Source organism: Chelonoidis abingdonii, chromosome 2, assembly GCF_003597395.2.
Source record: "Chelonoidis abingdonii isolate Lonesome George chromosome 2, CheloAbing_2.0, whole genome shotgun sequence".
In the NCBI taxonomy this organism is placed as follows: Eukaryota; Metazoa; Chordata; order Testudines; family Testudinidae; genus Chelonoidis; species Chelonoidis abingdonii.
In genome coordinates, this window is record NC_133770.1 from 301874782 (window position 1) to 301942772 (window position 67991).

Sequence of the window (67991 nt, forward strand, 5' to 3'; positions counted from 1 at the left end):
GTCACTTTATAAAAGAGGCTAATACTTCTCACATTACGTTTAGAAAATGGGGTTTCGCCTCCTTTCCTTCTGGCCAGGGGTCCAGCATGATGGATGGCCCTGTCCGGCACGTCTCATAAGCCTTTGGACAACAGCCAGTTCGCAGCAAAGCAGGAGGAGAATACGGATGTGTTCTTCTGTGTCATGGCTTCACTGTACGGATCCTGCTGCCAAGTGCTGTGCGTGTGGCTGTCACTGATTGCTCTGTCTGGCTTCTCATTGGCTCAGGCACGATACAGCTTCCAGTTACACATCCAAGTACAGTGGCAAATACCTGGGTCACTCCTTGTTTTAATCCCCCTCCCCTGCATCCATGGTGGCTGAGGCTACAGCATTGGGCTAGCAAGAGCCAGAAAGTGAAATGGCCTGGTTCTAATTTCACGGGCCCAGCTGAGAAGAGAACAGGAAACCCCGCTTTGTGGATTGCTGGGGGGAGGAATACATTCCAATGTTCAACTCTAGTCACCTTTTTTTTTGGGGGGGGGGGGGGGGGGGGGTGTTTAGTACAGGAAGTGAAACTTAAAACAAGAAAAGCCAGACAATGTCCCTTGAACCTCTTGCGCCGCCTCCATTTTTACATGCAGCATTAAACCCTAAAGTGCCTCACTGCCCGCCTGCTGTCTGGTTCCCGGCTGTGCTGAGAGAGGCAATGCATGGCCTGCTGGTAGATCTGGAAAGCAGTGTGGCCCTGCGGAGCTCCTCTCCCCGTTCTGAGAGAGGTAGCAGAGACAGCCAGCTCTCCAGAGCTGCTTTACTTTTACCAGGGATAGCTTTAACCTGAAGTAAGGCTAGATGGGAGGGGGCACTAGTGACAAATTATTTATATTGGGCCGTGGCTCTGCATAGGCCATCACAGGCCACAGAAGTGAGGTCCCTGCCCCCTGGAGTTCAGGCTCATGTTAGAAGAGAGGATGACTGGACGTGGACAGTCACATAAACAGGAGATGGTGTCATAGGTGTGGCTAGAACCAAAGAATGGCCGTACTGGGTCAGACCAATGGTCCAGCTAGCCCAGTATCCTGTCTTCCAATATCCAGAGGGGTAGCCGTGTTAGTCTGGATCTGTAAAAGCAGCAGAGAATCCTGTGGCACCTTATAGACTAACAGACGTTTTGGAGCGTGAGCTTTCGTGGGTGAATACCCACTTCGTCAGACGCAGGACCCGTGTCTGACGAAGTGGGTATTCACCCGTGAAAGCTCACGCTCCAAAACGTCTGTTAGTCTATAAGGTGCCACAGGATTCTCTGCTGTCTTCCAACAGCGACCAGAACAATTTGAGTGATCCATCCTATCGTGCAGTTCCAGCTTCTGGCAGTCAGAGATTTAGACACACCTAGAACATGGGGCTAATAGCCATTGATGGACATATCTTCCAGGAACTTATCCAGGTCTCTTTTGAATACAGTTGTAGTTTTGGCCTTCACACCATCCCCAGCCAAGCAATTCCACGTGATGACTGAGTTGTGTGAAGAAGTATTTGCTTTGTTTATTTTAAGCCTGCTGCCTGTTAATTTCACTGGGGGCCCCTGGCTCTTTTGTTAGGTGAAGAGGTAAATAAGAGTTTTTCTCCGCACCAGTCATAATTTTATAGACCTCTGCCACCTTCCTCCTTAGTCATCTGTTTTCCAGCTGAACCATCCCAGTCTTTTTAATCTCTCCTCATACGGAAACCGTTCCACAACCCTAATAATTTTTGTTGCCCTTCTCTTCCCTTTTTCAAATTCTAATCTTTTTTGAGATGGGGCAACCAGACCTGCATGCTGTGTCCAAGGTGTGGGCATACCATGGATTTATATAGCAACGTTATGGTATTTTCTGTCATCTTCTCTATCCCTTTCCTAATGGTTCCTATCTTTCTGTTTGCTTATTTTGGCTGCCGCTGCACTTTGAGTGGATGTTTTCAGAGAACTATCCACAGTGACTCCAAGATCTTTTTCCTGACTCTTTGTAGCTAAATTAGATCCCATCATTTTGTACATAGAGTTGGGATTGTGTTATCTAATGTGCATTACTTTGCATTTATCAACATACAATTTCATCTGCTCTGTTGTCACCCAGTGTAATAAGATCCTTGTGGCACTCTGCAGTCTGTTTTGGCCTTAATTGTAGCACCCCCTGCTGGTAGAGCATGGCACTGCACCGCCCCCCTCAATTTCTCCTCACCAGGGTCCTCTGTCTGTCTTGGAGAGTCACGTGGCTCAGTCACTTGGAGTTCCAGCTCCCTTCCAAGGGAACACAAGTCCAGACAAGCAAAGGTTCTTCTGTCCTGCCTGGGTTTTTTTCCACCCACCTCCAGACTCCGCTCCTAGCGCCTTCTGTACTACCTTGAAGTCTCTCTGCTCTGGGGTAGAGTGCTGACTCCCAGGCTGCTTCCTGGAGTCCCCTCCTTCTTCCCACCCTTCCCTCAGGGCCTTCCACAGCCACTCAACTTGCCCCCAGGCTTCCTCCTCCAAACTGAGTTCTCTGAGCCCTGTTATGAGGCCCAGGTGTTTCAGACTGTGTTTCACCTGACCCCGGTTAATCCTGGGAGGCATCTAATTATGGCACAGGTGGGGCTAACCGAACAGGGCTGGCTAGCACCAGGCCTTGTGGCCCTTAAAGGGGCAGGCCACCCTGTTACAGAGGGGCCTTGGGGTTTGGAGAGTGGTCCCCTCCGAGAGCCACTGCACAGGGCATTTCTAGGTCTCACTGTTTTTAGATGTCTGTTGTGGTTTTGTGCTCCCAGAGGGTGACAAATAGAAGTGGCAGTGGCCGTGTCCTGTCTCTGTGGTGATGGAGCCAGCTGCGTCTTGCTGAAACACACTCCTGTGAGAGACCTTGGGCTGAAATGGTGCAGAACAGGTGGAGGATTGCAGGGTACTTCTGTTTTAGTAACATGTGAGCTGTGCACTGCCCAGGATTTTGGTGTCACATCCTCACGTCTGCTCACCAGATACGCACAGGTCATCACGCGGTACATTCAAGGGCTGGCCCTGCTCCCATCGTGCCCTCTTGTAGACTCAGCATGGAAGCTCCTCGGGATGGGGCTGCTGTTGGCTCTGATCCTGCAGACTTAGGCACTTGCTTAACTTCACTTGCAGCAGTTTTCTTAAGCACCTCGCCCAGCATTGGCCCTTAACATCTGGTAAGAGGGTCTCTGGAATGTCTCAGGTTACTGGAGCACTGGCCAAAGACAGGGGCCAGAGAGCAATGTGTTTGTGGGGGGAGGGAGAAGGCATGTTGCCTTGCTCACGCCTTGGAGTGGCCTCATGACCCTCTCCTTGGTCTGTCCCCAGAGCATTGCAGAGTATAACCTCAAAGACATCTCGTACACAGTGAAGAACGCCTCATGCCACGAGCTGACGGTCCTTAGCAGCTCAGACGACCCCATGGTGTTTCACTTTGAAGATGAGCGGGAGGCACAGAAGTGGTGGACGGTTGTCAGCAGCTCCCTGCGGGAGGTGCAGAAAGGTCAGCAATGGCAGGCCGGGTTCTCAGGGGTGGGCTGTGTCCCGGTAGCATTCATGGGTTACAGAGCGAGACACGGGGTATAATGCAGGGGCAATGCCAGGCTTCTTCTGGCCCAGGGCAGCACTGGCACCTTGTCCAGAGCCCCAAGGCCGTAGCCGCTGTATGTAACAAGGAGCAGATTGCAGCTCCCTCTCATATGGCGATAGGGACAGCGGGTAGGCTTGATGCTGCTGTTAAAGTGGCTCAGCTGGGTAGCACCACAGCCTCCACCTCTCACATCCACTGGGTCTGGACAGCGGGTCACGTGTCGTCTGAGGTGCCTGGCGTGTCTCTGGTGGTAAGCAGCAGCCTGGATTTGCTCTGTCAGTGGTGGCAATCCGGCGAATAGCACTGGCTGGGGTCTCCAGGAAAGCAGGGGCCAGTCTCTGGCTGGGCTGTGCACTGGTTGTGAGTGGGACGCAGGCAGGCAGGCAAGCAGTGTCTGTGTCAGAGCTGGGCTGTGGGCGGCTGCTGTGCACTGGTCAGTTATCAAGCTGGGGACAGGAGTCGGGGTTGAGCCGGATCAGGATACCAAGGAGTCAGGGTCAGGCACCAGGTTACAGACAGGAGGCAAGTAGCAGAATTGGGGACGAATGAGGGTCAGGAGCTGGAGTTCAGGGTCCACAGCAAGGCATGGGCTGGAGTGGAAGCAAGCACACAATCTGTGTGTGCTCAGACAGCCCCCTGACTGGCTTCCTGGTTTGTGTAACAGCATTGGCAATCAGGAGGCTACAGTACTTCCTGCAGTGCCTAGCTTCACAGGGTCCCCCCGCTGAAACCTGGCCTGAGGTCCCATGGCGAGGCCCAGAACCTCCATGGTCCCAGGTTCTAGTCTGGCAGGTCCTTACAGGCTGGGCGTCAGCAGGGCTCAGACGTGGAGAGGCAGGCAGCAGAACTGATGCTTTCCCAAGCAACGCCCACTCTGACACTAGGAGTCACCATCGCAGATTATATAGTTCTTTGTGTGGCTGTTCCTCCTCTCTGTGCTGTGATCAGCAAGAGAGACTTAACATTTACAGTGCTGTTATTAGGGTTAAGAATTAACACTCAGCTATGATGAATGGTGCAGTCCATAATCCTTGGGCGGTGGTTTCAGGTTGGCTGTAGGCTCAGCATGTGTTACTGAGGTGGGTGCGCCTGATTCACCTTTCAGAGGTTTTCCTCACAACCGTAAGGGCTAGAGACTTCGATATCTGTGTTTTTGTAATGCTAGTTGAGATTCTGGAGCCCCTGGTGGCAGCCCTCAGGAGTGCTGGCTAACTGAGCCGCCACGAGCCAGCTCCACTTGACCCCTGAGTGGCAGAGTGCCGGCAGGGTGAGGGTGCCTGGTCTCTTCTCTCGGGGCACAGTTAGCCATGGAGAGAACTCACTGCCTTGTCTGTATAGTTTAGTACAGATTTAATGCTGATTCAAGCCAGAGACTGCTGGGGCTGGTATAGCATTGGCTGGTTCCCTGCAGCACTCTGCCAGTGCACAGCCATCCTGGCCTGCAGCGCTCTGCGAGGGCCTTGGCATGAGATTGTGAGACTATTTGTACCAGCAGCTGCCCCAGGTGTCTTCCTCCCGCCCTGGCCTTGCCCTTGCTAGGAGGAAAGATAAGCCTCACCATGAGGAAGCGAACTGGTGGGAGGAGGTCTGGAGAGATAGGAAGGACCTGGGAGTAACTGCACAGATTCCCCCAGGCTAGGGGGAAGGTGCTCGCCCGCAGGACATTAGGAGCAGAAACGCTGTCACTGCCCAAAGGGGTGCCCTGAGGACCCAGGGAAACAGCGTGTGCCTGCGCCCTCGGGTGCTGCGATTGTCAGGGTAACTGTGACCGTGGCGGGCGAAGCATTTCAGACTGTGTGCGCGTGAGCTGACGTTAGCCCTTCAGTCGTTGGACACCTGGGTAGGGTAGATTGCGATTGCACCCCTGCCATTCGCAGCCTCTCCGGGAAGGCTCCATACTGACCCGCCTATTCCTTGCAGAACTAACACCAGAGCTTCCCAGGGGTGGCGCGGGCTTGGCTGCCCTGTCTCCTATGGCTACAGTGTCTCCTGGTTCTCTTTCAGCTGCCAAGAGTCCCAGTGTGCTGGTGTCACAGCCCGCTCCCCTGCCCTCTGCCAGCGGGAATGCACTGCCCGTGCTGCCATCAGACGCGTCTCACTCCTTGGAGCTCTCAAATAAAGGTAGTGAAGAGTGGAGGGTTCCTTGGCCCTTCGCATAGGGCAGGAATTGTCACTGCACAGCAGCTGCGGGTGTGAAAGCCCAGGGCCAGGAGTCCAGCTCCGCCTGCTCGCCATGCTCATGCTGCCAGACTCCTCTCTGAAAGCCGCCGGCTCTGTAGGCCTGGGACACAATGGCCAGAGATCAGTGCCTGGGTGCTCAGCCTGTGCGGGGGCTCAGTTTGGACGTTCAGGTCAGCTGAGTTCAGCTTGACAGAAATGACTAAACTCTTGGTTGTTTCAGCCAGTGCCCTTCTTTGCTCCCACAAAATCCCCTTTTCTCTCCCTCCGCCCTGCACGTGCCCTCTAGCAAGGGCAAGTGCCACAGGCCACGCCGGCTGAGGCATGCAGAGGGGTAGTGCAGTGCAGGCGGGGGCTGCTGCTCCTCCTGGGGGCTGCACGCCCGGCCCTGGGTGGCCAGAGTCAGGGGCTGACCCCGTGGGAGGAGCACTTGCCCAGTCTTCCTGTGGAGCCTGAATGCTGCTCCTGGACTAGCCGCTAGCCTGCACACAAGGCCAGAAGCAGCACTCCAGTGCTCACCACGAGGCAGGGCCACTGACGGTGCCCCATGGGGACACGTTGACACAAACTCCCCCTAGCTCGGTGTCTCTTGCCTTTCCTAGAGGAGTTAGCGCTCCGCCTCGCTAGAGCCATTGAGTTTGGGGATGAAGAGGCGGCCTCGCAGTGGGCCGTGGCGCTGGCTCGGCAGCAGGCCTCCTTGCACATCCTACTGAAGGAATCCAGCTACCCTGCCAACGAGATCAGGTGAGCCCTTCGCACTCGCCGTGGGCAGCCTGCGCCTTCCCTGCATGGAGCCAAATGCCAGTGGCCAATCTCTCTCGCTCTGCAATTGCTCCTTACTCCTGCCCTGAACATCCAGCAGTTCCAAACGTGCCCTGGAGCCCTCTGGGGCAGGGGTGGTCTGGCACAATGGGGACCCAATCCTGACTGGGGCCTTCAAGTGCCACCAGACTAGAAACAGTCAGCAAGCGTCTCTCCTCTCCTAATGCTCTGCAGAGCAAAGAGTTTTACTTTGAACTAGCTTCTCCTGTGCTGGGGCATGTGGGGAGCTCACCGTCAGCACACCTTGGCCCCTCCCCCTTGCTACTCTGTCACTTGCGTCTTTCCTGGAAAGCCCTTGTGCTGGAGCACGGGCGTGAGCACTGTGCGTTGGGGCAGAGGTGGTGTCTGGGTGTAACGTGCTGGGCAAGGCAGCGCTGGGATTTCTCTACCCCCTGGAGCCTGCTTGTCCCTGGCCTTCAGGGTGTGTCTAGAAGCTAGTGCAGCACTAACATAGACCCTGCTGACGGGTACCGGGCCTCTTCTCTCAGGATGAAGGTTGGAGTGGAAGATGCGATGTGCTCCGCCAACATCACCATCAGAGTCCATGCTCGCATGACCATTGGGACGCTGAGGCAGCAGGTATGACACAGTGCTACGACACCTCCTCTCCTGTGACTGCCTGGAGGAACTGGGCCACAGGATGCCAAGTCCCACTGGCCCACGGAGCCCATCGCCTGCCTTTTAGCAAGGCCACCCAGAAATGCTTCCGCTGTAAATTCTTAGCCGTGCTGCATGGCTGCTGGCTCCATGTCTGGAGAGAGAGCTGGGGGTCCAGTCTGCTCCTTTCCTCTAGCAGGGCTGGTGATGGTTCACTGGGGTATGAGGAACGCTGGTGAACACTAGTTTGAACCTAGCTTGGCACAAAGCCACAAGGTGGAGCTGAAAGCTTCTGGGAGGCGTGCCGTGTGGGGATGCCATGGTGGTGGAATGTCCGTTGCCTTCTCCCACCCTGCAGGTTTTCCAGGATTACGGGTTCCACCCCAGCGTGCAGCGGTGGATCATCGGCCAGTGCCTGTGTGTGGATGATCGGACGATAGGCTCATATGGCATTCGGAAGGACGGAGACACGGCCTTCCTGTATCTGCTGTCAGCCAAGAAGGCCAACCTATCCGAGCAGCGCTGCGAGGAGGACCAAGCACTGGTCATGCTGCCCCTGGCCCCCTCGCTCCCAGACAGCTCTGGCACTGATGAGAAACGCAAATACAGCACCTTGCCAAACATGGCTCTAAAGAAAGGTCTGACATGCTTCTTACTGCTCACAGATGGGAACCCTAGGCGGGGTTGGGGCCAGATTCTCCGCTGGAGTGACCAGGCTCAGCGTCCCCCAAGACAAGGGAGCCAGCCACCTGGATGGACCCTAGCTGAGGATTGGGCCAGGGGTTTGTTACTGCTGAAATGCTTCCAGTCCCAGGCGTGGGGCCAGAGAGACAGGCACAGCTGCAGGGTCTTAATGTGTGGATGAGACAGTGGTGTAGGGAGGAGGATTTAGGATTATTAGGAACTGGGGAACCTTTTGGGAAAGGAGCCCATGTAGGAAGGATAGGCTACCCCTAACTCACAACAGAACCAGATTCTGGTGTGTACAGTGCAGAAGGTAGATGGGCTGGGGGAAAGCCGATGGGTGCAGTGCAGCATGTGGTTCAGACAGAGACTGCCCTTAGGGGAGGATCTCTTAATGGAGATTTTCTATATCCTTGTAAGGAGGAGAGGATGGAAGTTGATAAAGCACAGGTAGAAGGTAGTGAGGAACAGTCAGATGTAAGAGTCCCATTTAAATCTAACACATGAAGGCAAGGAACTGAATATTGGCAGAATGTACAAATGCTTGTAGACAGATGCTGGAAGTGTAACTATTAAGATGGGTGAACTAGAGTGCCTGGCATTAAATGGTGATGTCGATATATAATAGGTATTGCGGACACTTGGTGGAATGAGAATAATCAATGGGACATGATAATACCAGGGTACAAATATACAGGAATGACACAGTCGGTCACGCTGGTGGGGATGTGGCATTATATGTGAACGAAAGCATAGAGTCAAATAAAGTACAAATCTTAAATGACTCAAACTGCACCATAGAATCTCTATGGATAGAAAGTCCAGGCTTGACCAATGAGCATGTACCAGTTGGAATATACTATTGAGCACCTGACCAGGATGGTGACACTGATTGTGAAATGCTCAGGGAAAGGCAGAAAACGCAATAATAATGGGGGATTTCCACTAGCCCCATGTTGACTGGGAACATGTCGCTTTAAGAAGAGATACGGAGATAAAATTTGTAGACACATTAAATGACTGCTTTTTGGAGCAGCTATTCCTGGAACCCACAACGGGAGAGGCAATTCTTGATTTATTCCTAAGTGAAACACAGGATCTGGTCCAAGAGGTGAATATATCTGAACTACTTGGTAATAGCAACCATAATGTAATTAAATTTAATATCCTTGTAGGGGGAAAAATGCCAAAAAAGAGAAAAAGAAAACACCCCTGTAGCATTTAATTTCAAAAAGGGGAACTACACAAAAATGAGGAAGCTAGTTAAATATAAATGAAAAGGAGAAGTTGCAGGGGTGAAAGGTCTGCAAACTGCATGAAGACTATTTAAAAACACTGTAATAGAGACTCTCACTAAATTTATACCTCACATAAAAAAAAATTGTAAGTGGATCAAAAAAATGCTACCCTGGCTTAACAGCAGAATGAAAGAGTCAGTTAGAGACAAAAAGGCATCCTTTGTAAATGGGAAGTCAAATCCTAGTGAGGAAAATAGAAAGGAGCCGAACCTCTGGCAAGTCAAGTGTAAAAGCCTGGGGCAGAGCCTACCATGGAGTGGTACAACTAGTCCCGAAGCCCTCTTCCCCGTCTCACTGATAGCTTTCCCTCTGCCAGGTGAGTGATGGGGGCTGGGGAGAGGCTGGCCCCTTTGTGCTGGGAGGAAGGGGTGTTGTTCAGCTCCCCTGTAGAGTGAGCTGCTCCTGCGTGGGGTGAGTGTTCTGCCCCCCAGTGGGGGTGGGGGGCAATCGGAGCGCAGGGCATTGCATACTGTGCTGGTCCCAGCATCTCACTGTGCAGTCGTGGTGCAAATGAGAGACCTCTTGCCCCGTGCAGTGATCTGTGGTGGCACAGCTCCCTGCACAGCCAGGCCTTGGTGACCGTCCGTGTTATAGATTATTAGGGTTGGAAGGGACCTCAAGAGATCATCTAGTCCAACTCCCTGCTCAAAGCAGGACCAATCCCCAGCTTTTTTACCCCAGTTCCCCAAATGGCTCCCTCAAGGATTGAGCTCACAATCCTGGGTTTAGCAGGCCAATGCTCAAACCACTGAGCTATCCCTCCTCCCCTCCTGCACTAACTCAGCTAGGCGAATTTCAGATCTGGTGTTTTTGTAACGTGTCTGTTTGCTGGTGTCTGCCCCTCTAGCGTGGGTCGCTGACAACAGCGAGAAGATGAATATTGGAGAAATCAGCCGCCAGCTGAACATGCTGCAGCTCACCAACCCCTTGCCCAGCCAGTCCAAAGCACCCCCAGCCGCCACTGCTCCACCATCCCCCGTGCAGGTATGCACCCGTCTGATCCCTACCCCCACCTCATCCTCCCCCATGCAGGTACGCGCCCGTCTGATCCCTATCTCAGCCTGCCGTCCCCTGTGCAGGTATGCGCCTGTCTGATCCCTACCCCCACCTCATCCTCCCCCGTGCAGATATGCACCTGTCTGATTCCTATCCCAACCTGCCCTCACCTGTGCAGGTATGCGCCCGTCTGATCCCTATCCCAACCTGCCCTCACCTATGCAGGTATGCGCCCATCTGATCCCTACCCCCACCTCATCCTCCCCCATGCAGGTATGCGCCCGTCTGATCCCTACTCCCACCTCATCCTCCCCCGTGCAGATATGCACCCGTCTGATCCCTATCCCAACCTGCCCTCACCTGTGCAGGTATGTGCCCATCTGACACCTTCCCCCACTCATCCTCCCCCGTGCAGGTACGCACCCGTCTGACCCCCACCCCGCCCTCACCTGTGCGATATGCACCCATCTGACCCCCATGTCCACCCCACCCCCTCTTCCCCATCTCTGCTCTCACGTGGGCAAGTTTCTAGCCTGTCTGGCTGCGCCACCCTCCCCTTCAAGAGCCCAGGGACTCAGGCCTGAACAGAGCAGGTGTGAAGAGCAGTGGATGAGGACAGTGCTCGTGCAGTGGAGTAACAGATCCACCTTTTGCAGACACTGTCTGTGCCTGGAGCTGCCTTGGGGCCATCTCGGTCAGAGGCCTGGTCCCCTGAGAGAAAGTGCGCACACAACTCTGGGTGGGGGTGCTGACCCCCTTCTTTCAGAGGTGGATTTTCTCTGCTTCTTTGTCTGTTGCATGTCCTTCAGCTTGGCAGTCCACCTTCCCTGGGAGCCTGCAGGGGAGACCGTTAACCCGTGTGCTCCCACAGGCACTGGGAATGTGGTTCCCAGGCAGTTGATGGAGAAGGTGGAAGCCTCTCCTGCTCACTCAGTGCTGTGTGGGTGAAGGGCTTGTCTTGTTCTCTGCAGACAGGCTGGTCATGTGCAAAATGTACCTTCATCAACAAGCCCACGCGGCCAGGCTGCGAGATGTGCAGCACGGACCGGCCAGCGGAATACATGGTGCCGGGCAGCTACCAACCGGATGAGACAGAGCTCTGGAGGATGCAGCAGGAGGAAAAAGGGATCTTGCAGTACCAGCAGGTAACTCTGCAGGCAGCTCTGCCCTGGGGGGCAGCCATGGTCCCCTGACTGCTCTGTCGGGGACGGCGCCAGAGAGGATGAATCTATAGTAGCTGCCTACCAGCCGCCACTTGGTGGTGTTTCATGGGTGCATGGATGCCCTGGCAAGGACAACTACTCAGCAGGGGCCCTGCCAAGTGGTGTCACGGAGAGCTGCCCTCCTCTCTAATAGCGAAAGGCAGATCCTGTGGCCCTCGGCCCCTCCAGCCAGGCTGTTACAGGTGAGGGCAGCCACTGACCATGCTACAGTGGGACCCTGTCGGCGTTTCCCTCACCTGCGCCTCTACAGCAGAGCAGCAGTGACTTCGTTAGGGCCCTGTTCACAGGGGCGGTGGGTGTGGGGCACTGCAGCCTGAGCTTGGCATGACACGAACTCCTGGACTGGCAGCTCCTTCCCTTCTCTTTCAGCTCCATGCACCGGCGCCCTGTGGGCGTGCACTTGTTTGTCACATGCAACGAGTGGTGAGGAATGCAAAGAGCTGCGATCGGGCTGGCTTGGCTAGCAAGGCCTTGGCTGGGCTAGTTTGTTGGAGCTGTATTTCCCATAGGGGTGACAGCGCCTGCAGATGCCCCAGTGTAGACAAGGCTCCAACAGGCTGGGCCTTGGCTCAGCTGTGGCTTCAGCCAGGGGCGCTGCCCCTGTTGGGAACTGTGTCTCCACCTGCTACCCCAGTCAAGGCCCAGAGTGCCGCAGGGCTCCGGCGAGTCAGGCTCGGCGACTGACAAAACTCTTCTCTGCTTTCTTTTTTCTCTCGTGCTGGAATCTCACTAGGAAAAGGGAAGGAGAGAAGATGGCTCGGCCACACACTACACCCAGAGCCCAGACTCCCTGGATGACTTCATCCACCTCTCCTCGGAATTCTGCTAGCCACGTCTCATGCCTGCCCACCCTGGACTGCCCCGCCCCAGCCCCTCTCATGCGGGCCTGAGCTCTCCCCTGCGCTGCCTGGGGCATCTGTTTGTGCCAGGTCACCATACTTGGTCAGACTGTAGAGTCAGTATGGTAACTGCGTTCCCACACGGAGAGCAGCGGGCAGGCCGCGGCGTTACACTGTGCTACCGGTGACTGTGGGGCTGCCAAGCCATGGACAGAGCCACTGCCAACTGGTCTTGGGCCTGCCCCAAGAGGGGTGGATCCCAAGCGAGAACATGGCTCTCATTGCACAGCGGGGGCTCTTTCCTGGCGGCTTGGAGGGCTGAGGATCTGGCTGAACTAGGTCTGGCCTGGTGGGAGTGAGGCAGCTTTCTCAGGCAGTTTCACGTCTGTCTGTGTCTTCCCTGCATGGGTTCGGCGATGGTGCTTATCCGCATTGTGGGTCCTATAGCTGAGAAGAGCTGAGAGACGGAGCGAGTGGAGTATGTGCTAGCACAGGGCCAGGCCATGGCAGCGCTGCAGCTTGGAGTGGCTAGTGCTGCCTCCCGTGGCTTGGGGGGTGAGGGCCCTTTGTGGTGCAGTCAGAGCTCTTCCCCAGCCTCCGTGGCTGGTCCCACCTAGGCGGGCTGCACAGACCTCCCTACCCGGCTGGACTGGCGGCTTTCACCCGCAGCACTGCCTCTGCGGCAGGCCTGGCCCTGCCTGTTTGCGCGTGCCCAAGCACAGCTCCTGCACCAACGGTCTGTCTCTCTGGTGCACATACAGGCCACGCGCCTTGGGCAGCTGCCCCACATGGTTTCCTTAGGAGGCCGCTTTCCCTGTCGGCATGATGGCATGTGGCTCCGTGGTCTCTGCCTCGTTCTTTTAGGCGAGAGCAGCGTAGGCAGACCTGACGCCCCTGCAGAGAGGCGCTGGCTGCTGCCGTCAGTCACTGCTGTGCTGTTGCTGTGACCTCCATCAGCGTGGGGAGCCGGGAGGGGAGAGGAAGAGAGGGTGGGTCCCCCCTCGGGTATCTCTCTCTGGGAAGTCCCTGCCTCCCTCCCTGTTAAATATACTGCAGTTGTCAGTGGTGCTGCCAGGCAAATTGGGAGAGCCAGAGAAGAAAGGGGAGCGTCTCCCAGAGAGTCACTCGCATTCCAGGCTTCAGGGTGCTTGTTCCGTTAGGCTTACAGACAGCAAGGGGGATGGGTGCTGCTGGGGATCACCCCCCAGCCAGGCAGCCAGCCCAGGAGAGCCGCAGAGGTTGTTGGCTAGGGGCTAGAAAAGGGCCCATTTCCCCAGGGCATAGGGCCTGACCCTGCCAGGCCAGCTCCAAGCTTCTTGTGCCCTGGGAATTGCACTAAACCACAGGAGCCAAACTGTCCAGCCGAGAGCTGTGCTGAAGCAGCATAGAATAGAGCCAGCTGCAGCCTTCACCTTCCAGCTGAAGATGCAGCCCCTGGCCAGTCCAGGTCCTGCCCGCTGCAGGTGGAGGCTGCTCAGGCTACGATGCAGCGCTGCATGCTGGGACCCATGTATTAAAGTGGGGAGCTGCCAGCCATGGGTGGGTCACCTGCACAAACACTCTCTGTATAGCCATTTGGTGTGCGGCTCCGGGACCGCCCAGGGAAAACATGCAGGATAGAGCCAGCCCCCCAGCTCGGGAGCTCCTGCACCTGCCTTTGGAGTTCTGGAGTCCCACGTGCAGTGGAAGGCCAGGGCCTCGTCTGTGCTTAAGCTAGTAAGGCTCCTGGGGCTGGGGTTTGGTGCAGGGCCGCATGCATACTTAGCTTGGGGAGGGAGGTGAGTGCTTGAGTGACTTCCTGCCTAAGGAAGGAGGGTTTGACAAATGCTAGAGCAGGAGGCGTCCCGCAGAAAGAGCTCTGAGTTAGAGCTGTCTCTTAGAGGAGACTTGGCAACTCTGCATGTGGTTTGGCTCTGGTTATGGGCTAGGAGTGGCAGAGTGTCATGTGAACGGAGACTGGACAGAACTTCTCTCCCAGGAGTGGCAGGACTTGCAGTCAGATGCTGGCCTGGCTTGCAGCATGGGCAGGGTAAGGGAGCCACCTGCTGAATAGGCCAGAGATAAGCCAGGTCTGGAGGGGCACAGCCCGCCCTCCAGGCATTTGTCCGCTTTCGTGGTTTTACTGTGGAGGAAGGTGAAGGGTGTGGTCACTCTGCTGCAGGTACGGAAGCAGCAGTGCAAAGCTGTCAGTGTAGATGACTCCCAGGCCAAAGTCACGAGTCTCTTGTGATGGGCCCAGTGCTGATGTCCAGCCAGACCTTGTCTGCGTGTCTCTGTGAAACAAAGAGCCCCCGGCCCAACAGCACTTTACTCTGGTAAGAGATGATGCGAGCCCCTCTCGTTACCTGCATGTACTGATACTGTGAGGGCGGGTGGGCCAGAGTCACTTGTTCTGTGTTGCACTTTGTGTTTGAAATGTCAGCGCAAAGCCAGTCACCGGCTGTAGGACGGAAGTGGCCAAAGCATCTGCGAAACACATCCTGGTCCCCTGCCTGGAGAGCGTGGCTCTGACACCAGTGAGCTCAGGGGCGCCATGTGGTACCTGGCTGAGTCTCGCTGGCATCAAATCCTTGGTGGGGAGGGCTGGCCTGCAAAAACTACAGCTCCCAGCATGCAGTGCTTCAGTGCCCTGGCAGCTGGGAATATGATGGAGGTGCATGACCCAGCTGAGAATATGATGGAGGAGCATGATGGAAACCAGTAGTCTCTGTGGCTGCCCATGTGATGCTGGGCCACGCTTTGGGCTAGCAGAGCATGAGCTCCTCCTCTCTTGTAACCTCCTGTGGTGCAGTCTGTGCCCCAGTTCCTTGTATGGAGTGTGATGGACAGTGATTGCTCAGCTGCAGGTACTGGAAGAGTTCACATCTTGGTCTATTAAAGATTTTTCTCAAAAGCATGTCTGTCCCAGTGTGTTATCGGGCAGCTGGCAGGGACTTGGGCCTGGTCTGTACAGAGACATGCAGCATTGGACTAAAGGGGTGTTTCCAAAGGGGTGCTGGCCCTGGCGAGATGCTCTTGTGCCTTGAGGGGCTGGTTTGGGTTAGTTTAATCTGTTTTTTACTGGATTTACGCTAACTCAAAAGGGGCCAATCATAGCAGCACAGAACAGCCAGATAGGATCAGAGCCCGGGGTCCGGTCTTTCACAGCATTACCTGGGTTTTCTCAGAACTCAAAGCAGGGGTAACGTAACTGTTTCTCTCCAGGCGGTGTCAGGGATAAATCAGTGGGAACCCAGCGCTTCCGTCTGATAAACGATTGATAAAACCCAGCGAGCTCTTACTAGAACTACAAGTTATTAGATATTAAGCGCACACACACACTAGGTTTAAGACACCCCAGATATAGTTACCCATCATCTGAGATGGTTTCAAGTGATCACCAGCCAGGTTTCTAGGGGCCCTCTTTCCGTCCAGCTGATGGAGAGTTTAGATGTCAGCTCTTTGAAGAAAAGCTCCTTGGACTGCTCCAAGATATTTATTTGTACCTAATCTTTTATAGCTATCTCTAACAAAACACTTAACCTATAGTGAGTCCTAGTGGGTCAGTATATGACAACTGCTACTGGGTCACCAATTCTAATTTCAACAAACTGCTCATCTCCAAACATTTCTAATATTTCTATCCATAACAACAATATGTTAGAGGCACCTTAAACCATGGGCTCTTCACTCCGTCTCTTCCATAACTCTCTCTCCCACCCTCCCATTTTGATTAACAAACTGCAAGTACGCAGCTGTCTGAACTTATCTCACAAAGGACTAAGATTATTCCCAGCTCTGTGATGTTTGGTTTTCAGCTGGCAGTGCTGCACATACAAAACAGTTGACTGCAGTACTGTCAAATTCTGGGGTACACGCAGGAATGTCAGATTCCAAGTGGCAACACTAGGTTCTGCAGAGGAAGTTGCAAGAACCTGGCAAGAGGAGATGTGGGATAATCTGCCCCCAGCCCCATCTCCTACTCTCTGTTAATTAGAGATTGGCTTCAGCCTGGAAAGCAGCAGGTTTTATCTCTCTCCTAAAGCTCCTCTCTTAGCACTTGCTGCTCTAACTCTGGATGTTCGTGTTAACCCTAGAAATGTCCAGTCCATTTTGGAAGCTTGTTAATAAATCGACAGCCAGCGCAAAAGATGAGTCGCATGTGTGCTGGGAAGAAAATAGCAAAACCTAGAACTCGTTGATGGATACTTAACTTGGGTGTATAAAAGGGAATCTCGAGTAGGGGGGGAGAGGTTATTTTACCGCTGCGGTATCTGGTAGTGGGATGGAAGAGGGATCTGGAGAGGCCAGAACAGGCCTGGGAGCAGGTCGGAACCCCCAGGACCCTTTCTCCCAGCCTAGAGCAGGCTGCCCACCCCACCCCCCACCAAGTCTCCATAGTTCTCTTGTTCCCCTTTCTTATCTGTCTGGCTCCCTATTCGCAGGGAGCTTCCACCCCTGCAGGAACAAACACTTGGTGATGGGCTCCTTGATCTAGCAAGGAAAGGTCGAACACGAGTCAATGGCAGGAGGTTGAATCTAGACCAATTCAGACTGGAAATAAATCCTAAATCTTTAGCAGTGAGGGTCACTAACTGGGCCTATGGAGAACATGTGCTTGACCAGTTTAATTCACTTGTAGTTCAGTTGCCTTTTCTCAAACGCACGGCTGGAATTACCCAGGCAAACCCACAGTTCCCCTCAGTGCATGAACCAACATGTCGCCATGGTGTCGTGAGTGATTATGGACAGTGATGCTGGTGGCATCCATCTCTAACATCCACTGAGGTGGTCATTGAAGGACAGTGGTCTACCTTGAGGAGTGTGCCATCCCTGATTTGCAATTGGAGTACCTCCTGCTCGAGGGGGCTGCCCCCCAAGATAGAAGAGCATCACCCACCCTAAGCAGTCTGGTTTCTTTTCAAGGTGCCAGCCACTGACCTTTCACACCCCTGCTTTAGTAGAAACCCCTCTGCTGCACGAAGGCAAGTGGTGATGACTTTGTCCGTCGGAGGTTTCGCTGGCCATTTGGGGCATTTTATAGGAGTTGGGAGCTCATCCCCAACCCCATCCTGGCCCCAACAGCCCTTTTAGGAGGCCAGCAGGTGGTCAAGCTCGTGTTCTCCACTGGCCCATAGCATGTTTGTGCCATGAGAGCAGGCTGCCTCCTGCTACTACAGCATGAGCTCTCATGGTGAGGGATGTGATGGACAGGGTGGAAGGAAATGTGCTGATTTGGGGTGGCGATGACCGAAGATGAGCACATGGTGTTGTGCTGCTGGTGGGAAGCAGATCAGTCCCTGTAAGTTGGTCAGCAGCAGGTTAATGACCCTCAGCTTGGCAGCCTGTCTTCATAGTGTAACTTGTCGGGTGTTCTGCCCTGCTACTGACTGATGATGAAGAGTCTGAGAAATTCTGTGGCAACACTGAGAAGGCGTTAACAGCTGATCACCATAGAGATGTGTTAATTGGACAAGATGACCGGAATCCATGCATTGGTCCTGAGCATTCCCCAGAATGCTGCTGCTGTGTCGGGAAGCTTGCACATGGCCAGACAAACAGCAGAGGAGTCGGCTCAGTGCAATTAGCAAATACCTTGTTCAAGCACAAACTGTCCAGGCAATGGATGTGGACAGTGCTGGATTTGGGGACTCCGAACCAGTCTGACTTCATTGTAATTTTGAACAGGGGGTGTGATGGGGAGTTGATCCTTCTAGAAAGCGGACATAGGATCTGATCGTAACATAGTAATAGCCAACATAAAGATCAAACAGCAAAGAAAGAATGACCTGCAGGTATCTTCAGGCTCTGTTATAATGTCAGCAAACTGAAAGTCCATGGAACAAGTGGAATTCAAGAAGACAACTGAACAAAAGTTGCAAAGCTTCTGCACAGGTAGTGTAAATCAGATAGAGTACAAGCTCTGCTGCACTACAGAGACAGTGGATGAATTCCTGGGGAAAAAGATCCTAAAGAAGAAACCTTGGATCACAGAGTTGTGTGAGCATAATGGAAGATGGATGAAAGGCAAGAGAGCGATATTCCCATATGACACCAGAAATAAATGCGGGGATTAAAGTGGCAAAAGAAGATTGGCTCAAACAACAGTGCAGCGATATACAGAAATGCTTTGTGGCAAATGCCAGTAGGAAGGCCTGCCAAACCATCAAGACCCTTTTGAAAGGTCTCTCTGTCAGGAAACACACCTTTTCACCCCCACGTGCCAGGAACTGTCTATTATAACCCAAACAAATGTTAAGTTGGAAGTGAAAGAAGCAGAGGGGATATCTGTGAGAAGTTTGACTTATCCCAGTGAACCTCCTCCTACAATTGAAGAAGTTGCAGATGCCATGTGAACACTGAAAAGCAATAAAGCCCCTGAAGTGGACAACATACAAGCAGAACAAATCCAAAGGGGTGGAGCAGCCCCCATCCCAGCTTGTCAATGCCATTTGGGAGCCTGGAGGATGGCCTGAGACTTGGGAACTCTGCTGCTTCTGGAAATTACTCCAAATTATTGCACAATCTCATTATTGACACCCCCTAGTAAAAGTCTGCTGTGCATCATTCTGAAGAGAATGTGCTCAGAAGAGGGGAGTTTCTGTCTGAAGAACAAGCGGGGCTTAGACCCCAAAGAAATACAGTGGAGCAAATTTTCAGTCCATATGTGATATGTGAAAAAGTGCTGGAGAATGATGGGAAGCTGCTCCGAGCTTTGGTGGATTTTCCTAAGGCATTTGTCACCAGATGGCACAAAGCTCTTGAGGCAGCTGCTCGGAGCCAGTGAAAATGTAATAAGACCGACACACAATCGGCTCTGGGGCATGCCGGGCATGAGCGAAGCAGTTGGTTGAGCTTGAGGACAGCTGTCAGACAGGGCTGCTTGTTCTCCCTGACCCTCTTCAGCAGTTGTTATCGTGAAGAAATCTTGGAAAGATCCAGGAGGGTGTGCGCATAGGTGAACAGCAAACTAGTCAGCTGTGCTTCGCCCATCAGATTGACGTGATTGGATTGTCCCAAGAGGAGGTTGTCGCAAGACGAGGTTTCTCTCTGTCTGTCTCTTCCCCCCACACATCCCCCTCCCACTGCTCTTTACAGGGGAAACAGCTTCTCCACCCCCAGCTGGCTCTACTGATTCAAGCCCACGCCCCACCCCAGGTGTGGCAGGCAGGGATCACTGGGTCAGGCTGGCCAGCTCCCAGCCTCCACCCCTTGAAAGGCCAGGCTGTCTCAGTTCCTTTTGGAAGACAGTGCTCTGTGGGGCTTGGAAAGGGATCTGGGAGCTGCCAGGCCAGTCTCAGCCCCTGGCTCCTTGGCCTCTCGTTCTGCTGGGAGGCCACCGTGTTGAGCACTGATAGTGTGGCAGGTGCCCTTTGGGACCCAACAGACATGGTGCTGCCAACCCCAAAGGCTCAAAGATTGCGAGTCTGACCCCAAAACTCACAAGGGGCCCAGAAGTCATGAGACTTCATGGAAAGAGATGAGACTGAGGGGTGGATGTAATTTTTTGGGGGGGGGGTGACAATTAGTGCTGCCAGTCGTCCAAAATGTACTAAGGGGACTTTGACCCCTGCTGCAGGAGCACTCACCCCCATATCTGTCTGTCCCCTGCTCCCCCAGCAGCTCTGCTCCTTCTGGGGCTCTCCCACAGACCTGGGTGGTAGGCTGCAGCAGGGTCCCCTTCCAAGCAGGGGGCAGCTCCAGGGTTCTTCCCCCTGTGACCTGGCGGATTCTCACCGGCCCCGGGAAGTTTAGATGGTCACTACAGTGACTGACCCTCAGTTAATCCCACAGCTCCAAGTGTCACTGTTGCCGGCCGGCCCCAGAAAGGTGGGGGAAAAGGACACCAGAGTGCAGGAGGCCTTGCAACAGGCGGCTGATAAACTAAACACGGACACACCCCACGTCTTCAGTCCCATTTCCCCATAAAGCCTCTTCCTGCTCAGGCCGCAGGGTCCTGGGTGGGCAGGAGCCAGAGCAGCTGGGACAGCCACTGGCTGGCTTCCTGATTAGCTTCCTGCTAGGCCACCGATGAGCCCACCTGCCCTGCTTTGGAACTGAGAGTGGTCACAGCCCCTAAAGCAGCAGCTTCACCTCTGGCTTATGACTCTGGCATTTGAATCATAGAATCATAGAATAACAGGGTTGGAAGGGACCTCAGGAGGTCACCTAGTCTCACCCCCTGCTGAAACAGGACCAACCCCAACTAAATCATCACACCCAGGGCTTTGTCAAGCCGGGCCTTAAAAACCTCTAAGGAAGGAGATTCCACCCCCGCCCTAGGGAACCCATTCCAGTGCTTCACCACTCTCTGTTTCCTAATATCCAACCTAAACCTTCCATACTGCAACTTGAGACTTACTCCTTGTTCTGTCATCTGCCATCACTGAGAACAACCTCGCTCCATCCTCTTTGGAACCCACCTTTAGGTAGTTGAGGGCTGCTATCAAATCCCCCCTCGCTCTTCTCTTCTGCAGATTAAACAAGCCAGTTCCCTCAGCCTCTCCTCATAAGTCATGTGCTCCAGCCCCCTAATCATTTTTGCTGCCCTCCGCTGGACTCTCTCCAACTTGTTCATATGCTTTCTGTAATGGGGGCCCAAAACTGGATGCAATACTCCAGATGTTGCCTCACTAGTGCCGAACAGAGGGGAATAATCATGTCCCTCAATCTGCTGGCAATGCTCCTACTAATGCAGCCCAAAATGCCATTAGCTGTCTTGGCAACGCGGGCACACTGTCGACTCATATCCAGCTTCTCGTCCACTCTAACCCCTAGGTCCTTTTCTGCAGAACTGCTGCCTAGCCACTCGGTCCCTAGTCTGTAGCAGTGCATGCGATTCTTCCGTCCTAAGTGCGGGACTCTGCAGTTGTCCTTGTTGAACCTCATCAGATTTCTTTTGGCCCAATCTTCTAATTTGTGTAGGTCACTCTGGACCCTATTCCTACCCTCCAGTGTATCTACCTCTCCTCCAAGCTTCATGTCATCAACAAACTTACTGCGGGTGCAATCCATCCCATCATCCAGATCATTAATGAAGATGTTGAACAAAACCAGCCCCAGGACCGACCCTTGGGGCACTTTGCTTGATACTGGCTGCCAGCTAGACATGGAGCTGTTGATCACTACCCATTGAGCCCGCTGAGTCCTTGACTCCCACCCATCACTACTGAGGGGCTGCTCCAGCTCCCCTGCTAGTCCAAAGCTTCCTTCCCTGCTCTGCTCTGGGAGAAGGCCTGTATCATCTTCTCCTAGCCTCTGCCTGAGCACAGTCATGTTCCCCCCTGTGTACTAGGCAGGGAGAGTCTTCTCAGCAACTCCAGCTCTTTCCACCTCTCTTCTGAGCTAGAAATTTTCTGCTGCTGGCTACCTACTTCTGTGCTTTCCGGAGCCGTTGCAGCCTTGAGCTTTCGTTATTCTGGAGCTGCCGGCTGCGAAAGAGCAGAAATCAGGTGTGACGATACGGTTCTGGCGGGACCCAACTGAGAGTGACAGGGCAGTTACAGCCCTAGGCTGGGGTTTTTCCACCTCTAAGGCAAACCAAACCAGCCAGACAAAAATGACTTCGGTTTCACCCCACTGGCTAACCACAAGTCACACAAGCAATTTCCTTAGACACTCCAGTCTCCCAGTATCACCACCAGTGCCATTCGTCCTGGGGATGAACGGTTATGAAAACCAACACCCCAGTAAAAGAAGAAGGTTCTCTCGATCCCAAAGGACCAAGCCCCAGACCCAGGTCAAAATGTTTATTAGAAAATATTAAAGAAAGGTGATACAAAGAGTTTGATGTGTCAGTCGTTGGTCATCGGGGGAAACATACAGAGCATGGGGGGACGCTGGCAACTGGTTACGGTTCAGCATATAGTACACACAGCCTGTAATGTCCCCAATGCGGGGTGTACGGTGGTTGGGGTCAAGATATAGTAGGGGGGCAGTGAGGGTACATCGCTTCATTAGAAGTTGGGACTACACATCTAGTCGATTGGAGATTATGTATGTAAGCGGTCCCCGGGTAACATGAGGGACAGAGGTGACTCTACACGAGTTGGTGTGATCCAGATTGGTAAGTTCAGGACTCAGGGGATATGGTTTGGTAGGGGGGTTGTAAGGGTTTCCCCCTCCCCCCCCGTGGGTGCGTGGAGCCACAAATCAGATCTTACCCACAAATCACGCTGTTGCCAATCCTTTAGAATCTAAAGGTTTATTCATAAAAGGAAAAAGATAGAGATGAGAGCTAGAATTGGTTACATGGAATCAATTACATACAGTCAGGGTTGGCTCCAGGCACCAGCATTCCAAGCTGGTGCTTGGGGCGTCAATCTGCAAGGGCCGGCAGTCCCTGTTGTTTTGCCCCCAAGCAGCGCACTGAATTGCCACCCCAGACGGCGGGGGCAGTCTGTGTGCCGTTAGGGCGGCAGGCACGTTTCCGCGATGGCAGCAATTTGGCAGCAGCTTCCATGTTTAGCTGTCTGCAGCAGCTTCAGCTAAACATAGAAACTGCCGCTGAATTGCCGCCACCGCAGAAACGCGCCTGCCGCCCTAAGGGCACATGGACTGTCCCTGCCATCAGTGGTGGCAATTCGGTGTGCTGCTTGGGGCGGCGAAAACTGTACAGCCAGCCCCGCATACAGTAATGGCAAAGTTCTTAGTTCAGGCTTGTAGCAGCGATAGAATAAACTGCAGGTTCAGAATCAAGTCTCTGGAGTACATCCCCCGCTGGGATGTGTCATCAGTCCTTTGCTACAAACTGAAGCTCTGAACAAAGTCCCTCCAGAGGTAAGAAGCAGGACTGAAGACAAGATGGGCCTTTTATAGGCTTTTTCCAGGTGTAAGAACCTGTTTGTTCTTACTGTGGAAAATTACAGCAAAATGGAGTCTGGAGTCACATGGGCAAGTCCCTGCACTTTGCTGAGTTACAAGGCGTATCCGCCTTCTCTTCATTGGTCAGTTGTGTAGCTGATGGTCCTTAATGGGCCATCAAGCAGGCTAGGGAGAGCTAACACCAGCTTGTCTGGAATGTTTTCCAGAAGCACAGCACAAATTTGAAATACAGACAGTACAGAGCCAGTACTCATAACTTCAACTACAAAATGACACATGCGCACAGACAGCATAATCATAATCAGCAACCCAGAACCTGATCTTAGGCACCTTATATTACCCCCTTTACATAAGATTTGGTGCCACTGCAGGACCTTGGTTGCAGCCGTGTTCTGTATGGTCCCAGATTATATCAATAATGTCACATCAGGTTCTCCAGGTTCCTCTTTTTCTCCTTTCCTTTATTCAGCTGCTCTCCGCTGTGGCTCTTCTTAGCCTCTGTGTTTCACTCAACCGTGAGATCTTGCTTCTGGCACGGCTCCTTCTGCATGCCCTCACCTGCCTTCTGCAGCCTTGACCCTGAGCCCTGGAGTTTCGCCTTGGCTAATTGGTTCTTTCCCGGCAGCCGCAGCCACAGAACACTTTTCTTCCTGAGCACCCCTGGCTTCTTCAGCTGCCTCTGGGACCTGCCACGAGCCAGTTACCGGACTGGACAGGGGGGTTCCCGGGCTGAGAGCAGCATTGTTGTATCTCCTGCCAAATGGGAGCTCAAACCTCGCTGCCAGTCTCCCACTTTTCACTTTACTTCCCGGAGGGCTCCAGACTTCCCGTTGCTCCTGTCCAATTTCCCAGAGGTGAGGCTCTTCTTAGGGCCTTTCAACACGTCCTGCTTCCCCGCCACAAAAAGCTTCCCTTCCCCAGGGTCTTGCCCTACTTTGTCCTCTCCATATCTTCGTGGGAGGGCAGGCCCCTATACACAGCGTCTCCCTAGAGCCTGGCCTGTGCTCCAGCAGCCAGCAGGGCACGTGCTTATTGTCTGAGATTAAGAAGTGCAAAGAGCCTGGCTGGAAGTACCTGAGTTCTCCCCACCACCCCTTCCGACCAGCTGGCTTTGGCAGGAACCACAGGCTGCTTGCGGGAGTGACTAGGGGAGCGCTCTGGCCGGGTGATGCCCAAGGCCTGGATGACCAGCATGATTCCTTCAGGTCCGAAGTGCAATGAACCTGTGCGAGCAAAAATGCACATTTTAAGTGGGCCCGCCCCAGGGACTGGGCAGTGAGCCTCCCCCTCCTGCTGGGTGGCATGGCCTGGCCACTTTCGGGGGGAGCTCCCCACTCCCACTGGACGGCGCGGCCTGGTCCCTCTCAGGGGGAGCTCCCCACTCCCGCTGGGCGGCGCGGCCTGGCCCCTCTCGGGGGGAGCTCCCCACTCCCGCTGGGCGGCGCGGCCTGGCCTCTCTCGGGGTGAGCTCCCCACTCCCGCTGGGCGGTGCGGCCTGGCCCCTCTCGGGGGGAGCCCCCCCTCCCGCTGGGCGGCGTGGCCTGGCCCCTGTTTGGGGCAACTCTGGGCCCCACTGAGTGACCTGGCTCCTGTCAGGAGGAGCTCCGGGGCCTCGCTGGATGGCCTGGCCCCTCTTGCGGGGAGGTCCCCATCCCGCTGGGCATCGCGGCCTGGCCCCTCTCGGGGAGAGCTCACCCCCTTCCGCTGGGCAGCGTGGCCTGGCCCCTGTTTGTGGGGAGCTCTGGGTCCCACTGAGCGGCCTGGCCCCTGTTGGGAGGAGCTCCGGGGCCCCGCTGTGACCTCTCTCTGGCTTTGTTCTGCAGGCCCTGGAGGACGAACGTCTGCAGAACTTCCAGCAGTTGCTGCAGCTGGAGGAGAAGGTGCTGGTGCCCAACCAGGAGGCCATGGAGTGCCGGATCTGCTACCTGCCCATGGCACCGGGGGATGGGGTGCTGCTCCGGGAGTGTCTGCACAACTTCTGCAGGTATGGCTGCCCAGCTTGCACCCCCAAGCCACAGCGTGTCAGCACTGCGAGGCAGAGCCTGCTGCAGAGCAGGGGGATGGAGCTCCCCCCACGTGTCCATTCCCTGGTCGCTGCCATGCAGCGCTCGGACTCCATTCCTGAGGCCCAGGTGCTGGCACTGTGCTGGAAACTTGGGGCTGAGCCAGGGTTTGGGCCCTCATGGGGCTGCGGGGGCCGAGAGCTTAGGCTGTGGGGCCGCAGCTGCCAGGTTAAGGGAGGGCTTCCCTGGGGTGACTGCCCCCTGTCCCCACAGAGACTGCCTGCGGCAGGTGATCAGCTACAGCCAGGAACCCCAGGTGTCCTGCCCCTTCCGCGACAACACCTACGCCTGCAGCAGCAAGCTCCAGGAACGGGAGGTCCGGGCGGTGAGTCCCTGCAGTGGGCAGGGGGGCTCCAGCTCCCAAGAGCTGGCCTGCAGGCCCAAGTGGGTGGGTGGGTGGCTGTGGGGTAGGGATCTGGGCTTATTCCATAGGACCAGCCCCGGGGCTCAGGGTGAGGCACAGCAGGAGATGGGGGGAGTGGGGTAAATGTTATCAGACAGATGCCTGGACCCCCAGGGAGCCAGGGACCTGCTGGGATGCTCTGACCCCCCATCAGACCCCAAAGGCTTGGCCCCCTTCTCCTGTCCCCCTTTGGATCTTGGGGACCTGCACACCCTGAGGTGAAAGTAAGCTAGTACGGGCCGGATCGGTGTACCGGACCAGACGGCTTCCTCAGGCTGGCGCTTTAAAGGACCTGGGGCTCCAGCAGCCAGGCTCAAGTGGCGATTTAAAGGGCTCAGGGATCCTGCCACTGCGGGGAGCCCTTTAAATTGCCAATGGAGCCCTGCCGCCTACCCCAGGGCTCCAGCAACCGGGCTCCTGCTGCCCTTTAAAGTGCTGCCCAAGCCTGGCTGCTGGAGGCCCGGGGTAGTGGGGGCAGGGCTCTGGCGGTGATTTAAAGGGCCCACAGCTCTGCTGCGGTAGTGGCAGCCAGAGGTGCAGGGCTCCCAGCCGCCTCTGCAGCTGGGAGCTCTGGGGGTGATTTAAAGGTCCCGCCACTTCTGGTTGAGGCCATGCCCCCGCTCATGACTGTCCATTAAGTTACTTTCACCCCTGTGCACACTTAAGCCAGGCCAACAACTTGTCAGACAGCCCCTGCCCCACAGCTACCCTCTGTCAGGGCAGAGCTTCTAGAAGGGGGCCCTGCAGTCTATCCCTGTCCCCTGGCGGCTCTGCCATGGGGTGGGTGTGACCTCCCTGGGGCTTTGTGCCCACAGCTGGTGTCAGTAGAGGAGTACAAACGGTTCCTGGAGCGGGGCCTGACGGCAGCAGAGAGACGCACCCAGAACAGCTATCACTGCAAAACCCCGGACTGCAAGGGCTGGTGCATCTACGAGGACACGGTCAATGAGTTCCGCTGCCCCATCTGCTGGGGCCTGAACTGCCTGCTCTGCAAGGTGAGCCCTGGGGGCCCTGTGGTGGGGGGGTGGGGGGGAAGCACTGCTCTCCGGTGAGGACAGATGTGGGGCTCCGCAGCACTGCCCCGCCTGCCTCTGCTGCTGTCCCTTGGAGACTGCAGAGCACAATGCTCCAGCAGCCAGGCCCTGAGGAGCAGGATGGAGCAGTGCATGCTGGGAGTGTCATTTCTGTAGGCTGCAGCTCTGCAGCAGGGATTTCAAGGGCAGTAGGGACCATTGTGGTCCTCTAGTGACCTCCTGCTTTGCACAGATCCCTCACCAAAGGCTCTTTAGCAAAGTTGTCCTGGGATGAGAGGGAAGGTCCTGCCATGGATCGGTAACTGGTTAAAGGACAGGAAACAAAGGGTAGGAATAAATGGTCAGTTTTCAGAATGGAGAGAGGTCAATAGTGGTGCTGCCAGGGGTCTGTACTGGGTCCAATCCTAGTTAACATATTCATAAATGATCTGGAAAAAGGGTAAACAGTGAGGTGGCAACATTTGCAGGTGATACAAAACTACTCAAAATAGTTAAGTTCAAAGCAGCAAAGAGCTACAAACGTATTTCTCAAAACTGGATAACAAAATGGCAGATTAAATTTAATGTTGATAAATACAAAAGTGATGCACATTGGAAAACATAATTTCAACTCTACATATAAAATGATGGGGTCTAAATTAGCTGTTACCACTCAAGAAAGATCTTGGAGTCAGTGTGGAGAGTTCTCTGAAAACATCCACTCAATGTGCAGCGGTAGCCAAAAAGCGAACAGAATGTTGGGAATCATTAGGAAAGGGAGAGATAAGACAGAAAATATCATATTGCCTCTATATAAATCCATGGTTGCCCTCATCTTGAATACTGTGTGCAGATGTGGTTGTCCCATCGCAAAAAAGCTATATTGGACTTGGAAAAGTTTCAGAAAAGGGCAACAGCTTGGAAAAGAGATGACTAAGGGGGGATGTGATAGAGATCTGTAAAATCATGACTAGCGTGGAGAAAATAAATAAGGTGGTGTGATTTACCTGTTCATATAACACAAGAACTAGGGGTCACCCACTGAAAGTAACAGGCAGCAGGTTTAAAACAAACCAAAGGCAGTATTTCTTCACACAATGCACAGTCAACCTGTGGAACTCCTTGCCAGAGGATGTTGTGAAGGCCAAGACACTAATAGGGCTCCCCTTACCATGCCAGCCAGCAGCTCCTGCCCCAATGCACCAAGTAAGGGGCTGAGCCCCTGAACCAGGTTGCACAGTCAACACCCCCCCCAGCTGTCAGTTCATAGAATCTCAGGAGGTATCTAGTCTAACCCACTGCTCAAAGCAGGCCCAGTCCCCAGACAGATTTTTGCTCCAGATCCCTAAATGGCCCCCTCAAGGATTGAACTAACAACCCTGGGTTTAGCAGGCCAGTGCTCAAACCACTGAGTTATCCCTCCCCTGGGGTTGAAGAAGGAACTAGGTAATTTCTTGGAGGACAGGTCCATTAATGGCTATTAGCCAGAATGGGCAGGGATGGTGTCCCTAGGCCCTGTTTGCCAGAAGCTGGGAATGGGCGACAGGGGATGGGTCACTTGATGATTCCCTGTTCTGTTCATTCTCTCTGGGGCACCTGGCACTGGGCACTGTGGGCAGACAGAACACTGGGCTGGATGGACCTTTGCTCTGACCCAGTCTGGCTGTTCGTAAGTTCTTGAAACAGTGGGGGCAGGACGAGGAGTGGATGGAGTTTGGAGCAGTGGGGGCAGCATAGGGGATAGGGAGGGGGATGGGGCCTAGAGCAGTGGGGGTGGGATGGGGGGAGGGAAGCAGCACACAGGGTCTGGAGCAGTGGGGGCAGGACAGAGGAAAGGAGTAGGAGGCCTGGAGCAGTGGGGGCAGGGGAAGGGGCAAGAGGCCCGAGCAGTGGGGGCAGGATAGAGGGAAGGGGTGGGGGGCCCAGGGCAGTGGGGCTGGGCAGAAAGGGGAAGGTGCTGACCAGGCTCAGACCCAGGCTGGTGGCAGTGGGTGTCAGGGAACGTTGCTTCTTGCCAAAGACCAGCCCAGCCCCACAGCAGCTGTTCTGTAGTGCTGGCACTGAGGGGGGCTGGCGGGGCACGTTACTGGCCTGTGCCATGAGTGTGACTCACTTGCCCGGTGCCCTGAGGGCTGTGGTGCTGCAGCGGGAGGTTGACGGTTCCCAGCTAGTTACCGTCCAGCCTGGCTCTTATCGCAGGACTAAGCAGGAGGGGAAAGCCGGCCAGTGCTGGGAGATGGCCGGCAGCTCCCCTGGCTCCAGCCTGGGAGAGGGTAAGCGGAGGTGCCAGCTGGCTGGGGGAAGAGACGGGCATGGCTGTGGGCATTAGTTGTTGGCATTTCAGCCTCAACGTCTCTTCCTGGCTGGCAGAGGAGTGGGAAAGGCAAAAGCCAGATGAAAAGACAGGCCTGGAGGGTTTCTCCTTCAGCGCTTAGCCAAGCGGTTGGCTGCAGCGATCGTTCACCATTTGGTCCGTTCCTGGGCGGCTGCAAGGGCTTGATGGGCCAAGCCCAGCGTCAGAACAGACTTGCTGTGCCCCCATCACAGGTCAGCCTCTGGGCTGCCTCCACCCCTCGGCTGGAGGAATTTTACCCTGGCTGTTACGAGCCGCCTGGAGAACGGTGTTCGCCGGAACGGCTTGTGCCATTCTCGCGACAGGTCTGAAAAGCCGCCGTCCCTAGAACATGGCCCCAGGGGTCTGTGGCCAGAGCGACCGTAAATATCCCTGTTAAGTCTGTTGAAGCAGGCTCCAGCTTTTGCTCTTTGGGTTCAATTCCTCCCACTCACCTGGAAGTTCTGCACGACTTGGCATTGCTGCGTCTGCCACGGGCCTCTCAGCACAACCATGTTCAGGATCTAATCGAGCTGTACCCCCTCCATACGGCTGTGAAACTGGGACACTGTGCCACTCCGACTGGGCAAAGCCGGGGGCTTCCCACGCAACACGCCAGCGCCGTCTGTTGGGCAGAAAGTGCCATGACTTGATTCCTAACGCAGAGGGGTTTGTGATCTCAGGATTCAGGGCCCGTCAGGGAGCCACAGGCTCTGTGCTACGCCCTGCTTGGGAACAGTCCCTTGGAGGCAGCCTTCAGTGTGATGGGGTCCCCCAGCGGGTCCCACTCATCCCAGGGGGGATGCAGTCTTACCACCTCCTGGACTGAGCCCCTGGGGGGCTCCAGCACTGCTGCATCACACAGGGAGCGCTGGCCTGCAAGTCCCACTGACAGACCCTGGGAGCGATGTCAGCTCTGCAGAGACGGATTCACCAGCCAGGGTTTACTAGTCAGCTGGGACAGGGCCTGGGCCGGCCTTCGCTCAGCACTGAGAACTGAAGGTACAAGCATCGTCCATTTGCCGAGCTGGAGCAATCAGCCCGCCAAGCTGGAGTGGCTGCGTCCCTCTCCGACCTCTTCAGTCTGTCCTGGGAGAGCCACCAGGCTTCATCCGCTGCTGCTCGCGGCTTGTCCTTTGGCCTCGAGCTGGGGTCTCCGCCCCACATCCCTGCTGAGCGGTGGGGGATGTCGCCTTCCTCTGAGTCGTTGGTCGTGGGGTGTCATGGGGGCTTCCTAGTCTCTCTGGGGGATTCTTCATTGAGATGGGGTCGCTTCCAGCAGGTCCAGTTCCTGGCCCAGCCAGCCAGGCAGGCACCACCCCGACCCTGTGTTCTGTGCTGCCCCCCACGAGCAGCTGTAACTCTCTTCCTCCGCGGGGGAGCCATGCAGAGGGAAACCGAAGCTCACACCGGCATCATAAAATGATACGACAGGGGCCCGTCAGGATGTGGGGGCGGGAGGCTGGCAGAGGCTGTTCTGGGGCAGGGGCCAGCGTGGGAAGAGGTGACTGGGGGTCTGGGGAGGGGCTGAGGTGTAGGTGCTGGGGAAGGCTGGAGCAGACCCAAGGGCTGCAATGTTGCTGGGGCAGGGGGCGAGTCGGTCACTTAATATCCGAGCCCTGGGGCCTGGCCTGTGGCTGGGAGAGCTCTGTACCCCCTGCCGGGGCACTGGGCTCCCACTGCAGAGGGGGCCCTGCAGACTGAGAGGGGATTGGCCCTTGCCCTGGGGTCAAAGCCCAGCCATGCTCCCACCCCAAGCACCACAGCCAGGGGCTCTTGGCACAGTGCCAGGCAGCTGGGCGCTGCCCTGTGGGGGCTGCCTTCTGCCCAGCAGCTGAGTGCTGCCACTCTCACCCCCCAGGCCATCCACGAGGGGCAGGACTGCAGCCAGTACCAGGACACCTTGCAGCTCCAGGCCCAGAATGACGCTGCCGCCCGGCAGACCAGCGACATGCTGCAGGTGAGAGCGGGGCCCCAGGCTTCGGGCCCAGCAGCTAGGGGCTGCCTGGCTCTGGCATGGATTTGCTGTATGGTCTTGTGCCCTGCCTGGAAAACATGGCTAGCAGTTCCCAGCCCCATTCTCAGCCCTGGGCTCCCTACAGCCCCTGCCAGCCCAGCCCTGGGCAACCCCCTCCCCCAGCTCTGCTAGCTCAACCCTGGGCAACCCCCCACCAGCTCTACCCCCCCACCCCATTGATCCCAACCCACAGCCCCTGCTAGTCCGGCACTGGGCAACCCCATCCCAACCCACAGCCCCTGCCATCCCAGCCCTGGGCAACCCCCCCCAGCTCTGCCACACCCCCCATTGATCCCAACCCACAGCCCCTGCTAGCCTAGCCCTGGGCAACCCCTCCCCAGCTCTGCCACCCCACAGCCTCTGCTAGCCCAGCTCTGCCAGCACCCCCGAGTCCTGACCCACAGCCCCTGGTAGCAGGCTCCCTTCTGCAGGTCTCCTTGGTTCCATGCAGGTTCCAGGCTCATGCCTGGCTCAGGGCTGTCTGGCCTGGCAGTGCAGTGAGGGTTGGGCCTTTGCCAGCAGTGGCTCTGGGGTTCCCAAGCTGGGTGCATGTCTCCCCTAACGAGCAGCTGCCTCCCCCCCCCAGACACTGGTTCAGATGGGCGAGGCCATGCACTGCCCCGTATGCCGGATCATCGTGCAGAAGAAGGACGGCTGCGACTGGATCCGCTGCACAGTCTGCCAGACAGAGATCTGCTGGGTGACCAAAGGGCCACGCTGGGGGCCTGCAGTGAGTGATCACAGAACAGGCAGCCCTGGGGCTCCTGAACACCCTGCCTCAGCCTCTCTGCTGCGCACCCCCGGAGCTCATGGGGGGGGCGTGGGGGGAGAAGAGGGGAACTGGGCCATGGTTGTGCAAGGAGCAGGCTCCTGTGCCAGGCTGTGTGGCTGTGCCTTCCCCCTGGCTCCAGAGGGAGATTTCCCCTCCTGTGAGCTACGCTGACCTGCCCCCTGCCAAGCTCTGCCCCAGCTGCTAGATGGAGCGTGGGCTAGAATCATTGGCTCTGGGCAGGAGGGGAGCAGCCCTTGAGCCAGGCATAACAAGGAGTGTCCCCATCAACTGGATGGAGCCAAGGCTCATCGCATGCAGAAACAGCAGCCTCCCCTCCCCAGCCCTGGAGGCTAGAGGAGAGCAGCTGGCTCAGGCTCCTCTCACCTTTGGATGCAGCCCCCCCCCCCCCCCCCATGGAGAGGTGGGATGATGCTGCAGCTAGGGGCAGGTGTCTGTTGTCCACCCCCCCATCCCACCCCCATGACATGTTCTCCTCCCCTCCAGGGCCCTGGAGACACCAGTGGAGGATGTCGCTGTAACGTCAATGGGCAGAGGTGCCACCCACACTGCCAGAACTGCCACTGAGTGCGCTCCCTGCCCCCAGCACAGGTCAGGCAGGCGCCTTCTCCTGGGGGAGCTTCCAGCCCTGGCCAGCTGCGTGCAGTGCCTTGTGGGGGCTCCCCCCCACCCCCCAAGGCTGGCCCAGGGCCACCTTCCTGCTGGGCCAGTCTCTCCCCCATGGGCAGGCAGGGTGGGGGCTGTTTGGCATCGGGCTCCATTGGTGCTGCTGGTGCAGAGAGCTCCTCACCCCCCTGAAATGTAACCGAGGCTTTGCCATCACTTGCCCTGTACCCCATCCTGTGGCTGAGTGCCTCCCCCGACACAGGGAGCTCCCCGTAACTACCGGGGGGGGGGGGGGGGGGAAGTTACACAGGACAGCTGTTCCCACCTGCCTTGGGGCCCAGGAAAGCTGAACACTTTGCCACCTGTACATGACAGTAAGGGACGAGACACCTCAGCCTGCGCCCCCCCCCCCCCGCATGCCCAGCACAGCACAGGCAGCTACTCCTCAGGCTGAGCTGTTGGGGGCAGCCTGGCACTGCCCAGCTCACGGCCAGACTCCTGAAGGCTTTACCTCCTGAGGGCGGGCGCGGGCTGCTGAAGCTGGTTCCAGGCCTGCTCTCGTGCAGGAAGCAGCCCCCGGGCTGTGCACAGTGCAGGGGGGAGAAAAGGCAGTTTCTACCAAAAGGCCCCAGCTGGGCCCTCTGTGCCTTTGGGCAGCTCCAGCTGTGAACGGTGCCACCCCCAGCCGCCAGGGCAGGGCAGAGACCAGGAATTCAGCAGCTGGCTGGGCAGTGCTGCCCCCTGCACGTTAACACACCCCTGTTGGAGGCACCGGGGCAGCAGCTGGCCTCCGCTGCCCATGCCGTAGGGCACTGCAAAGCCTGCCATGCTAGAGGCAGTGGCTAAGAGCTGGGGCAACTGATCTGCCGCACCCCCACTGCAAGGGGAGGGGGCACTGAGGACCCCAGCCAGGCCTTTGGGCAGTGCCCCTCCCTGAAGCATGCTGGGAAGAGGAAGGGGGCTGCTCTCCATGAAGTCTGAGGGAGGGAGTGGGGCGCCTCCCCACTGCCATGTGGGGTGCCAGGGAGGAGCCTCTACTGGCCACCTCCCTCAATAGGGTGAGTGCTGGGTCCCTCGCTGGCCCCCACACAACTCAGACCGACACACTGGGGGAACAGAACCGTTTAATAAATGCCACCATTACACACAGGCCTTCCCCTCTGGCTGTACTGGGTTCCCTCCGGGCAGGGGAAGGCGAGGGCCCCACGGGCAGGGCCTAGACCGACACACCACACCACACCACACCTTCCCGCTGAAGATTGAAGGTTTATTTCTGCCCCTCAGCGTGCGCGTATAGACAGCAGCTGCCCCCCCTTCCCAGAGTCTGTTCCCAGGCCTAACAGGCGAGCGGCTGCATCCGAGGGAGAGGACATTAAATAGGAGTAACGCGTCATGAGGAGTGAGCTGTCCCCGTCTGTCTGTCCGGCTGTACATACATTCCTGTCCTGGGAGGGGTCGTGCGGTGGCTGGGTGGCCAAGGCCCGCGGGCCAGCATGCTGAAGCCAGTGCTTACTTGGGGGGCCGGTACGCGATTTTCCTGCTCTTTAGTACAGACCACTTGTGGCGCTTCAGGTAGTAGATGAGGGGTGTCAGGAGGCCAATCATCATCAGCATCTGGGAAGGGACGAGGAGTTAGGCCCTGGCCTGCTTCCGAGCACCTTCCCCCAGCAGCGCATGGACCTGACGCGCTGGCCAGGGTGTGGGCCGGCAGTCCAGGGCACTCCACCAGCCCCAGGCCTCCCAAAGAGGAGCCCCTGTCCTCAGCGCCATGGAGGGCAGGCACTGACCTTCATTCCCATGCGCTTGCGGTGATCGTGCTCTGGCTCCGCTGCCCACCTCAGGAACGTGCACACGTCTTTCGCTATCTGGGACATGGTGGCTGGGGTCCCTGGGAGAGAGCACAGTCAATGGGCGCCATGGGCTGCCGAGAGCAGGGTCGGGCTGGCCTGGCTTGACAGGGCCCCCCCGGGACAGGAGCCCTGCAGCAGGCTGGGGAGGAGCTCCTCTTACCGTCCTCGAACTCCAGGATCTCGTTGTAGATGGGGGGTGCCATGGTGATGGCCTGCCCCGGGAAGTAGGGGTTGTAGTGCAGCTCTTCCCTGATGACCACCCCAGGGGGCGGGTCGCAGTAGCCGGTGAGGAGGGAGAACACGTAGTCCTCACCCCCGTGCCTGAAAGACAAGGCCAGGTGAGATCACCGTCCGCAGGGCAGAGGAGCCAGGCTGTGCAGCTGCCCTGCCCCTAGGGTGACCAGATGTCCCGATTTTATCGGGACTGTCCTGATATTTGCTTGTTCGTCCCACATCCTGACTGATGTTCAGTCGGGACACTGGACAAACAACACAATTTTGTCCTCCGCTCCAGTGCGCAGGCGGAGCCCAGAGGGGCTCTAGGCCCCCCCTCCTTCCCCCACTGGATCCCTCCCCAAATCCCCACCCACTCACTGCCCCATTGGATCCCAAGCCGGGCCTGGGAAGGAGACGCCCCTGTGCAGCAGCCTGGGCACACGGGCCATGGCCAGCTGGGGCTGGGAGCGCTGCAGTGCAGCGCTGAGGCTGCTTCAGCCCTGCAGCCCGTGGGGCAGTGCAGTGGGTTCGGGGCAGCATGGAGCGGGCAAGGCCTGGGTGGGCAGTGCGGCCCGGGAGTGGGGCCGCCGCAGACACGCGGCAGAGAAAGGCTGCGGGGCTAAGACTTGTCCCAGGCGGGGCGGCCGGCGGACAGGGGCGAGGAGCCAGTTGGAGTCCCCTGAACCAATAAACTTCCCTGTCACTGCCGGGGAGCCCGGCGCCTTTCCCGCTTGGTTGCACTCCAGCAGCTCCTTCCGGCTGGGAAGGAGCCGTTGGAGCACAGCCAAGCCGGAGGCGCCGGGCTCCCCGCCGGTGGCAGGAGGCTCCGTGGGGAGGGCAGTGCACGCAGCTGGGGCGCTGTGTGCAATCCCGCGGCGTGGCCCCTGTGAAACTGCTTTTTTTTGCTCCGCCCCCTTGATATTTCATCTCTGTGATCTGGTCACCCTACCTGCCCCCCAGGCCGGGGCAATGGGCCCCTGTGGAATCCCCCGACAGTCGCTGACACCCCGAGAAGGGGGAGGAAGCAGGAGGGGCTGGAAGGAGCCTCCAATTCTCCTGCCAGCTGGCCAGGGTGGGGGGTGCGCTAGGCCTCAGTGGGTGTGCTCAGGGCCAGCAGGACAGAGCACCCACCTGGACTCAGCTTGTCCCCAGCTGCATCTGCAGACGGGAGCGCAGCAGCTCCAGTCAGTCCCAGCATGCACTGCTCCTGCACATCTGGGAGACCTGGCACAGCGGGCCAGGCGCTGCGGATACCAGTTGCTCAGCCGCAGCCCTGGGCTCCTGGCCCCACCCGAGGGGACACTGGAGGGAGCCTCACCTGGCGCTGATGATGTAGCTCAGGTCTGGGGGCAGCGCCCCGTTGTTGGCTGCTCGTGCCGCCTCAGGGTTGGGGTAGGGCTTGGGGAAGTAATCGGAGAGCTTGCCTGGGCGCGTGAACATCTCGCCATTCTCGTCCGGGCCATCGACCACCTCCGCCTGGCACGAGAGAGCACTGAGCCTCCACGTCCTGCAGACAGCTCTGAGCTGGGGCCCAGGAGCCCCCCCCACATCCCACAGAGGGCTCTGAGCCGGGGCCAGGAGTCCCCCGCCCTCCCGCCGCACCCCACAGAGAGCTCTGAGCCAGGGCCCAGGCCCTCCCCCCACATCCCACAGAGAGCTCTGATCCAGGGCCCAGGAGCCCCCCAACCCCCCAAGCCCCTGAGCCAAGGCCCAGGGCCCCCCCACATCCCACAAAAAGCTCTGAGCCAACCCCCCCCCCCCGGCATCCCAGAGAGAGCTCTGAGCCCCCACATCCCACAGAAAGCTCTGAGCCAGGCCCAGGCCCGCCCCCCACACATAGAAAGCTCTGAGCCGGGCCCAGGGCCTCCCGCACCCATCAGGCTGCAGAGACCGAGCACCAGGCTGGGCCCCCTGTGCCTAAGACACAGAGCACTGGGCTGGGGCCAAGACACAGAGCACTGGGCTGGGTCCAGGCAGCCCATGACTGGCAGGAGCCAGCTCCCCATCACCCAGGCCCTTCCCCCCTCAGCCAGGGCCTGGGAGGGCACTCATGGTAGCGGGTCCAGCTCTTCCCCCCACTTCCAGCAGGAGCCAGCTGCCAGAGCTGGGGTGTGGATCCCCACCCCAGTCAGTCTCACCTCCTCGGCCAGGGCCTTGGCTTCAGCCTCGGTGTGGGAGACGCTGATGAGATTGCGGAAGGCCAGGTAGTCCATGCTGTGGCAGGCGGCACACACCTGCTTGTACACCTGGTAGCCGCGCCGGATGCTGGGAAAAGGGAGGTGGCTGTGAGCCCCTCTGCCTGTCTGCTCCCCATGGCTCTGAGTGGGAGGGAGCTGGAGGAGCAGAGCCAGGCCCCAAGCCCCCAGCATTCCCTGGCGGAGCCTGCCCATCAGCCAAGGGTCAGCGAGAACCAGGAGTCGTGGGGCTGAGCTGTCATCCCTGGGATGCAGCTTCTGACCCCCTGCAGGGAGCTGGCAGTTCACCCCACACTCTCCAGGACAACCTGCGCCCCCTCACCTACCTGCTGTGATCCAGGGAGGCCAGCAGGCCGTTGTGGCTCCAGGCGTAGCTGGGAGGGTGCAGCTGCAGGTCGCTGGCACTCACAGCCGTGTGGAGAGCCAGGGCCAGCCCAGCGCCACCAGCAGCCAGCACGCCCAATGCAGACAGCGCCACCTTCCTGCCACGGGACATGCCCGACAGCGACGACATGCTGGCCTGGAACACAGACGAGAGTCGCTCAGCCTGCCAGCTCCAGCATGGGCGCCCGCCTCTGCGCCCCCAGCCACACTCCCCAGAGTCCACGCCGGCGCAGTGGCTGGTGCTGCCCAGAGGGACCCAGCTCGAGCCTGTGGAACCTTCCCCCGCTCCTGGAGAGCAGGGTGGGGGAGCAGGCAGCCTGCGGGTGCATGGGATGCAACATGCCTCCAAGCACGGCATGGCCTGCTCAGCCCTGGGTGCAAGGAGCCACTGGCCTGCTCCCACCCGAGCGGAAGGAAGCAGAGTCCCCCTTCCACACAGAATGGGAAGGGCCCAGCTGGGTCAGGAGCAAGGAGCTGAAATTTCAGGTGTCTTAGCAACAGCCTCTAGCTGGGGCCGTGGAGTATTGCGCTGTAGGGGTGGGAAGAAGCAGGTGGGTGGGCTGTGGCTCTCCAGAGCTCCCTGCCGGATAGATTCTGTTTAAGCCAGCCAGCCAGCACCAGGCACATGGAGTGAGTCCGGGCCTCTCACTAGACACAGAGATGGGGGTCTCTCTGGGTTATGGGACACTGGGACCAGCAATTTCCCTTCTTTTCTACAAGAGGAGCAGCAGCAGGCAGGACTATGGAAAGCCCAGGGCCAATAGCCCTGAAGGGAGCTGAGCCATGTGCATCCATGGTGGGAGTGAGCAGGGGGCACACGCTGACTAGGGACACAGAGCTCCCACAGCAGGGCAGGACGGTAACCAGGCCGAGCCCCACAGCATCTCCTGGGCAGCGTCACAGAGTGCAGCCTCCACATGGGTGAGGGTGAGGCATGAGCAGCAGGGGAGTGGGATTGAAATAGGACAGGCTCAGCTCAGCCACGCCGCCTCTCACGATGCATGTGCCACATTCATCGGGGTGGCTTGATTGTCTATAACCACGACACCATGCTCCATGCCAGATCTGGAGCAGACCCCACCGTTCCTGATTTGTTACATTAGAAAATTGCGAATGGTACATTTATTTACAAGGTTAAATTTGTACTGTGATTTGGATCAAGCTCTATTTGGATAGAATTTGGAATTTAATTAAAATGCACAAAACAGTATTTTTAATCTTTTTATTAGTTTAAATAAAACTACCTTGAGTGCAGTGGACATCTTGATCAATTGTTTGCCTTACGTATGTTTTGTATTTAAAACTAACTCAGGTGTTAAACAAAGAATGTATTTATCTGTAGTTAATTAATTGAACTGATGCATGTGTGACCGGAAACAGTCAAAAAGAACAGGAGTCCTTGTGGCACCTTACAGACTAACAAATGTATTTGTTAGTCTCTAAGGTGCCACAAGGACTCCTGTTCTTTTTGCGGATACAGACTAACACGGCTGCTACTCTGAAATCAGAAACAGTCAGAATTTTAGAGCTAGTAGATCTCATCCTCCCTCATCTTGTTTTTATTCGTAGATTGGAAGAGGGAAAAAGTTTTCCTGCTTTTTCAGCTCCCAATTGGTTTCTTACCTTTGAATGAACTAGTCACTGAACTAAACTAGAGGAATAGACTGAAATTAAGACAATATTCTCTCTGCACCTGAAAAACAGGCTGCTGCTGTCAAAAGCAGGTTTAGCACGTCAACAAACTCTGGTTTCCAGTGCTTAGCCAGAGCCTCCACCAGTTCAGTGGTTTGACTTTCATTTTAATAGATTACAGCAGGGGTAGGCAACCTACGGCAGGGGTGCTGAAGGTGGCACGCAAGCAGATTTTCAGTGGCACTCTCACTGCCTGGATCCTGGCCAATGGTCCAGGGGGCTCTCCATTTTATTTAATTTTAAATGAAGCTTCTTAAACATTTTAAAAACCTTATTTACTTTACATACAACAATAGTTTAGTTATATATTATAGACCTTATAGAAAGAGACCTTCTAAAAATGTTAAAATGTATTACTGGCACGTGAAACCTTAAATTAGAGTGAATGAAGGAAGATTCGACACACCACTTCTGAAAGGTTGCCGACCCCTGGATTACAGTAAGTTTAGGTCTCAACTTGATTGTCAATTTCAAATTTAATGTTAAATAGATTTTTTAAAACAAGTGTATTTAATTTAAATTAAAAAATCCATTGTTTGTCATCATGGATGGTTACCCACCCTGACTGCAGGCCAGTGGACACAGGCAGAGAGGCCAGGGCTGGGAGTGTCACATGAGTGCACATGGTCCCATCTCAGCAAGTCCCAATGAGCTCTGGGGCAGCTGCTGCTGTTTGACTGCAGCACCTTGTCACCAACAGGGCAAGGGAAGCAGCCATGCCAGCACAAGGAACAACAAAGCAGAGTCCAGCCCCATTCAATACCCACTCAGCCCACCCCACAGCCTGCTGCAGCCACACTCACCACAGCAATGCCTGCTGCTGTGCAGCACACGCCAACACCACTGCAGGAAGCACTAATCTGAGCATGGGACTGGGAGCCAGGAACACCCAGGTCATCCTGATTTAAGCAAGTCATGGCCTCTCCCCATGCTGCTGCTTCACTGAGTTTAAGGCCTTGGCTACACTGGCGCTTTACAGCGCTACAACTTTCTCGTTCAGGGGTGTGAAAAAACACCCCCCTGAGCATAGCAAGTTACAGCGCTGTAGAGCGCCAGTGTAAACAGTGCCCCAGCGCTGGAAGCGCGGCTCCCCACGCTGCAAGCTAATCCCCACAGGGAGGCAGAGTACATGCAGCGCTGGGAGAACTCTCTCCCAGCACTGGCGCCGCAACCACACTCGCATTTCAAAGCGCTCCTGTGGCAGCACTGTACAGCTGCAAGTGTCGCCATACCCTAAGACTGGAAGGGATAGAGTCTGATCCCCCGCATAGCACAGGCCAGGGAATCTCACCCATACTGGGCCCAGTAAACTGATTGGCTGATGCATCCTGAAAGGCAGCTAGCATGGATTAGATGGGGTTGGTCCTGCTTTGAGCAGGGGGCAGGACTAGATACCTCCTGAGGTCCCTTCCACCCCCGATATTCTATGATTCCAGGGACGTGAAGACTTAAAGGTAGGTGGAGACCTGTATGTCCCTGGGGAGTCTGTCCCAGTGGCTCACCACCCTCACTGCTAAACATCTGTGCCTAGTTTCTCATCTGACTCTGTCTTGCTCCAGCTTCCAGACACAACCCTACTAGATCAAAGAGCGTGTTAGCATCTGCTTTTTCCTGTGACAGTCCTTACACACTGATCAAATCACCTCTCACTCTTCTGTAAGCTAAACAGATTGAGCTCTTAAGGCATTTTCTCCAGTCCAGGAATCATTTTTGTGGCTCTTTTCTCTCTCATTTTTCAACATCCTTTTTACACGTGGATGCAGCGTTCCAGTGTCCCTCTCAGCAATACCGTAACTAGAGGTAAAATCACCTCCCCACTCCTACTCCCAATTTATACATCAGCAGATCACATTAGCTTTCTGGCACAGCAGCCTTCTGTTGAGTTGCTCATCCCCTATGATTCCTAGATCTTTCCCAAAGGCACGGCTGTCCAGGATACAATCCCCCAGCCTGTAGGTCAGGCCTACGCTGCTCGCCCCTAAATGTGTAACTGTCCATTTGGTTGCATTTTGTTTGAATGGGCCCAGCTTACCAAGCGATCCAGATCTCTGTACAACTGGCCTGTCCTCAGCACTATTTACTCTGCCAACCCTGTGTCAGCCACAACTTTTATTAGCAGTGATCTTATTACTCTTGCAGGTCCTTGAGGAGAGTTGAATAGCATCAGGCCAGCACTGATCCCAGCGGAGCACCAGACTCCCCCATTTAAGGATGGTTCCCCCACTCACAACTACTTTCTCAGATCTCTTGCTTAGCCCGCTGTTAGTTCATTTAACATAAGAACGGCCGTACTGAGTCAGACAACGGTCCATCTAGCCCAGTGTCCTGTCTTCTGACAGTGGCCAGTGCCAGGTGCCCCAGAGGGAATGAACAGAACAGGGAATCATCAAATGACCCATCCCCAGTCGCTCATTCCCAGCTTCTGGCAAACAGAGGCTAGGGACACCCAGAGCATGGGGTTTCATCTGTGACCATCTTGGACAATAGCCATTGATGGACCTGTCCTCCAGCAACTTCTCATTCTTTTTTGAATCCAGTTAGTCTTTTGGCCTCCACAACAACCCAAGCAATGAGTTCCACTCGTTGACTGCAATGTGTGAATAAACACTTCCTTTTGTTTTAAGCCTGCTGGCTATTAATTTCATTGGGTGATTGCTAATTATTGTGTCATATGAAGTGGTAAATAGCACTTCCTTATTCATGTTCTCTGCACCATTCGTGATTTTATAGCCCTCGATCATATCCCCCTAGTCGTCTCCTTTCTAACTTTTTAAATCCCTCCTCATATGGAAACTGTTCCATATGCTAATCATTGTGTTGCCTTTCTCTGTACGTTTTGAGGACACGTATTCTACTCATACCACAGTGCTAGTTTATCAGACTGCTGTATGCTACGTAGCCAAAACCCTTACAAAAATCCAAGTATTACAGCTATGCAGTTACCTTTATCAAACTTGCAATCTCAGCCTATGTTGCCTCGCAAAGAGAAGTTTAAGGGATGACTTGATCAGTCTATAAATACCTATATGGGGAACAAATATTTAATAATGGGCTCTTCAATCTAGCAGAAGAAGGTCTAACACAGACGTGGGCAAACTACGGCCCACGGACCACATCCAGCCTGCGGGACCCTCGTGCCCAGCCCTTGAGTTCTTGGCCGGAGAGGCTAGCCTGTGACCCCTCCTCTGCTATCCCCCTCTTCCTACAGCCTCCGCTTGCCGTGCCACCAGTGCTCTGGGCGGTGAGGCTGCAAGCTCCTGCTGGGCAGCGCAGCTGCGAGAGCCGCCAGCCTGCCCCAGTGCTCTAGATTGCACAGTGGTGTGGCTGGCTCTGGCCGGGCGGCACGGCTGCCAATCCTGGTGTTCTGAACGGCATGGTAAGGGGGTGGGGGGCTGAATATGGGGCAGAGGGTTCCGGGGAGCAGTCAGGTGATGGGGTGGTTGGATAGACATGGGAGTCCTGGGGGCCTGTCAGGGGTATGGATAGGGGTCAGGGCAGTCAGGGGGATTGGATAGGGGGTGGGGTCCCAGAGGGCAGTTATGGGGTGGGGGTCCCAGGAGGGGGCAGTCAGGGGGCAAGCAGCAGGGGGGGTTGGATGAGTCAGGGGTTCTGAGGGGGGCAGTCAGGGGGTGAGAAGGAGGAGGCGGCAGAAAGGGGGCAGGGACCAGGGTATTTGGGGAGGCACAGCCCTCCCTACCCAGCCCTCCATACAGTTTCGGAACCCCCATGTGGCCCTCAGGCCAAAAAGTTTGCCCACCCCGATCTAACATGATCCAGTCACTGGAAGCTGGTGCTAGAGAAATTCTGACAGGAAATAAAGTGTAAATTTTTAGCAGAGAGGGTAATTAACCACTGGAACCGTTTCCCAAGGGTTGTGGTGGATTCTTCATCACTGGTGATTGTTAAATCATGACTGGCTTTTTTTTTAAACTTCTGCTCTAGGAATGACCTTGGGGCAGGTGTCTGGCCCATCCTACACAGGCACTCGGACCAGATGATCACAACGATCCTTTCGGACCTTGGAATCTATTAAAAGAATTAACTCAGGTTTAATTGGACCCAATTTCTAATAAAACCATGTTGACTGGAAGACGGAAGTGATGACCCTGAGACACCTTAGCAGAGCGAGAAGGATTCATTCAAAATTCCTCAGTGCTGGGAAGATTCAAAACGCCAAGTACCTGACGCCGCTCTCCCTAGGGCGGAACAGCGCAGAGGACGATGCCCAGGTAACAGATGTGACCTCCCATCATTAGCCCAGCGACAGGGCAGCACCACAAGGCTCAGAAAGCGGCAGCCGCGCAGCAAACTCCCTGCGAAGCAGCCGCACGTACAGAGGCGGGGACGCCCAGCCCTGCGGACACGTGTCAGGCGGAAGAGCCGGAACCGAAGGCCCGACCGGAGCAGTCGGGAAGCTCCCCCCTCCCGGCAGGCACGTGCTGCGGGGAGACCCCCGCGCAAGGCAGCCGCCCTGCCCCCGGCTCGGAGCGCGGACAGGCCGGTCCGAAGCCGCTGCAGGGCGTTACCGACCCCGCCGCCCGGGTCAGACTCCGGCCTCGCCCCGGCAGGTCCGGGCCAGGGACCTGCGGCCTTTCACCCCGGCCCGGCCCCGGCGCTCCCCGCCCCCCGAGCGCGCCACTCGCCGGGCGCCCCCGCCGGGCAGGGAGGGGAGATCCCCCCTGGCGAGCACAGAGCTGGGGGTCTCACCCCCCCCACAGAGTCCCCAGCGCTCCCCGCCGGGCGCCCCCGCCGGGCAGGGAGGGGAGATCCCCCCTGGCGAGCACAGAGCTGGGGGTCTCACCCCCCCCACAGAGTCCCCAGCGCTCCCCGCCGGGCGCCCCCGCCGGGCAGGGAGGGGAGATCCCCCCTGGCGAGCACAGAGCTGGGGGTCTCACCCCCCCCACAGAGTCCCCAGCGCTCCCCGCCGGGCGCCCCCGCCGGGCAGGGAGGGGAGATCCCCCCTGGCGAGCACAGAGCTGGGGGTCTCACCCCCCCCACAGAGTCCCCAGCGCTCCCCGCCGGGCGCCCCCGCCGGGCAGGGAGGGGAGATCCCCCCTGGCGAGCACAGAGCTGGGGGTCTCACCCCCCCCACAGAGTCCCCAGCGCTCCCCGCCGGGCGCCCCCGCCGGGCAGGGAGGGGAGATCCCCCCTGGCGAGCACAGAGCTGGGGGTCTCACCCCCCCCACAGAGTCCCCAGCGCTCCCCGCCGGGCGCCCCCGCCGGGCAGGGAGGGGAGATCCCCCCTGGCGAGCACAGAGCTGGGGGTCTCACCCCCCCCACAGAGTCCCCAGCGCTCCCCGCCGGGCGCCCCCGCCGGGCAGGGAGGGGAGCTCCCCCCTGGCGAGCACAGAGCTGGGGGTCTCACCCCCCCCACAGAGTCCCCAGCGCTCCCCGCCGGGCGCCCCCGCCGGGCAGGGAGGGGAGCTCCCCCCTGGCGAGCACAGAGCTGGGGGTCTCACCCCCCCCACAGAGTCCCCAGCGCTCCCCGCCGGGCGCCCCCGCTGGGCAGGGAGGGGAGATCCGCGCTGGCTGCCCCCTGGGGAGCACGGAGCCGGGGGTCTCAGCCCCCCACATGCCCCTCCCATGCACCCCCAGACACCCGTACACGGAGTCCCCGCCGGGCGCCCCCGCCTCCCCCACACTGGGCAGGGAGGGGAGATCCCCGCTGGCTGCCCCTGGGGAGCACGGAGCCGGGGGACTCAGCCCCCCACATGCACCCCCAGACCCCCCCTACACAGAGTCCCCAGCGCTCCCCGCCGGGCGCCCCCGCTGGGCAGGGAGGGGAGATGCGCGCTGGCTGCCCCCTGGGGAGCACAGAGCCGGGGGTCTCAGCCCCCCACATGCCCCCCCCACGCACCCGTACACGGAGTCCCCGGGGGGCGCCCCCGCCTCCCCCACACTGGGCAGGGAGGGGAGATCCCCGCTGGCTGCCCCTGGGGAGTACGGAGCCAGGAGTCTCAGCCCCCCACATGCCCCTCGCACACGCCTGACAGAGCAGGGGTGAGAACCACACTGGTAAATCGGCGCTGGCTGGGCGTTGCCCGACTCAAGTTTTCAGTGTAGACGCAGTGCTGGGGAGAAGTCCCCTCCCTCGCTTCAGCTCCCGGGGAAGTTCTGGCTCCTGCACTCACAAACCTCCCCCTTCCTGCCAGCGGCTCCAGGGAGGGAGAGACTACAGCAGCCGGGGGGAGGCATCCTGTGGGGAGATGGGGCAATGCCCTTGAAAGCTCTGAACGTTGGGGGGGGGTGGCGGCGGGGACCCATACACTCCAGCATGGGTTCACCGCCAGGCACCGAGGAGGTGGGCACGGGGATCCCTGTTCTATTCTGATCACCACAGCAGTGACTTCATGGGGGATGTTGATGTTGAATTGCACAGTGTGAACTGGCTGCCTCCTAAACCTGACTTCACCCCTACACGTCTCACTGCAGGGCCCTGCCTCCTCTGCTGACACACAGCGCCCTGGGTGACTTCTCCACAAGCCGTAGGAGCCCCCTCCCTGAACTGTCCTTCCACGGCCTGCCTCTGCCATGCTGCTGCCAAGTGGCAGATGGGGAGAGCCAGCATTGCTGTCCTAACCCCCCACCCCTCACTTGCAGTGTATTCAGAATTGGACTGCTCCCCCGTTGCAGAGCAGCACCATTCCTAACCTGTAAGCTCCCTGAGGCTGGATCATTTATTTCCCAGGTCAGGACCCAGCCCAAGGACGGAGGCCTGGGGGCACTGCCAACACCAGCTATGAACCACCCCCACCACGCTGGCCAAAGGCTTTTCTTGTTATTTTATTACAAAGATGAATAGTCCCAGCATGCACTTGCCTTTCCAACCCCTGTACATTCCCCCAGCCCAGTCCGCTGGGGGCCTGGCCCACCTGTATACAGCAGAGGAGTGTGCTAACCAGCGTGCCCCAGCCCCCTCCTCTCCCAGTGCTGGGGGAGGCCTGTCCAGCCCATGGCTGAGGAAGAGCGGGGAGCACCCTCTGCTCCCCCACACACACATAGACTCAAGGGGACCGGTGTCTTCAGTGGCGCCCTGCCATGCTGCCTCCTCCCAGCCATCTGCCTTCTGGCTGTGGGAACAAGCAGGGCCAAAGCATCCCTGCTCCCATGCAGGCAGCCCAGTGCCCTGTGCCTCCCTCCCCCTGCACCAGCTAGCAGGTGCTCCCCTAAGGCAAAGGTCCCAGTGTGCAATGCCCAGGGACAGCTGAGTTCAGTGGAGCACAGGCAGAGGGCATCCCAGGCCACCCTCCTGCTCTGGGACCATTATGGCTCCGCCTTCCCCAAGGAGGCCACTGAGCACAAGGAAGGGGGACTAACTCCTGCTGCAGGCCCCAGAACAACCCAAGGCTCCACCCTGAGAACATGGGATGGCTCCAGGGCAGGTCCCAGATCCTGGGATCCAGTGGCCAGGCGGGGGCCACTCCCCTCTCCCAGGAGATGTGGGGTGAGGCAGAGGGGCCCGGCTACTTCCAGAAGAGCACGTTCCAGAGCAGCAGCCAGCAGGGGTAGACAAAGAGGGCGATGAAGGGGAAGACGATGGAGCCGTAGAGGTAGTGGTCCAGCAGGCCCTCAGACACAGCCTGCAGGAAGAGCTGCCAGCACTCCAGTGCCGAGATGGGGTACTCGATCAGCTCCTGGTACAGGACGATGCTGAGCAGGAGGGTGACAGCTGGTGTGACCAGGACCAGCAGCACTGCATACAGATACCTGGGAGACACACGCAGGCAGGGATCAGATTGGGGCAGCCTGCAGTGCACCAGCCAGCAGGGCCGGGCCGAAAAGGGAAAAATCCCAGTACTCCTGTGTCACTCCCTATAGCACCCCTGCTGGGGGAGGCTGGGGCTGGAGTAGATGGGAGCTCCCCCCACAGCCAGTGCTCCGGCCCCACTCCCTACAGCGCCCCCAACTGAGAGAGGCTGGGGCTAGAGTGGCCAGGAGCTCCCCCACAACAGCCAGCGCTCCTGCCCCGTTCCCTACAGCGCCCCCTGCTGGGAGAGGCTGGGGGTAGAGTGGCCAGGAACTCCCCCACAACTCCCAGTACTCCTGCCCTACTCCCCCAAGCAGGGGATGCTATGAGAGGCTGGAGTAGCTGGGAGCTCCTGCCCCGCTCCCCACAGCGCCCCCTGCTGGGAGAGGCTGTGGCAGAGGGATGACTAATGATATTGTCAATGAGACCCCTGTGGGCCTGGTCCCTGGTGGGGGAGGGGATTTCCAGCCTATCCCTTGGACTGGTTGTTGGCTCTCAAGGCACCCTGCCTGTAGCCAAACAAGGATCCTGCCACCTGCAGAGCGAGCCCACCTAGGAAGCAACTGGCCACGGAGCCCCTGCCACTCATGGGCAGGCCTGGCTCAGGTGACCTTGAGCTGCCTCACTGGATGCCACGGGAAAAGGGCAGGTGCCACTTACTTGGGGCCTTTCGGCTGGATGATGGCTGCAACGGGCACCATGGTGACAGCCAGCAGGAAGCCCAGGGAGAAGTTAATGAGGGTGATGCAGCCCAGCAGCATGGCCAGGTAAAGCAGAGAGAGAAGCTTCAGGGTCATCCAGCTGCGTTCACTCCCACAGCCAGTCAGCACCCTGCAGAGCAGAGAAATGGCTGTCAGGTCCCATGGATACCAGCCTAGCCCCTGCTCTGACCAGGGCTGAGAAACAGCAGAGAACCAATCACCATCACCATTTTCTATAGCACCCTGTGAGACAAAGTGAGGCTGTTCTTAAGGTTTCCTTTGAATACTGTGTGGGTGACTCAGTTTCTGGCTGACACACTGTCTCCTGGCAACTAATGGCCTGGGCCCTTCCCCCCTGCAAGGGGATACTAAAGGTGTGGGAGAACAAAGAGGTCAGGTGACCTCCTGGCCTGGGAAAGGAACTCAGCAGAGAAGGAGGGGCTAGAGGGGGTTTTTAAGGGGGCTCAGTTTCTGGCTGGGGATGGGAAGTGAGGGCAGACGGGGTTGTCTGTCTTACTGCCCCTCAGAATGGACCCGGCTGAGGGGTCCCGTTCTCTGTACCTACAAGCTCCGTTTTAGACCGTGTTCCTGCCATATAATAAAACTCTGTTTTACTGGCTGGCTGAGAGTCACGTCTGACTGTGAAGTGGGGGTGCAGGATCCTGTGGGCTTCCCCAGGACCCTGCCTGGGTGGACTCGCTGTGGGAAGCGCACGAAGGGGCAGAGGATGCTGAATGCTCCAAGGTCAGACCCAGGAAGCTGAAGCCGTGTGAGCTTCTTGCCCTGAAGACAGTCTGCTCCAAGGGAGAGGAGGCTCCCCAAAGTCCTGACTGGCTTTGCGGGGAGCGGTTCCAGAGCATCGCCCGGGGACTCAGTGACACCCTGTGACAGTCTATGTTCACCCTTTTTACACAATTCTGTGGATTCTGTACAAAGCATGTCTTGTGAGGTATGCTGAAAACTCATAATATGCTGATCATTATTGTCCCGGTAAAAGATGTGTGGCAACATTGTAGGTAAAGTTCACAGAATCATGGGATTGGAAGGGACTGGAGGAGGTCAGCTAGTCCAGTCTCCTGCACTCATGGCAGGACTGAGTATTATCTAGACCATCCCTGACAGGTGTTTGTCTAACCTGCTCTTAGGCCTTGTCTACACTAAAGGGAAAAGTCGATCTAAGCTATGCAATTTGAGTTACGTGAATAGCGTAACTCAATTCGATGTAGTTTAGATCTACTTACTGCGGGGTCCACACTACATAACATCGACAAGAGACCCTCTCCCGTCGACTCCCTTACTCTTCTCGGTTAGACGGAGTACAGGAGTCAATGGGAGAGCGATCGGCAGTCGATTTAGTGGGCCTTCACTAGACCTGCTAAATCAACCACTGATGCATTGATTGCCGCAGCATTGATCCTCGGGTGAGTGTAGACAAGTCTTTAAAAATCTCCAATGACAGAGATTCCACAACCTCCCTAGACAATTTATTCCCGTGCTTAACCACCCTGACAAGAAGTTTTTCCTAATGTCCAGCAAAAACCTCCCTTGCTGCAATTTAACAACCTTTTATGTTCTTGAAAACTGTTATGTCCCTCCTCAGTCTTCTCTTCTCCAGACTAAACAAACTCATTTTTTTCAGTCTTCCCACACAGGTCATGTTTTCTAGACCTTTAATCACTTTTATTATCATTCTTTGAACTTTCTCCAATTTGTCCACATCTTTCCTGAAATGTGACACCCAGAACTGGACACAATACTCCAGTTGAGCCCTAATCAGCGAGGAATAGAGCGGAAGAATTACTTTTTGTGTCTTGCTTACAATGCTCCTGGTAATACAGCCCAAAATGGTGTTTACTTTTTTTTGTAACAGTGTTACACTGTTGATTCATATTTAGTTTGAGATCCACTATGACCCCCAGATCCCTTTCTGCAGTACTTCTTCCCACACAATCATTTATATAAAGTCCAATTATAAAATTCTGCTGTATGACATTGCTGAGACAAGCTCCAAATTTTAAAAAGCAGGCATAAACCAGTTCCTCAAAGATAAAAGGCCAACTGACGCCTCAGCCAGGTGTTGTCAAAATCCAATGGACTATTACCTGGCTTAGCGGCCATTCTTCGTCAGGAAAAAGGGTGTGAGCGAGAAATTTACATCTTGGCGCACACACAGCTGGAAGCTCCCATCCCAGGGACTTTGCCACCTGGACCCCAGCTGGAGATGATTCTCAAAGAAGAGAATTGCTATAAGAAAGGGGAGCAAACTCCCCAGATTATCTCTCCCTTCATCTCTACTCACAGCATCAACACTTGAAAGACAAAGGAAGCATCATTGGCCTGGAAAGAGATCCTGGCTGTAAGACTGCTGGAACACATGGTGACAGAAACCCACAGCTTGCTAAATTAGATCTCTTTTACTTCTTTGTAATCAATTCTGACTTCTATCCCTCATTACTTGTAATCACTTAACATCTTTCTGTAGTTAATAACTTTGTGTTATTGTTTTATCTAAACCAGTGTGTGCTTGGACTGAAGTGTCTGGGGTAGTCCATTTGAGATCGCAGGATTTGTGCACATCATTTTCTGTTAGTGAAATGACGGACTTTCTATGCGCTTCTGTTGTCTAGGACTAAAGAGTTGGGCAGTACAAGATGCACATTTGTGCAGAAAGTCTGGGACTGGGAATTTGTTAGTGTTGTTCTGTTATATAATTCAGGAGTGGCTGGCTAGAGCACTCACATAACTCAGCGGGGAGGGAGTTACATGCTGGAGGCTGTGTGGGCAGACCAGGAGTGGCGGTGTAAAAGGCACTCCAGGTTGGAGAACTAAGGGGACACAGATGTTCAGCAGTCCAGACTGTACCTGGGAGAATGTCATAGCGCCCCCTGCTCGGACAGGAGTAGATGGGAACGTCCCCACAGCCAGTGCCCTGCCCCGCTCCCCGCAGTGCTCCCTGCTGGGGAGAGAGCTCTAGCGTCATCGTGCATGTGTATTAGGCGTGTTTGTGTTCCTATTGGCTTGCTGACTTCACCCAAGAGCACAACCTGCTGCTGGCCCTGGGTGAGTGACGGATCTTGTCATGTCTCTCTGCCTCGCCTCCCGGGATCCGCTCGTACCTGTGTGTGTTGTGTGGCAGCGCCAGTCCAGCCACATAGATGGCAATGACCGTCAGCACCACAGCCTCCGACTCCGAGACGGGGAAGTGCTGGGTGGCCACATGCTGGCCCAGCACAGGCAGGAAGTAGAGGGTGAGGCCCATGGCATGGCAGATCAGCAGAGGTGGCACCAGGGTGAGCAGGCCAGGACGTGACTCCTGCAGGGCAGGGAAGGGAGGAAGCTAAGCAGGGGCAGCTGAACCAGGGCCAGAGCCAACCCCATCAGGCCTTACCCCTGGGGGAATCCCAGCTGCTGGGGGAAGGAGGACCCCAAATCTGCCTCCCTGTTCCAGGGAAAGGGCCCTGGGCAGCTTCAAGCCCAACCTGAGCCCCTGGGGCTCCAAGGGGCAGGGGCTGTGCTGGGGAGGGTTACACAGCAGGGCAGCCCAGTGGGGTGGTTGCTTGGCTTGGGAGCTCCCTGCCCTGCCCCAGATGCCCGGGGAAGGTCCCTGGTCCCTATCCATGCAGGGTGATGAGGGTAAAGATTGGGAGGCGGTCGCATACTATGGTAGTAGGCACCACAGACGTCCCTTAGACCCCACTGAGAGACCCACGGCAGGGAGAGCCCACAGGGGATGGGGGTGGAAGGCAGTAGCTACCCTTGGGCCTGGAGAGCTCCAGGAGTGGCTGGGGCAGGGCCCTGCGACCCCTCACCTCAGCGGCAGCGTGGGCAGCACTCCGATCTCCATCGCAGACCTGCTCCTCAGGGCCCACATCGCATTTACTCAGCTTCATCCACAGGTCAAGGGCGTGGGGCAGAGTCAAGGAAACCAACTACACAGCAGCCCTACCCACCAGGCCCCCTCACCGACTCCCATCTGGCCACAGGCAGATCCCCACTTCCCAGAGCCAGGTGCAGCCCCTGCCTCCCAGAGCAAGCTCCTCTCGGGGACCCAGGCTGGGGCACTGCACAGTGGGGAGGGGTACCCTTCGGCCAGCATGGGGAACGTGCCCCTTCCCCCCCATCAGGCAGGGCTGTGCAGTTCAGTGGCCATGTGGAAAACTCCGGCTCCTCCCCAACCTGGGTCTGAGCAGAGACTCCGCCTGCCCCCTGTCCTCCTAGGCCTGGCCCTGCTGCAGCCCAGAGCCCTCCCCTCGCAGCTGTGGCTCTGAGCTGTGGCTCTGGGGATATTTTGAGCACGAGGATGAGGATGAGGAAGCCAAAGGCCGGCATGTAGACACCGATGGAGACAAAGCGCGCGAGCGAGGGCAGCAGGTAGAAGAAGTAGGACTGGTGCAGGCGCTCCAGCAGGTTGTTCAGCTTGCGGAACATCCCCTCCAGCGTCCTGCGGGGCAGGATCCTCAGCAGGGGCAAATGCTGGCACCGTCCTTGCCCGGGGGTGGCAGCGAGGGAGAATGGGGGGCACAGCCTCTCAGCCCCATCCCGGCCGGTCCCCCCACTGAGTTAGACAAGCATTCCCCTAGGCTCCGGCTCTGCCACGAGCCCTCAAATCCTGACCCGCAGACCCCCTGCCAGCCCAATCCTGGGCTCCCCTCCATCCCCCAACTCAGCTGGTGCTCCTCAGTCCTGACCTGCAGCCCCCTGCCAGCCCAGTCCAGCCCGGCTCTCGCATGCTGGGGGAGCAGGGGGCCCTGCCCGCAGGGGCGTTACTCACTTGCCCACGGTGCCCATGTCGTACTTGTACTGCCGGAAGCTATTGATGCCGCGCACGGTGATGGCCTCGATGTGGTAGCGCAGGAAGAGGCCGTGGTCGCCCTGTGGCCGGCCGGAGCCCTGCTTCAGCACCATGAGCAGCAGGGTCTGCAGGCTGTGCACGTAGGCCGGCAGCGTGTCCCAGTCCGTGCGCTGCAGCTGAAGGGCAGAGACATCAGGGGCTGCTCCGGCCCCCCCATGCAGTCCTCCCCCCACTGACAGCTGGGGAGCCTGGCTGGGGCCACGAGAGCCCCTTGGGCGGGACTGGGGGGTGCAATCGGCAACAGCAGGGGAGGGGGCAGGTGGGGGACCGGAGAAACCAGCAGGGAGAGGAGTCCGGCTGGGAAAGCTCCCTCTCTCTCCCCGATCTCACTGTGCCCTTGATGGTGCTGCCCCCGCTTCCTTTGCCCTGATGGTGCCAGGCTTCCCGCCCCCCTCACCTTGACATGGATGGTGCCGTGTCTCCCTGCCAATCGACATGGATGGTACTGGGCTCTCTCCCCACCTTGCCATGGATGGTGCCCACCGCCCCCGCTCTCACCTTGCCTGGGATGGTGCCTCGGCCCCCTCCTCGCCCCCCCCCGCTCCACTGCCCGGGAATGGTGCCGCTCCCTGCCCTCACCTGCCCTGATGGTGGGCCCCTTCCCCCCCACCGCTCTCACCTCCTTGTCTGGAGGTGCCGCCCCCCACCCGCTCCCCGACCTGCCCTGCCCTGGAGCGGTGCACAGCAGCCGTTCAATTTTCTGCAGAAGGCGTCAGGAAAGGTTGTACACAGGTCCAGATTGGGCCAGCCTGCGCCCGTTCCCAGCCCTCCAACGGCCACATCGAGCGGTGATTGAACGTCGCGCGCACCCACCGAGACAGGCTGCCTGGGAATGGCTTCCAGCCCGGCCCAGCATCCCGAGGAGAGCACCTCTGCCGGCACAGCAGTAGCTCAGACAGCAGCCTCTGGCACAGAACCTCACCCGCTGGGGGGCGGGAGAAGCTCAGGCCGGCCTCCCCAACTTGGTAACACCTCTGGGCAAGCTGTGCCCTGCTCAGTGAGCTGGGCTGCGACACACCAGAGGGGCGCTCCCAGGGTAGAGCCGGAGGCCTGGCACACAGTGCTGCGCCCTCAAGCCCAGGACCTGCTGTCCCCCACTTCCGCGCGCCCAGCCCAGCGAGCCTGCCTCCCTCCCCATGCTCCGCCCCACCTAGGCCCTGCCTGCCCCTATCAGCCCACCCTCAGCCCAGCCCAGGACCTGCCTGTCCCACTACCGCTGCGGCCCACAGCCCACAGCCCTGCCGTCCCTCCCCACCCACGTCTGCCCCAGACCTAGGCCCCTGCCTGCCCGCTCACCACCCTCAGGCCCCCACCAGGGCCCTGTCCGCCCCCCCGCTTCGCTGCGCCCCAGCCCACAGCCCTGCCTGCCCCCACCCCGCGCGCCGCAGCCCAGCCTCCTGCCCCCACCCCCGTCTGCCCAGCCCAGGCCTGCCTTCCGTCCTCCCACCCGATGGCGCTGCGCCCCAGCCAGGGCCCTGTGTCCATGGCCCCCGCTCCCACCGCACTGCTCCCCCACCCACGCTCCAACCCAAGGCTCTGCGCTGTCCGTCCCCCCCCCACTCCCACCCGCAGCTGTGCCCCCCAGCCCGACCCGCCTTCCGTCCCCCACCCCCCCCACTACCTCGCTGCGCCCCGCCACAGGACCTCTGCCTGTCCGTTCCCCCCCCCGCCCCGCTGCGCTCCGCCCCAGCCCAGGGCCCTGCCTGTCCCGTCCCCCACCGCACTGCGCTCCACCCACGGCCCGCCTCGCCTCCCTCCCCCCCGCTGCACCACCCTAGCCGCCCTGCATCCCCAGTCCACCCTGCAAGCTCCCAGACCAGGGCCTGCTTGTCCCCCTTCCCCGCGCTGCCCCACCCACACCGCCCAGCCCAGCCCAGGCCCTGCGCGCCCCCGCCCCCCCCCCCCTCCGAAGCCCCAGCCCCTGCCCCCACAGCTCCACTGGCCTCACCGGTGACGTTGACGTCATGGTAGGCCTCCAGCCAGGCCTCCATGCCAATCAGGTCATGCTCGTTCACTAGGAAGATGATGTCCTTGGCCCAGTAAATCTGACCTGCAAGCAGATGAGCACTGTCCACGTCAGTGAAGGCCAGGCCGGCTGTCCCCGGGGAGCAGTACGCACCACGGCGGGGCCCGTGTCAGAGGATGCAGGGGGGACTACAGCCGAGTCAGCCACATGGGGCGAGAGGCCCGAAGCAGCCCCAGAAGGAACCTGCCAGGTTCCTTCCCCGCTCAGCCCCCGGGGGTCTGTGAACAGGCAGAGGCCTCCATGCGCTGCACACTCCACAGATACCAGGGGGAGGGGCTGAGACATGAGAGTCTGATCTGAACAGCCTGACAGCCCCAGGAACCCCCTCTCACCGGGCCATGGGGCCTGATATAGGCCAGGGAACCCCCACGCCAGGCCACAAGGGTCTGATACAGCCCCAGGAACCCCCCTCACCGGGCCGGGGGGCCTGATATGGGCCAGGGAACCCCCTCGCCGGGCCACAGGGGTCCGATACAGCCCCAGGAAGCCCCCCTTGCTGGGCCGGGGGGCCTGATATGGGCCAGGGAACCCCCTTGCCGGGCCATGGGGGGCCCGATACAGCCCCAGGAACCCCCCCTTGCTGGGCCATAGGGGGCCCGATACAGCCCCAGGAAGCCCCTTTCACTGGGCCAGGAGGCCTGATATGGGCCAGGGAACCCCCTCGCCAGGGCCTGGAGAGTATGATGCAGCCCCAGGAACCCCACCGGACCCCTAAGACCACAAGACCCCGTCACTCGACCACAGAGAGGCCTAGCCCATGCACTGTTGAGCAGCAAGCCACTCTCAGGAGCACTTGAGCTAGCACCTCCCTGCCACTGCCACAGGCCCCATCCCCCAGCCATGTACTCACTCACCCCGGAAGTAGGAAGCCAAGGCCAGCATGAGCCCCACAGCCTGGCTGTTGTGCTGCCCCGTACTGCAGGGCACGCTCAGGACCAAGGACTCGGTGCTGGCTGCACGTGGCGCCCGCAGGATCCCGTACACATTTGTGCCCTTCACCATCTGCAGGGAGGGAACCAGGGCTCAGCGGGACAGTGGAACCAAGCCCCACCCACAAAAGAAGGGGCTTCTTCCCACCCCAGAGCCAAACACAGAGCCTGGTGTCTGCTGAGGAGGGAACCAGACTGGGGAGGGCAGGGGGCTGAGGAGCACCAACAGCTGGCGGCAGGGGGCAAGTCCATAGCAGGGGACTGCGGGTTGGGGTTGAGGGGCACCCTCAGAGCTGGAGCAGGGGGAGCCCAGCACCGGGATAGCAGAGGCTGTGGGATAGCAGAGGCTGTAGGTTGAGACTGGGTGCGGAGCTGCATGCAGCAAACTTGTCCAGTTTCTGCCTTTTACCCAGTGACCAGCCCTGGCCCCTCAAGTGCCATCAGCCCCTCGGTTTTGCTACACCTTTTCCGTGAGCAGACCTCCTGGATCAGCACACAGGGTATGGAGCTGAGGAAAGGCCAGAATCCTCCGAGAAGCCCCAGAGCTCTGTGGGGACGGGCCACCCCACGGGGCGTAGGGGCCACATCTGTCCCCTGGCACCAACCCCCAGCCCAGAGGGGAAACTCCCCAGCCCTCAGTGCCTGCAGCTCCCAGGGACCACAGTCCTGGCCTGGCACGTACGTATCTTTCGCGCATCTCGTCAGGGAAGGGCAGAGTGCGGGAGAAGGGCTGCTTATAAACCTCCAGGCCCAGGTTCCACATGGTCTTCTCCAGCCAGGCCACAGGGATCCCCCTGGGAAAGGAGACAGGAAGAGTGAGGGGCCGGAATGGGTTAGGGTTAGGCCCTAAGCCCAGCACACATAGCAATCCCCAGATGGCCCTTCTCAGAGCCCAGGGCCAGGCTCTATCCACCCACAGGCACGGACTCGCCCAGTGCTGCGTAGCACAGTGCCACTGCTCTACCCTCCAGACTGCACAAGGAGGGCAAACCGCAGGGCCCTGCAAAGCCACCCCCTCCATTAGCACCTAGAGACTACAACTCCCAGCATGCAGTTCACCTGCCTTGCGTACTGCATGTTGGGCGCTGGTAGGACACCCCTGGGTATTATAAAGGCAGCTGGCAACACAGCCCCCTCACGTAGCCATGAGGTGCCACCCTTCCTCCCTGCTGGCCCAGGGCCCTCAGAGAAGCACTTGGCCCGTACCCTGGCCAGGGACTCCCCCAACTGCTGGCCCAGGGCAAAGGGGCTTGAACTCACCCCACCTTCTTCCTGTGGCCAGCGAACTCGCGGGCGTAGGAGAGTGCCCTCTCGCCGAACACGAACTGCTCCTCCACCATGGTGGAGCCCATGGCGTTCTCCGACATATATGAGCGCAGGGTAAAGGGCGGGGAGGCCAAGCCCAGGAACCAGCCCAGCCCAGCCAGGTAGCTGAGGATGCTGCAGACAGGAGACACAAGGGAGTGAAGACCACAGGCTGCTCCCCTCCTCTCCCTACCCACTCCCTGCCCAGGCCCCATTGCCCCATGAGAGAAGGGGTCAGGTCTAACAGGAAGGTCCCAGAGCAGCACAGAAAGGGCGGATCTCAGCCCGGGAGGGCCACAGCTTTAACCCCCAGCTGGACCCCCTCGCCCGGCACTGCCACTCAGGCAACGCTGGCTCGACGCCTGCCCCGACTCTGGGCTCCTAGGGCGAGGAGGGCTGGGTCCAGGCTCTGCAGGAGACAGTGCCCCCACCCCCCACTGATGGGTGGCCCTGGGGGAGCGAATAAGATGGAAGGAAGGAGAGCGTGTGGGGATGGGAGGAAACAGAGACGCCTCCCCACGGAGCCCAGGAAGTCAGGGGCCGCATACTCACCAGAGCGGGGTGTTGAGGCGGAGGATGAGCCGGGACAGTGCCCGCCTGCGGTACGGGTCCGACAAGAGCCCCATGGCGGACAGCTGGGGCCCACGGGGTCACTGTAGAGAGAAGGGCAGCGTCTCCAGCTGACAGGGACCTGGGAGCCCCATCCTGCAGGCACGGCCCCCACCCTGCTCCATACAGCCACGGAGGGGTGAGGGTGCGACATGGCCAGCTGCCCTGCCTGGGCCAATACCCCTGCTCCCCGATCCTGACAGCCCCCCTGCCCCTCGCCAGGCACATACAGGGACAGCCCGGCACCGCCCCCCCCGATAGCCCCCCTGCACCCTCCCCACAGGGACAGCCCAGCACCACCTCCCCCGACAGCCCCCTCACCCTCCCACAGCCCGGCCCTGCATCCCCCACAGGGACAGCCAGCACCACCTCCCCTACAGCCCCCCGTGCCCCCCACAGGACAGCCCCAGCACCACCTCCCCCTACAGCCCCCTCCCCCCCGCAGGGACAAGCCAGCACCACCTCCCCTACAGCCCCTCCCCCCCGCAGGGACGCCGCAGCACCACCTCCCCCTACAGCCCCCTCCCCCGCAGGGACAGCCCGCACATCACACTCCCCCCCAGAGCCCCCTCCTCCCCCCGCATGGGACAGGCGGCCCGCCCCGGCCCCCCCAGGGAACCCAGCACCACCTCCCCCGACAGCCCCCCTGCACCCTCCCCACAGCCGGCCCTGCCATCCCCCCACAGGGACAGCCCAGCACCACTCCCCGACAGCCCCCCTGCATCCCCCCACAGGGACAGCCCGGCACCGCCCCCGAGCCCCCCTGCCCCCCCCCACAGGACGCCCGGCCCCCAGGACAGCCCGGCCCCGCCCGCGGGCATGGAGGAGCAGCCCCCCCGCGCTGTGCGGCTCCGCAGCCCGGGCCCGGTTAATGCAGCGGGGGGCACTGCCCTCGGAGCGGACGGAGGCCGGTTTCCCCCGCCGTGACAGCGCGCCGGGCGGGGTCCCTGGGCTCTCGCCGGCCGGGGCCCCGTTCTCCGGGCTCCCCCCGCCCCCACCCACGGCACTGCGGGGGCTCCGGCCGCTCATCCGCGCCGAGGGAATCACAGCCCAGAGCAATCGAGCTCAGAGCGGCCGGCGGCCCCGCCTCGCTGCGGGACAGCTCGGCAGAGCGCCGGGCCCGCGGGGGGGGGCGAGGGGCGGGCGCCTCAGCGCGTATGCAGATCTGGAGCGAGCAGAGCATTGTGGGACGGGAGCAGCGCTGAGAGGGCCGCGGATTCGGCCCCGGGCCCGGCTGGGGAGGGTGGGGCCGGCGCACGTGGGGGCAGCTCGCGCCACTGGGGGTCGCTGTGGGCGGGGTGCGGCGGCCCACCGTGGGCGAGAGCGTGGGCGAAGAGGGCGGGTGGGGCTGGGCTGAACCATTCGCACTTAGCTGGGAGGGGAAACACCGGATCGGACCAGGGGTGGGCTGTGAAGGGGGCTTCCCCGGGTGAGGCTCATCCATTGTGGGGTGGGCTGAGTCCTGCGATTTCCCCAAATGCAGGATTCACCGGGGGGGGGGGCTGCGTAGTCCCCTGGCGGTTCCCTGTTCACCCATGTGTGGTACGTTCCCCAAGCTCCAGGTAACCCCCAGAGCCCGACCTGCCCCGAGTGCTGGCGCGTTCCCATCCCAATGGCCATTGACCCTCGAGCTCTGTGTAACCCCCAAGCCGCCTGCCCTGAGTGCTGGGCGCGTTCCCCATTCCAATGGCCATTGACCCCTCGAGCTCTGTGAACCCCAGAGCCGCCTGCCCGAGTGTCTTGGGCGCGTCCCCTTCCCAATGGCCAATGACCCCGCGAGCTCTGTGTAACCCAGAGCCGCCTGCCCGAGTGCTGGCGCCGTTCCCATTCCATGGCCATTGACCCTCGAGCTCATGTAACCCCCAGAGCGCTGCCCCTGAGTGCTGGACGTTCCCCATCCCAATGGCCATTGACCCCTCGAGCTCCGTGTAACCCCCAAGCCGCCTGCCCCAAGTACTGGGCGCGTTCCCCATTCCCAATGGCCAATGACCCCTCGAGCTCTGTGTAACCCCCAGAGCCGCCTGCCCCCGAGTGCTGGGCACGTTCCCCATTCCCAATGGCCATTGACCCCTCGAGCTCTGTGTAACCCCCAGAGCCGCCTGCCCCGAGTACTGGGCGCGTTCCCCATTCCCAATGGCCATTGACCCAACAAGGCAAGACGCTGCACTCTGCTGTCAATCGGGGTCAGCGGCTTTCCTGGCCTTTCTGCCGATTTGCATCTCCAGTCTGCTTGGGGGGCTTGGCCCCAGGCCTTCCCTTGCCCTAAGGCAGCTGCCTGGCTGCTCTGCCTTTTCCCTGCTCACTTTTCGCCCCCATCCCGCCTCCTTGGGCTCTTCCTCCTCTGGTGGGAGGCTGGCCTGTCCCAAACGCCTGTCCCCCCCGGTCTCCTTGTCCAACGTGCAGGCTCACCCCCTGCCCTGGGGCTGCTTTGGCTTTTGCTGCCTGTTCCTGTCTCTTGGGGGCAGCCCCCTCTGTGCTATGGAGACTAGGCTGGCACAACCCCATGGTGGAGCAGGTCTTTCCATCACCGTAGGCCCACTGCCTCCCCGAATGCCCTTAGCTACGCTGGGGGTTAGGGCGGGGTGGCCGTGTCGCCCAGGAGTGGGTTTCTCTTTTACACACCCCTGATGGACGGAACTGTTTTGACTTAACTGTCTGCACGCACCAACCCTCAGGCCTGGGCTGCACAGGGAACGTAGGTCGGCGCAGCTCCATCAGTCCAGGCCTTGGACAGAAGAATTCTCCCATCGACCTCGCTCCCGCCTGGCAGGGAGGTGGATGGCCTGCGCCAACGAGAGAAGCCCTCTCCAGGAATGGGGCCCTTCCGTTTGGGGAGCCTATGCTGGTTAAAAAAAGGGAAATAGTTTAATTGCGTTTCTCTGTGACAAGGTTGACTTGGAATTGCTTCCCTGTGTCTCTTTATAGCACTTGTGTTCTGAAATCTTTAGGATTTTCATCATTTATGATGAAATCTTGCTGTAACTTTATTCTAATTTTGAATGAGTAACTAGACATAAGGTTTTTGGTGTGTTATTGGAGGACTGTTTAAAAACCTGGGATGCCACTTTCTGCTGCCGTTCAGTGACGTTTCCTCCGAAAGCCCACTTAAAACCTCCACGTCCACATAACTCTCAAGCGTACAGCCCTCAGGCATACGTAAGATACTTACAGTTTCACTCCAGTAACCACCACACACACGGTGGTAACCCCTCCCTACCTGGAGCGGGTTGGAGATTGGCCCTGCTTTGAGCAGGGGGTTGGACTAGATACCTCCTGAGGCAGGGGCAGCTCTGGCCACCAGCAAAGCAAGCAGGTGCTTGGGGCAGCCCATTTGCAGGGGCAGCAGGGCACTGAGAACCAACAGGGGGCCCTGGGAGCTGTAGTTCCTTGGGTAGCTCCCTGCTTATAGAGCCAGCCCTGGAGCAGGGAAAGAACTACATTTCCCAGCATTCCCTTGGCTGCTACCAACAGGAAAGGGAGGGGAGGGAGTGTGGTAGCTGAAACCTCATGCTGCAGCTTGCTGTGAATGGAGAGCTGACTGCTAGAGTTGGGTGGCGCTGGGAACAGGGGAACGAGTGTGCCCAAGGCGTAGGCGGCTTTGGCCCAGATATCCCCTTCAGAAGACCTCCCCAGACTGGATTAGGGATATTGGTGTGACCTCACCTTGCAGCCCCCAAAAAGAATTGGATGGACTAAAGGACGGTGCCCCTCTCTATCTGAAGTCTAGCAAGGGAGGTACATGGATCCCACTGGAATTTAAAATGAAAAGTAAGGGAGGGGAGGCTCTACTGGACCTGGGGCAGCTATAGATACAGTACCAGGCACATAAGGAGGATTTCCAGTTCTGAGCCATAGGTAGCTAGAAAATTGACTTTCCTTTCCAGATGTAGCTAATATTCAGAAGGGACAATCCAGCACCTGCCTTCCAGATTATGAACTACCTCAACAATTCAGGAGGTGCTCAAGTGCAGTTGGGCAGCTGTTACTTCATTTCTCCCAAATCCAAATACACTGATCCCACTGTAACTTGCTGTAGGAAAGTAGATAAAAATTGAGCAAGAAAGTGCTTCCCAGTGGTCTTTAGGACAGGAATTGCTATTTTTCAACCAGCCATTGCCTTTTTGTTTTTTGTTTGTGTTTGTTTGTTAAAAAGGGAAGACAGTTGATATTTTGCATTGGCAAATTCCGCATCAGAAAGGAAAGAGTGATCAAAAGAATAATAAAGGCACCTCAACTTTTCCTCATTTACTGGAGGACAGTCTTATAATCTGCATCCAGAGATCCTCCAGTCACACAAGCTTTGAAACTTCCGCTTTACTGCAGCTCTGTAACCATATGGGGAACCCAATCCTGTCTGTGTTCTGTGCACATCCAAAATTCTCCTGCTGAGATGACCCACCCTGGGGAGCCAAGTTACCATGACTTGCTTGCTGGGTATAGCGGAAGGAGGGTGCAGGTTGCGGGGAGCGGGAAGGAGCCCAGGGCTGAGATGGCAGAGGGGGTACGGGTGGGTGTTGCCAGAGCTGGTGGTGGCAGGGGGTCGGTGGTGGGGGGAGAGCCCAGGGCTGGGGCAGCAGGGGTGTAGGGGGGAGGGCAAGAGCTGGAGTGGGGGCAGCCAACATTTTTTTTGCTTGGGGAAGCAAAAAACCTAGAGCCGGCCCTGTCCTGAGGTCCCTTCCAACCCTGATATTCTATGATTCACAACTTTTGCTCTCAGTACAGGCAAACGAGAATGGAGAGGTAAGCTGTGCAGGGAACTCTTCCTCAGCTTGCACTCCGCTCCCCAAGGGCCTTTCGGGGTCTTCTATGGACTTCAGGTTTCATTTGATTTCCGAGGTTTATGGTTTCCAAGGTTAATTAGCCACCTCTCCTAATGCAGGGATCCTACATGTCAGACCAAAGATCGATGGCCCGAAAGAGTTAAGAAACAGAACTAAAGCTGAGCACTAGGTGTTAAACTTACATGAGCATCCAGAATCTGACTGTGCCCTGGCAAGTTCAACGCTGCCAAAAGAAACCAGAAACAAGGAGCTCGTCAGGTCCCCCTGCTAGCACCAAATCTGGTGTCTAGTCAGTCTGCTGGGAAATCAGGAAAAGGAAATGAATAAAGAAGTCAGGCAATAACAAGGAAATGAAGAGGTTTGTTGAACAGGTTCTGTCCGATTTACCATCTTCCCAGCTACCTGTCAACGTTGAAGACCTAAAGTCAACCTAGCGGCATACGTACAGGTTGTTAGATGGAAATTAAAAGGAGCTGCTGTCATGAGTGTTAAAGTGCCTGCAAGCAGCATGCAGACCATTTAAAGACACTGTAATTAGAGGCCCAGATGAAATGTATGCCCTAAATCAGAAATGACAATAGGAGGACCAGAAGAACTGGGATGATTTAGTTGGGGTTGGTCCTGCTTTGAGAAGGGGGTTGGACTAGATACCTCCTGAGGTTCTTTCCAACCCTGATATTCTATTATTCTAATGCCACCCAAGGTAAACAGCAGAGTAACGGAGGCCGTTAGAGGCAAAAAGTCATCCTGAAAAATCTGGAAATCAGATTGTAGCGAGGATAATAGGAAGGTGCATAAACTCTGGCTGGTCAGGCCAAGAAAGAATCTGAGAAGCAACATGCTGAAGACACAAAACACTAACTGTAAGAATGTTTTTAAGTACATCAGAAGCAAGTAGCCTGCCAAAGAGGTGCGGGGGCCACTAGCTGACAACGGAGCACTCTAGGAAGATGAGGACATTGCAGAGAAGCTCCATGAATTCTTTGCAGCGGTCTTCGCTGCAGAGGATGGGAGGGAGAGTCCCACATCGGAGCTGTCCTTATTGGGTGATAAATCTGAAGTACCATCCCAGCAGAAGAGGTTTTAGAACAAATGGTTCAATTAAACAGGAATAAGTCACCGGGACCAGATGGCATTCGACCACAAATTCTGAGGGAACTCAAATATGAAATTGCAGAACTACTAGTCGTAGTAAGCAAGCTACCAGTGAAGCGAGCCTCTGTTGCAGATGACTGGCAGGTAGCTAATGTAACACCAATTTTTACAATGGGCTCCAGGGGTGACCTTGGCAATTGCAGGCCGGTGAGTCTAACTTCAGTAATGGGCAAATTGGTAGAAACTAGAGTAAAGAATGATCGGACACCCAGATAAACAGGATATGTTGGGAAAGGGTGAACATAGCTTTTGTAAAGGGAACTCGTACCTCACCAATCTTCTAGAATTCTTTGAGGATCTGAACAATCATGTAGATAAGGATGATTCAGTCGATATAGTGAACTGGGATTTTCAGAAAGCCTTTGACAGAGTGTTGTATCAAGCAGGCAAGGTACTAACAAGCTTCAACAGGACTTTATTTTTTACAGTGGAAACCTCTTTATCAAGCTGTTGCTGTATCCTCTGTAACTCTCACTCAGCCTCCTCAACTCCTCCCCCCTCATTCCTGTTTCCTGTCCTTTTAGACTCCCAACAGCCGGTGCTCCCAATTCCAATAATTACAAGCACATTAAACACCACATTCCCTCCTCTCTTAAGAAACTCTCCCAATTAAAATAAATGTTGTTCTAACAACAGGAATAGGAAATGACATTATAATATTGGCAAAAATATTACCCCGAAAACACTGTAGATACTACATAACATAGTCTCTAGTCCAGGCAGGTGGTTGTCTGGGTCTGACAGTCTGTCTCTCAAGCCCCGGTTCCAGTGCAATGTCTTATTGTGCTGGTTCTACAGTGAAGTCATCCAATGCAGACTGGGTGTTGGCATAATCTCCTCTTGGTGCACAGGCAGGTGCAAGATAAGAAGCATTCCATACCCTCCCATCAGAAAGTCGATAGGTGTAAGGTCCCTTCTTCTCTATGATTTTAAGAAGAGCTGTGAATTTATGGTCCCCTCGACCACGGACTACTGTTCCAGGAAGGAGGACTGCTAGGCGGAGATGGACTCCACCTGTCAAGGAAGAGGAAGAGCATTTTTGGACGTCGACTGGCTAACCTAGTGAGGAGGGCTTTAAACTAGGTTCGACGGGGGAAGGTGACCAAAGCCCAAAGGTAAGTCTCAAAGAGGGAAACCTGGAGGAAGGGATGGAACTTGGAGAATGCGGGGTTTGTAATGGCAGGGAGAAAAGAGAAAGTAATCGGAACTGGGAAGTGGGGGAATCAAATCATTGCCTTAAGTGTCCTAATGAAGCCCTTATATCTGAGGTGTGTAGGAAAAGAGAACACCAGGAGACAATTCAAGGAGGAGGATGCAACAGGGGAAATAAGCAGCAGAAGAAAGTAGGGCAGTTGGCTGAATTTTTAAAGTGCCTGTACACAAATGCGAGGAGCCTGGGAAACAAGAAGGAAGAATTAGTAGTACTGGCACAGACAGGGAATTACGATGTTATTGGCATAACTGAGACATGGTGGGATAGCTCGCATACCTGGAGCACTGCCATGGATGGGTATAAGCTGTTCAGGAAGGATAGGCAGGGGCGAAGAGGGGGAGGAGTAGCGCTGTATGTAAAAGAGCTGTATGAATGCTCAGAGCTCCACTACGAAACTGGAAATGAGCCAGTTGAAAGTCTTTGGGTTAAATTTAGAGGGGAATGTCACAAGGGGGATGTTATGGTGGGTGTCTGCTACAGACCACCAGACCAGAAAGAAGAGGTGGATGAGGCTTTTTACAGACAACTAGCAGAAGTCTGTAGATCACAGGCCCTGGTTCTCATGGGAGATTTCAATTATCCTGATATCTGCTGGGAGAGAAATACAGCAGTGCACAGGCAATCCAGGAAGTTTTTGGAGATCGCTGAGGACAACTTCCTGGTACAAATGCTGGGGGAACCAACAAGGGGCCTTGCGCCTCTCGACCTCCTGCTCACAAACAGAGAAGAGTTGATCAGGGAAGTAAGGGTGAACGGCAACCTGGTTAGCAGTGATCATGACATGGTAGAGTTCAGAACCCTGGTCAAAGGAAGGAAGGAGAGAAGCAGAACGCAAACCCTGGATTTCAGAAAAGCGGATTTCAGCTCCCTTAGAGAAATGATGGGCAGGATTCCCTGGGAAGCTGAACTGAAGGGGATGGGTGTCCAGGAGAGCTGGCAGTTTTTTAAAGAAACCATGCTAAGAGCACAGGAAAATACCAAACCAATGTGCAGAAAGAACAGCAAGCGTAGAAAGTGCCCAGCATGGCTTAGCAGGGAACTCAGTGGTGAGCTGAAGCAAAAGAAGGAAGCTTACAAAAAATGGAAGCTTGGACAGATGACTGGGGAGGCATATAAGATTATTGCTCGGGCCTGCAGGGATAGAATCAGAAAGGCCAAAGGGCAATTTGAGTTGAAACTAGCAAGGGATGTGAAGGATAATAGGAAGGGGTTTTACAAGTATGTAAGCAACAAGAAGAGGACTAGGGATGGTGTAGGTCCCTTACTCAATGAGGCAGGTATCCTAGTGGTGGAAGATATGGAAAAGGCTGAAGTACTCAATTCCTTCTTCACTTCAGTCTTTACGGGCAGGATCAACTCCCAGACTACTACACTGGGGAACGCAGAGAGGAGAGGAGGAGAGCAGCCCACTGTGATAGAGGGTCAGGTTAGGGACTACTTAAAGACGTTAGACGTGCACAAGTCTATGGGACCGGACGAACTGCATCCGAGGGTGCTGAGGGAGTTAGCTGATGTGATTGCAGAGCCGTTGACCATTATCTTTGAAAATTCATGGCGAACAGGAGAGGTCCCAGAGGACTGGAAGAAAGCAAATATAGTACCTATCTTTAAGAAAGGGAAAAAGGAAGATCCAGGGAACTACAGACCAATCAGTCTCACCTCAATCCCTGGAAAAATCATGGAGCAGGTGCTGAAGGAATCCATCCTGAAACACTTAGAGGAAAACAAGGTGATCAGAAGCAGTCAGCATGGATTCACCAAGGGTAAATCATGCCTGACCAACCTGATTGCTTTCTACGATGAGATGACTGGACTTGTGGATGGGGGCAAAGCTGTTGATGTTGTATACCTTGACTTTAGTAAGGCTTTTGACACGGTTTCCCACAGCATTCTCATCAGCAAACTAAGGAAGTATGGGTTGGAGGAATGGACTGTGAAGTGGATAGAAAACTGGTTGAATCAACGGGCTCAGCGGGTAGGTATCAATGGCACACTCTCTAGTTGGCAACCAGTAACAAGTGGTGTGCCCCAGGGGTCTGTCTTAGGGCCCGTTCTATTCAATGTCTTCATTAATGATCTTGATGATGGGATAGATTTCACATTAAGTAAATTTGAAGATGACACCAAGTTGGGGGGAGTGGTGGACACGCTGGAGGGCAGGGATAGGATTCAGCACCCCCACACCTCCAGAAACTTGCACCCTGGCCACTTACCAGCCCTGTCCAAGAGCTGAGCAGATCGAAGCAAGATCTCTATCACACTGAGGAGATTTAAACATCAAGACTCCTTATGAGAAAGGGAGGTGGAGATTTTTTGCTGTTTTTACAATGAAATAGGCAGCTAGTCTTGTTTAAAAATTATGATGAATGGGGAGGAGGATAGCTCAGTGGTTTGAGCATTGGCCTACTAAACCCAGGGTTGTGAGTTCAGTCCTTGAAAGGGCCATTTAGGGATCTGGGGCAAAAATCTGTCTGAGGATTAGACCTGCTTTGAGCAGGGGGTTGGACTAGATGATCTCCTGAGGTCCCTTCCAACCCTGATATTCTAAGTTTAAGCTGTGTTGTAACATGTGTTGTTTGCCTGGACTGCTCAAGACCTGAATGCTTGTGTAGGAGGAACTCTGAGTTGGCTTCTTAAATACTTTCATGCTGTTTCACATCTGATACTCCTTGATGAAACATAGGAGCCTTGTCTTATAATAGGCTTATTCAAAATGATACAAGCTACAAAAGTGAGATCTTGGGAAAGTGTTGCCATTTTCATAATGTAAAAAAATATACTGTAATGATAATTAATAATAGTGTGTAATGTCATAAAAACCAATTTTATATTTCCATCATCACTGCTTTTATCATTTATACACAGGTAAAGGAGAAAATCCCTGGAAATATTCATTTTTAGGAGGGGGTTCTCGAGACTTGACATTTTAGTGAAAGGGATTCACAGGTTGTTAAAGTTTGGGAACCACGGGCTTAGCCTCTTAGTGCATTCCATGGGCAGAGAAGTGATGCAGAGATGCTGTGATGCCCGTACACTCCTGCCCACCGGGACCAGCTCCCAGACATGCCACAGACACCATGACTAGGTAACGCTAAGTGAGGATCACTTCCCCAAATGACTCCAGTGGAAGAATTCAAAGCAAGAACCCTTAACACACAATTCTGTTTAAAGACAGACAAGTCTTGCAGCCGCCTTCCCTGTACACCCCTAATTTGCACAAACCCACCCACTGGCCTGTGACTAGCAGTCTCTCCCTTTTCACTCTTACAGACTATGCCCGCGCTGTACCGCAGCCCAGTGCTCTTTTCTGCTCCTTCCCACAGAACCGGGACCGGGTTTACAATGGTAGCACTGGTGCCATGCAACCAGGCCTAGGCTCCAAAGGGGCCCTGATCCAGGCTGCTCTCAGGGCAGGGGCCCAGGAGCACCCCCACAACCCCAGCACACACCCCCAGCCCTTTCTCCTGCACCCCCTCACATACCCAGCCCCCCCCACCCCATGCCCTGACTCCTGCACACAAACACCCCCACATCCATACCCTGAGCACCAAACAGGAGCTCCTGCACTCCTCCCACATTCCCACCTGCACCCCTCACACCAAATGGGAGCTGCCCCAGGTGAGCGCTTCACACCCCAACCTCCTGCCCCAGCCCAGCCCCCTGCTGCATCCTAATTCCTGGCCAGATCCTGCACCCCAACCCGCTCCTGCACCCTAAGTCCCTCCTAGACCCTGCATCCCCAGCCCTAAGCCCCCCCCCCCCAACCTTTTTAAAAAGTGTTGTTATAAAGTGCTCTTATCCAAAGCGCTTTAGAATAGTTAGCTAATGGTACAAACGACATTTGGAAAGATCACCGAGTGTCCACCGAGACCCCCCGCAATTTTCAAGTGGTCTGTGGAAAAATAAGTTAGACTACAAAAACAATCACGGTACCTCACTTTATTTTCATGTACTTGCTATTACTCATAGGAGGAGGAGGACTAAAAAAAGAATGAAAAGTGGGGGTGGGGGAGATGAGAGAATGTTCTTTTCTTAGCTGGGTCCCAAGCAGGGGCCCCAAAAATGAAGCTGAGCACAGGGCCCCACTAACTCTAAAT

The 67991-nt window shown here is 57.0% G+C and overlaps 3 protein-coding genes across 3 annotated transcripts; 1 reads left to right on the plus strand and 2 right to left on the minus strand.

The window, feature by feature from the left end:
• Positions 1-3271: 3271 nt before the first annotated feature.
• Positions 3272-32355, plus strand: SHARPIN (SHANK associated RH domain interactor). The gene is made up of 13 exons (XM_032782324.2): positions 3272-3488; positions 5580-5696; positions 6356-6497; positions 7064-7154; positions 7531-7810; positions 10002-10138; positions 11122-11295; positions 24839-24999; positions 25292-25403; positions 26297-26476; positions 30688-30786; positions 31430-31573; positions 32120-32355. Exons 1-13 carry the CDS (start codon positions 3287-3289, stop codon positions 32198-32200), a joined length of 1920 nt encoding a protein of 639 aa, XP_032638215.2. The 5' UTR covers positions 3272-3286; the 3' UTR covers positions 32201-32355.
• Positions 32356-33485: 1130 nt separating this feature from the next.
• Positions 33486-37017, minus strand: CYC1 (cytochrome c1). The gene is made up of 6 exons (XM_032782325.2): positions 36827-37017; positions 36444-36570; positions 35624-35781; positions 34250-34410; positions 34027-34127; positions 33486-33853 (listed from the first exon to the last, which is right to left on the minus strand). The coding sequence occupies exons 1-6, from the start codon at positions 37012-37014 to the stop codon at positions 33749-33751; spliced, it is 840 nt and encodes a 279-aa protein (XP_032638216.2). The 5' UTR covers positions 37015-37017; the 3' UTR covers positions 33486-33748.
• Positions 37018-45342: 8325 nt separating this feature from the next.
• Positions 45343-57980, minus strand: GPAA1 (glycosylphosphatidylinositol anchor attachment 1). Its single transcript, XM_075063357.1, has 13 exons — positions 57744-57980; positions 56689-56789; positions 56092-56271; positions 55514-55625; positions 54757-54904; positions 53825-53926; positions 52540-52748; positions 51796-51992; positions 51312-51465; positions 50834-50929; positions 50141-50337; positions 46984-47154; positions 45343-46283 (listed from the first exon to the last, which is right to left on the minus strand). The coding sequence occupies exons 2-13, from the start codon at positions 56760-56762 to the stop codon at positions 46040-46042; spliced, it is 1884 nt and encodes a 627-aa protein (XP_074919458.1). The 5' UTR covers positions 56763-56789; positions 57744-57980; the 3' UTR covers positions 45343-46039.
• Between the last annotated feature and the right edge of the window lie 10011 nt (positions 57981-67991).

What these genes read in the sequence shown, in the direction of transcription:
- SHARPIN (XM_032782324.2), top strand. Translation starts at nt 3,287, where the DNA reads ATGACCCTCTCCTTGGTCTGTCCCCAGAGCATTGCAGAGTATAACCTC. An exon ending in TGTCTGCACAACTTCTGCAG is followed by an intron (nt 25,000 to 25,291) that starts GTATGGCTGCCC and finishes CTGTCCCCACAG; the next exon opens with AGACTGCCTGCGGCAGGTGA. An exon ending in AGACCAGCGACATGCTGCAG is followed by an intron (nt 30,787 to 31,429) that starts GTGAGAGCGGGG and finishes TCCCCCCCCCAG; the next exon opens with ACACTGGTTCAGATGGGCGA.
- GPAA1 (XM_075063357.1), bottom strand. Translation starts at nt 56,762, where the DNA reads ATGGGGCTCTTGTCGGACCCGTACCGCAGGCGGGCACTGTCCCGGCTC. An exon ending in CGCCTCAACACCCCGCTCTG is followed by an intron (nt 56,272 to 56,688) that starts GTGAGTATGCGG and finishes TCCTGTCTGCAG; the next exon opens with CATCCTCAGCTACCTGGCTG. An exon ending in GACATGGGCACCGTGGGCAA is followed by an intron (nt 51,466 to 51,795) that starts GTGAGTAACGCC and finishes CCTGCCCCGCAG; the next exon opens with GACGCTGGAGGGGATGTTCC.
- CYC1 (XM_032782325.2), bottom strand. Translation starts at nt 37,014, where the DNA reads ATGTCGTCGCTGTCGGGCATGTCCCGTGGCAGGAAGGTGGCGCTGTCT. An exon ending in GCCTCCCTGGATCACAGCAG is followed by an intron (nt 36,571 to 36,826) that starts GTAGGTGAGGGG and finishes CCCTTTTCCCAG; the next exon opens with CATCCGGCGCGGCTACCAGG. An exon ending in CCAAGGCCCTGGCCGAGGAG is followed by an intron (nt 35,782 to 36,443) that starts GTGAGACTGACT and finishes CTCTCGTGCCAG; the next exon opens with GCGGAGGTGGTCGATGGCCC.